The sequence below is a fragment of the Hyla sarda genome, chromosome 5 (genome assembly GCF_029499605.1).
Source record: "Hyla sarda isolate aHylSar1 chromosome 5, aHylSar1.hap1, whole genome shotgun sequence".
Taxonomy (NCBI): Eukaryota; Metazoa; Chordata; class Amphibia; order Anura; family Hylidae; genus Hyla; species Hyla sarda.
Window position 1 is genome coordinate 208,801,726 of NC_079193.1, and position 60,948 is coordinate 208,862,673.

Here is a 60,948-nt window from a genome sequence, read left to right on the forward strand (position 1 = left end):
CCTTACAGAAAGTTTCAAGTCTGCTCCGGGTCTGACCTGGAGTACAAAACTCCCGTACGTGAGCAAATTTGAAAAGTCGCAAAAAAGTCTCACAAAAGTCTAAGCTGCGACTTGTATGTATACTGTATGTAGAACGTAAGCAGAGCTATAGAAAAAAATGCCTTCAGAACTTGAAATCTCAGCTTGCTCAAAGCTAGAGGAGATTCAGTACGGGCACATGGGTTTGCTAAATGAATGTAGGGGCGTCTACATCTACCTAACACTCCCCCCAAGTCTTTAAAGAAGAGACCAAAAAGGAATGGAAATGATATAGTGGCACTGTAAGAAGAACAGAGTAGGGAGAAGGGAAGAGGAAAAACAGGCCAATAAGAGAAACAAGAGTCTGCTTGATGTGTACGGTGGGAAGGCATATTCCAACCAGGGGGACCAGATTTGAGTAAATGTATCTAGTGTCAGAATAGACAATAATATTTAATAGATGATACAACAGGAAGATTTGAGTTTTGACCTTGGAGACATTGTCACCTGTCCTTTCATAATCATCATCATCATTATTTAATTAAACCCCTATGTGTCCCTACTAATATTGGAAAAGTTAACAATGGTGTTTTGGAAATCTTACTGTTCTCAATCTTGCTCCCGATGCCAGGATCATAGTGGACTACCGTTTGTAGTCCTTACAGAAATAGGGGACATGTCCATTTCTGTGCCAGCACTATGCTTGCTGGACTTCCTGTGCCCACACTTCCCATGCAGCATAACAGTACTCCTCCCATCCCTGTGAGTAGCATTCCTGTAATAAACTGACTGCTACACTAGTGACCTGTAATTCTCCTTTCTTCTCTTCTTGCCAACATCCAACAGTCATCGCCATCATCACTGTGTTGATACCAGATATAAGGGGGATTTCTTACTGTATCTTACAGTGACACAATATAATGTATATAAGACCACAGCATATTTTTTATCCGAGTACCTCTTGGCAGTCCATTTTCAAAAATTGTAATTCTTGATATTAGCGACATGTTTGTGATGAATATAGTTTCTGTTATTTCAAACATATAGGATTTACTCTATATCCTTCTCCTGTGACCCCTGCTCCTCTCCCTATCCCCCCAGGTTCCCTGAGTTACAGGAGATGTCTTCCCTAAGTGAAGTTATTAATTTTTCCTTTTCTTCATTATTCGGCCTAGATTGCCATGAAGACATTTCAGTTAGACTCCTTTCTCCAGCAGCACCTCAGTGAAAAAAAAACATGTGTATGGCCCCAAAGAGTTATAATGGCCACTTTGTGTCCCCATATAGTAGTTAGGCCCCTTCTGTGCCCCCAAACAATTGTATGGTGGGAAGGGGTTAAGATCAGGCAGCATGGGCCACTGTCACTTTAGCAGTGACCAGTGGCTGCATTTGCCATTACTGATATTTTTTTCCTGCACACCCAGAAGTGCCAAATACCCCTGAGGGTAAGCATACCCCAGATTGGGAACCATTGATTTAGGCATGGTGCCACATCTGTCAAGCCTCTGACTTTATTATGGGGGGAAATGACAGCCAGGAGCTTTCAGAACTAACATGGCTGCCACATAAGTACTCATTTTACATCCTGCCATAGGTGTAATAGGAGATGCTGAAAGTGCAATGTACTATGCAGTAAAATTGCAGTGTATGATAAGGTTATAGACAAAGGGTTAAAAACATTTTTATTAAGGATGTAATAAAAACACTCCTATTATAAAATGTCAAATCATCACCTGATGTAACATTATTTATCCTACAGAGTAAACACTAAAAATGAGAAAAAAAATATGTAGTACTAGAATTGTCAGGCTTTGGTCACCTTTCATAAAAAATATATGGAAGAAAAAGTCCTGCTGCTAACACATAAAGAGGTTTCTGCTTTTAACTGCATTTACGAAATCCCTTTGGGCCCATAAGAGACCTCACATTGCTTTGTGTAAATTGATGTTATCTAGGTTAAAGGGAGAGCCTAAATTTCCCTGATATTCACCATTACAACCTGGCAAGCCTCTATCGCCACTGTATAGATGAAAGGTACTAGTCAATACTTTAACTGGTCCCTGGGATTGGCTATGGTGGCTCCTTGGTCTTTGGCTGCTTTACTACATAGCAAATATTCAGCCTTCCTGCCCCAAGTGAAGGGCAGTCTCCTTTTAAAGGACACTGCCGCTGAATGGAAGGAATAGATTTACCATTCCTGGTTAGTAAGCACTTACCTTTATGGTCGCACTCGAGTTCCCGAAGGGGAGAGGTAGCAAGTTTTGAGAGGGAACAGCTTTTCCACTCAACCCAACCACGCTTCCAGACCTTCTCAGAAGTGAGGGACACTTATGTCCTAGGAAAGGAACAGTTTCTACAATACCAGCAGCTTATGGCTTTCCTCCGACCTCATTTGTCTGATCTCTTTTGAGAGAGCAAACTGACTTAATTTGACTTGATGATAACGTTTGATTCTTCATATCACTCGTTGTCATTTCTACATTCCCATCTTACCAGGAGAGGCAGCGAAGGGGTGGCTAGTTTTTTGTTCCAATATTGGGATGGGAAGTTGGGGAGGGAGTCCCTCACTCTGCCAGTCTTAGAGGGCTGGGTGAAAATCTGTAAAGCTATCATCTGTGAGATGTGAAGGGAAACTCAGTATAAGATAATGCACCATGTGTCCATGGCTTCGTGCTAGCAAAGACGCCTGACCTCCCTGACTGCATTGAACACTGTCTGAACTGTGGGGAGCGAGCCACCGATTTGCTTTATGGTCTTGTTAACTGTGGACATTCACACTGGACTGATTTGGTTGCCCTTCTGGGAAGCAAACTTGGGGTAAGGCTGCCAGTTGACCCATTTCTCATAGTTCTACATGTGGCTCCGGATATACTGGAAGTCACCTTACTGATGCACTATTTTATTCTGGTAGCTAAGAGATGCCTGCTCACACACTGACTATCTTCTGATATGACTACTGTGGGGAACGAGATATAGCAGAGGACAAAATATCTCTTTATAGATCAGATTGAATATGGTAGGACCAGGGAAAAATCTGCCAAGGCTTTCGTTAGAAAATTGAAGGCTTTTATTGTTTCCTTTTTGTCTGACTCTGAGATAACCCGGGTAGTTGCTTCCATTATAGACACTTCATGGTTCCTGTTGAGGCTGATTGGGCAGATTGGAAGTGGGTTGGTTGGACAGAATGGGGGGGTAACTTTCTGTAGAGAAGGTGGGGGTGTCCTGGCCTTTATCTGGGGTGGCAACTTTATTGATTTGAGACTAATTGGGAGGGGGTGTGGAGGCCCTGTTCCTTTCTTTCTTCTTTTTTTTTTGGGTGGTGGGGTGGGAGGGATGTTAGGAGTTATTATATTTTGTATTACACTGGATTACGTATTGCACTTTTGCTGTATGTTATCAGTGCTATTCACCATTATTAATGGTATTTTGGTAGTGATTGATGGTCGCTACTTGCTTTGTATGCACATGTTACCATTCATTTTCCTTATATCGGCAATGCCCAGCTCTTGTTGTGTAAATCCCATCTACCTCAAAATGGTACCAATAAAAAATTAAGTTCACTATGCACCAAACAGGCCTTCATATAGCACTATAGGTGGAAAAGCAAAAATGCTATAGGGGTCAGAATATGGCGATGAAGAGCTACTGAAAAAAAAAAAGAAGTATTAAAACATAACAATCTAAATCATTTTTACCACACACAGGGAAATGAAAGCCCCACAAATTAGCAAAATTTCTTTTTTTTTTTTTTTTTTTTTTCAATTTTAGCCCACAAATATTTTTTTGAGAGAGCTTTGCCAGATGATGTGTTATAAATAAGGTTGCCATTAAAAAGTACAACTTGTTTTGCAAAAAATAAATACATGAATAAAAAAACTGATACAGGTGTGTCGATGGAAAATCAAAAAGATTACTAATCTTAAAAGGTAAAGAGGAAAAAACAAGTAAAAAAAAAAGCAAAAATCACTGCTGTGGGAAGGGGTTAAAGGGGCTCCAGAAAGTTAAACAGATTTGTAAAATTACTTCAATTAAACAATCTTAATCCTTCCAATAATTATCAGCTGCTGAAGTTGAGTTATTATTTTCTGTCTGGCAACAGTGCTCTCTGCTGACATCTCTGCTTGTCTCGGGAACTCCACAGAGTAGAAGAGGTTTGCTATGGGGATTTACTTCTACTCTGGACAGTTCCCGAGACAGGTGTCATCAGAGAGCACTTAGACAGAAAAGAACAACTCAACTTCAGTAGCTCATAAGTACTGAAAGGATTAATGTTTTTTAACCCCTTAAGGACTCGGGTTTTTCCGTTTTTGCATTTTCATTTTTTCTTCATCACCTTCTAAAAATCATAACGCTTTAAAATTTGCACATAAAATTCCATATGATGGCTTATTTTTTGCGCCACCAATTCTACTTTGCAGTGATATTAGTCATTTTACCAAAAAATCCACGGCGAAATGGGAAAAAAAAGTTCATTGTGCAACAAAATAGAAGAACAAATGTCATTTTGTAAATTTTGTGGGCCTCTGTTTCGACGCATTGCCTTTTTCGGTAAAAATGACACCTTATCTTTATTCTGTAGGTCCATATGGTTAAAATGATACCCTACTTATATAGGTTTGATATTGTCGTACTTCTGAAAAAATCATAACTACATGCAGGAAAATTTATACGTTTAAAATTGTCATCTTCTGACCTTTATAACTTTTTTATTTTTCCGCGTACGGGCCGGTATGAGGACTCATTTTTTGCGCCGTGTTCTGATGTCTTTATCAATACAATTTTTGCATTGATCGGACTTATTGATCACTTTTTATTCATTTTTTATGATATTTAAAGTGACCAAAAATACGCTGTTTTGGACTTTGGAATTTTTTTGCGCGTATGCCATTGACCGTGCGGTTTAATTAACAATATATTTTTATAGTTCGGACATTTACGCGATACCTTATATGTTTATTTTTATTTACACTGTTTTTTTTATGGGAAAAGGGGGGTGATTCAAACTTTTATTAGGGAAGGGGTTAAATGACTTTTATTAACTTTTTTTTTTTCACTTTTTTTTTTGCAGTGTTGTAGCCCCCATAGGGGGCTATAACACTGCACACACTGATCTTTTACCCTGATCCATGCAAAGCCATAGATTTGCATGGATCAGTGTAATAGGGGGTTGATTGCTCAAGCCTGTAGCTCAGTCTTGGAGCAATCAAACGCCGATCGGACGCGATAGAGCAAGGTAAGGGGGCCTCCGCTCGCGTGCTAGCTGATCGGGACATCACGATTTTATCATGATAGTCCCGATCAGCCCGACTGAGCTGCCGGGAAGCTTTTACTTTCATTTTTGATGCAGCGATCAACTTTGATCGCCGCATCTGAAGGGTTAATAGTGCGCGCCACAACGATCGGTGTCACGCGCTATAAGCCCAGGGTCCCGGCTATGAATAGCAGCAGAGACCGACCCGGTGTGATGCGGGGTCACTGTGTGACCCCGTTTTAAACACCGGGACCGGGCGCAGGGTGTACAGGTACACCCTGCGTCCTTAAGAGGTTAATAGAAGTAATTTCCAAATCTGTTTAACTTTCTGGAGCCAAGTGAAAGTTTTTTCCTCGATAACCCCTATAAATGATACTATGCAATACAGACAAACCTCTAAAAAGTTTGAAACCACTAGTATTATACTGTATTTGTATCTTTTTGAGTAGAACCAGAAATGGAGGACCCAGTGGTTAGAACCCAACAAACTGAAAATGAATTACCTATCCAGTGGATAACAAATCTTGTCTGCTGATTAAAAAAGATGCAATGAAGTTAGCAGGTCACATGATGGAAGAATCAGATCTCTCCCACAGCAGACACCTTTTCCGGGTCTTAAGAGAAGCTCCCAGTACTCAAATACACCAAGGACTTAAAGTAAGGCAAAACTGTGTAACAACCAAACAGTCACAAGAAAAAAAAAGAAAAAAAAAAACATATAAAAGCATGTGTCAATGCAAGCAGGTAATAAATGACAAAATCCTAGGAGCTTTCCATGCCCCATACTGAAGATAGGAATATTTAACCTCTTCCTGACATGATATTCATGTACATGATATGTTAGCCAAAGAAGTACTGTATAGAGCACCATCCAGTTACACTCAGTGCCAGATGTTCTGTAGGTTATACCTGCCATCTAGCAGGTGTGGCATCTAGGGAGTTATTTGTCAGGTGCCCTTCCTGTTCCAGTGCTGGTCAGCACCCCATGATGCTAATCGGTTGTTATCACAGATATGGACCTTGTGAAGGTCTCCATGGCTGCTATGTCAGATCTGCAAGTATAGCCTGCCGCTTTTTAAAGCCTACAAAACAAATTTACATACACTTATTAACAATGAAATATTACAATATTAGTTGTTGAAATCAAATGTACCTTTATGTGTGAATATAATGATGATATATGTAAGTAATTACAATATTAAAGCAAAAGGATATGTTTATTGGCCCATCTCTAGCCTAGATACAAGATGAGATAATGCAAGGCATGGAGGCATACAGGTTCCATATGGTATTTAGCCTAAGCTGGTGTCCAGGCAGGCCAAGAAAATGTTATATGTTAATGTTAATATATTATATATATATATATATATATATATATATATATATGCTCATGTTGCACTTTTGTTGAAGTATGCAGATTGAGTTAGGGCAGGGGTCCTCAAACTTTTTAAAGGGGGGGCAAGTTCACGGTCCCTCAGACCGTTGGAGGGCCGGACTATAGATTAAAAAAATAAATAAATATGAACAAATTCCTATGCACACTTATATATCTTATTAGTGGACTACCCCTTTAAGTACGCAGCATAGCTCCCCCCACATTAGGTTGGCAGTATAGATCCTCCCACATTAGGTTGTAGTTCCCCCACATTAGGGTTGGCAGCATAGTTCCCCCACATTAGGGTTGACAGCATAGTTCCCCCACATCAGGGTTGGCAGTATAGTTCCCCTACATTAGGTGCAGTACAGTTCCCCCACATTAGGCGCAGTACAGTTCCCCCACATTAGGTGCAGTATAGTTCTCCACATTAGGTGCAGTACAGTTCCCCCCACATTAGGTGCAGTACAGTTCCCCCCACATTAGGTGCAGTACAGTTCCCCCCACATTAGGTGCAGTACAGTTCCCCCACATTAGGTGCAGTACAGTTCCCCCCACATTAGATGCAGTATAGTTCCCCCACAATAGGTGCAGTATAGTTCCCCCACATTAGGTGCAGTATAGTTCCCCCACATTAGGTGCATTATAGTTCCCCCACATTAGGTGCAGTATAGTTCCCCCACATTAGGTGCAGTATAGTTCCCCCACATTAGGTGCATTATAGTTCCCCCACATTAGGTGCAGTATGGTTCCCCCACATTAGGTGCAATATAGCTCCCCACATTAGGTGTAGTATTGCTCCCCACATTAGGTGAGTAAAGTTCCCCCACATTAGGTGCAGTATAGATCCCCACATTAGGTGCAGTATAGCTCCCCACATTAAGTGCAGTATAGTTCCCCCACAATAGGTGCAGTATAGTTCCCCCACTTTAGGTGCAGTATACTTCCCCCACATTAGGTGCAGTATAGCTCCCCACATTAGGTGCATCATAGCTCCCCACATTAGGTACAGTATAGCAGTATAGTATGTTCCCCCACAGACATACAGCCTCCAGCCATACACCGTATGGCTGGAGGCTGTATGCCTGTGTACTGCCCCACTTCAGTGCTCCGACCACTACTCCTCCGGTCCGGCCATAGCAGTAAGTCCCGGGCCAGGAGGAGCGGTGGTCTGAGCACCGAAGCTGACGTGCCGCTGGTAACACTTACCAAGCTGTCCAGCGCCCATCCTGCTCGCTGCTCCGCACTCCATTGCTATAGGCGCACGCACGGGATGTGACGTCCCTGCATGTGCTACTTCCCGGCGGCCCCTGCTTTTTTAAAGTAAATGCGGGGCCGCCGAGAGCGCATTCCTGTGTCCCGAATACATTTTTCGGGACACAGGGATGTTCCTAGGCAGCGACGTACCAGATAAATGTCCTCGGCGGGCCGTAGTTTGAGGACCCCTGAGTTAGGGTGATCCAGTTTGATTATCACGTTTGTTAGGCTAAGTTTCTCCTTGTGTTTTTTGTTTTTTTTGAGAAAAGCGCCAAGAAAACCGCCAATTCTGCCGCATGGCGTTTTTTCGGCCAAAAAAATGCTGCGGCAAGATGTTAGCTGTAAATAAATGAGAAATCGCTAAATTCTTATTCCACTTGGTGTTTTTCACTTTGGCGATTTTTTTTTTTCCTTTTGCCATTTTTTCACTCTTTTTTTGGCGGTTTTTTAGCTCCTTGGCGGTTTTCCAAAAATGCAGCAGGTTGAGCCACTGGCAATTTTTTTGTCAAAATCATGGCGTTTTTCTCCCATTGAAGTCTATGGGGGTGAAAAGACGGCAAGAAAAATTATATGTGGGTTTTAACTTTGGCATTTTTTCAGGTGGTTTTTATTCTTTTTTGGACTTTAGTGATCCAAAAAAGTGATGAAACGCACTGTTTCATGATGGGAGTAGTAGTACCTGTACTAATTGACAGATTGCCCTTTGCGATCCTCCTGTATAATGTATAGATGCGGCCAGCTGCTCTTCTATGGTCCCCTGCACTGCCGTATACATACACCTATTCATACTTCCCGTAGAGAGCTGTGATTGACCAGATGTTCCAGCCAATCACAGCTCTCTGTGGGAAATATGAATAGGTGTATATATACATCAGTGCAGGGGGCCATAGAAGAGCGGCCCGCCGCATCTATACATTATACAGGTGGATCACAGCAGGTGTGAGGAGTGACATCAACTGTGATCTTTCCTTAACTGCAGGTACTACTGCTCCCAACATGGAGCACACTCTGCTCCATACTGGGAGCTGTAGTACCTGAATTAATAGATAGATCGCAACAGGTGTCAGAAATTACACTCGCTGCGATCTGTCTAGTAAAGCAGGTACTACAGCTCCTGGCATGGAGCAGAGTGTGCTCCATGTTGGGAGTAGTAGTACTTGCAGGTAAGAACAGATCACAGCGGGTATCACTACTGACACCCGCTGCGATCGTCCTGTCTATTGCAGAGATGGAGCGGCTTTCTCCTGCGCTTGCATATCTGCACTATACCCCGGACAGCCACTCACTCATTCATATTTCCCTCTGAGAGCTGTGATTGGCTGCAACCATCTGGCCAATCCCCACTCTGGGTGGAAAATATGAAGAGTGATGTTCTATTTCCATCACTGGCCGGAGTATAGTGCAGAGATGTGAACGCTGTATAGAGCCGCCCCACATCTCTGCTATATTATGGATGATCGCATCGGGTGTCACGACTGACACCCAGGGCGATATGTCTATTAGTACAGGCACTACTACTCCCATTATGGAACAGTCTGTTCCATGCTGGGAGTAGTAGTACTACCTAAAAAATGTAAAAATATAGAGAAAAAAAGTGAAACGCACACACTTTATTTAAAAATTTATTAAAATTTTGTTGTAAAATATATAAATTTCGTTATATAAATTTTTTTGCATCACTACTGCATCCTTTTTTTTTTTTTTTTTGGTACCCAACAAATTTTGGGTACCAAAAAATAAACTGCCAAGGTGAACAAATGAAAAAACACCAGAAAAAAACGCCAGACGCAGGAAATTACACTGCCGTTTTTCCAGGCGTTTTTTCTTGCGTTTTTTTTCAAACCAAAAAACGCAGGACTAAAAAATAAGTAGAAACTTAGCCTTAAATAGACCAGATATGCTTGGTTTGTGTGTATTTTACTCCAGTATTTTAATGTATATGTTTATATGCTCCAATAAAGTTGATGTCATTTGGTTATAAACGCCTGACCAGGCATGATTTTGTAGGTGGGTGTGTTCAGTTGTCATTGAGCCATAGTATAACATTTATTTGGCCTGTTGTAGGTCTATATCGAATTCTAAGGGTAACAGTGAAGTAATACTTGATTTAGTATACATTATTCATACAATAGATGACACCACAAAATTTGTGTGGCTTAAAGTACAGTGATCTCCATGGATACATCGAAGGTTGAGAAACACATAGAGATGCAGCATCTAGTGGGTCCCCACATGCTTTAACAAGTATCCCCAGAGGCTTAGAAAGAATAACCTGAAATTATCACCCTGTTAATAACTAAATAGAACACAATGCCAGCATTCCACAGGATAAACCAATTTGAAACATGTATACATTTGAATTATATTGGCAAAATATCTGTTTTCCTTTGGTCTGAATAACCTGCAGTGCTGTACTCTGCTATGGTACAACAGCATACATGCCTGACCACATTTCCATTAAAACAGTAATGAATATTGAGTATTAGTGAATGGGCCCCCAGAGATCAGAAATGCATGACCTATCCCGTGGATGGGCAATAAGTGTAATACACTGGAAAACTTTTCCAAATGTGAACAGAATTTTCCTGATAACAACAGAGCAGGACTACAGGGCAGCTATACTAAATTGTAATAGAAGCAATAAGCTGACGTGCAAACCATTGACCTACTGAACAGCAATCTTAGCTCTCAGCAATGTTAAGAAGCCCCATAGAGAATAAATGTAATGCACATGTGCTGTGTACATTATGAAACATTTCAATTCTGTTGACCTGATCAGGTAGATCACTTAGGACTTCCTAATTCCTACACTGCCAGTGATCTGCCTACATCTGTTCATAGATATATGTGTTATTATTTTTTTTTTAAATAGTTTTTTTAAGGTATTAAACAATATCCCCACTTTAGATGGACAAATCTTTTTGCCACTAAATGGAATGGTCCAAACAAAAATGCTTGGATTTCAAAGAATCCTAACATTTTGTTGGCAACAGGAAACTAAAAAAAAAAAAAGGATCACATGAGTTTGGGTGCTGGCCTGGTGAGCTTTCCCATAATGTTTTTGATAATTCACTATTAAAAGGAATCTGTGATCAGTGTCCTCTACTCTAACCTGTTGGTACAGACGTGGAGTGTGGGTGACACTCATGAAAACAATACTTACCTATCCGTGGTCCCGTTCACCCGTTATTGTCCTCGGTTGGACAGCAGGCTTGGTGTACGCTGACATCACCACTGTAGCTTCTTCAAGCCTGCTTGCAGTTCTGTTGAGTGAAAAAGCTGCAGCGGTAATGTCAGCGTGCTAAAGAAGCTCCGTCCATGCACTGAGTCTGCGGCCTGAACAAGGAGGATATCAGATAACCTGCACACATCTTGAAATATACACCCTCAAAGCTATTCAAGAATTACATACATGAAGCAAGGTGGACTTTGGATAGCATTGGCAAGCATAGAGCACATTTATTACTGAGAGGGCTATCAGAGATACTTAAAATAGTTAATACATAACAAACAGGATCAGACAGACAGTAAATATATACAATGGACTTCTCTCTAAATTCCCTGAATCTAAAGTTCATTAACCTTAAAGGGGTAGTCCGCTCCTAGACATCTTATTCCCTATCCAAAGGATAGGGAAGGTGCCGCCGCTGGGGACCCCGCGATCTCAGCTGTGGCACCCCAGATATCCGGTGCACAGCTTCGCTCCGTGCCGAATGACTGGCGATGCGAGGCGGAGGCTCGTGGCGTCGCAGACATGCCCCCTCAATGCTAGTCTATGGGAGCGGGCATGATAGGGGATAAGATGTCTAGGGGAGGAGTACCCCTTTAAATCCTACACTTAAGACAAAAATACACTTTAGATCAAAGACACGTGCACATTCCCACACTTGGTATCTTTGTTTGCTTTTTAAAGTATTCCCACTTTACTACGGTATGTGCTACAAGTGACAGTGCGGTCTACATATACTGCATAATGTTACCAAAAAATATGTGGCTATCTGAGAACCACTAGCATTATGCTAGTGGGATATACTGCATAATGACATGCTCCTCACTATTTTGTATGTGCTGTTTTGTCCATGTACGACATAGTCTCATTGTAAAGAATTCTTTCATAGTCTTTTTCAAAATAAGTAAATATTTTGTAAACAGCCTTTTGCAACAAAACCACTAAACCTCAAGTTGTGAAACTCCTGTTACATTACAGATACATACCAACTGTCAGTGAGATTTTTTTTTTATAACCTCAAGTTATACTCTATTGCCACTGCAACACATACCTAGTAGCAGTTGCATATTAATGGTAGTATCACATGTGCCGTATTTTACTGCATATTTGCTGCTGCATATTTTCCTACCCATTTAAGTCAATGGATAGCAAAATCGACTGCGTATTTTGCTACTCATTAATTCAATGGGTTGGAAAATATGAAGCAGCAAATACGCAGCAAAATACAGCACTTGTGACCCTACCCTAAGAAAACAGAGACCCATAGCATAACTCTTAAAAGGCTACACATCCCTCAGATCTACTATAAATGTATTCTATCATAACAAATGAACCGGGAGTAGAAAAGAGCTCAATAGTAATTTAACCCCTAATGCGGGCATACATATACTCCGTCAGTATACCTACAGGCAAAACTGTTAAGTACACTGCTCAAAAAAATAAAGGGAACACTAAGATAACACATCCTAGATCCGAATGAATGAACTAATCGTATGGAATACTTTCGTCTTTGCATAGTTGTATGTGCTGACAACAAAATCACACAAAAATTATCAATGGAAATCAAATTTATTAACCAATGGAGGTCTGGATATGGAGTCACACTCAAAATGAAAGTGGAAAACCACACTACAGGCTGATCCAACTTTAATGTAATGTCCTTAAAACAAGTCAAAATGAGGCTCAGTAGTGTGTGTGGCCTCCACGTGTCCGTATGACCTCCCTACAACGCCTGGGCATGCTACTCATGAAGTGGTCTCCTGAGGGATGTCCTCCCAGACCTGGACTAAAGCATCTGCCTACTCCTGGACAGTCTGTGGTGCAACATGGCATTGGTGGATGAAGCAGGATATGATGTCCCGGATGTGCTCAATCGGATTCAGGTCTGGAGAATGGGTGGGCCAGTCAATAGCATCAATGCCTTCCTCTTGCAGGAACTGCTGGCACACTCCAGCCACATGAGGTCTAGCATTGTCTTGCATTAGGAAGAACACAGGGCCAACCGCACCAGCATATGGTCTCACAAGGGGTCTGAGGATCTCATCTTGGCACCTAATGGCAGTCAAGCTACCTCTGGCAAGCACATGGAGGGCTGTGCGGCCCCCCAAAGAAATGCCACCACACACCATTACTGACCCACCGCCAAACCAGTCATGCTGGAGGATGTTGCAGGCAGCAGAATGTTCTCCCCGGCGTCTCCAGACTCTGACATGCCTGTCACATGTGCTCAGTGTGAACCTGTTTTCTTCTGTGAAGAGCACAGGGCACCAGTGGCAAATTTGCCAATCTTGGTGTTCTCTGACAAATGCCAAATGTCCTGCACGGTGTTGGGCTGTAGGCACAACCCCCACCTGTGGATGTCGGGCCCTCATACCATCCTCATGGAGTCTGTTTCTGACCGTTTGAGTGGACACATGCACATTTTGCAGGGCTCTGGCAGTGCTCCTCCTTGCACAAAGCCGGAGGTAGTGGTCCTGCTGCTGGGTTGTTGCCCTCCTACGGCCTTCTCCATGCCTCCTGATGTACTGGCCTGTCTCCGGGTAGCGCCTCCATGTTCTGGACACAATGCTGACAGACACAGCAAACCTTCTTGCCACAGCTCGCATTGATGTGCTCTCCTGGAGGAGCTGCACTACCAGAGCCACTTGTGTGAAGACTCGTCTCATGCTACCACTAGAATGAAAGCACCGCTGGATTATGTTGTGAACATGAACCATTTTAGTCTGAAATTTTATGGTGTATTTTTTTATGTTTGTCAGACCACTGATGCAATCTGTAACCTGTTTTAAGGGATCTGCAATAAACTTCAACAACTTTATAAAGTTCCAGACCATCCTTCTGTTTAGCTTACTGTTCTTCTATGTCAGACGATTCAATTAAGTTAAATCAGAACAATAAGGCCCATCAAGTTTAGTGTGGATTAAAGGGCTACTCCACTGGAAAACATTTTTTATTTTACACAACTGGTGCCAGAAAGTTAAACAGATTTGTAAATTACTTCTATGAAAAACTCTTAATCCGTCCCGTACTTATCAATTGTTGTATGGTCCACAGGAAGTTCTTTTGTATTTGAATTTCCTTTCTGTCTGACTACAGTGCTCTCTGCTGACACCTCTGTCCATGTCAGGAACTGTCCAGAGCAGGATAGGTTTTCTATGGGCATTTGCTCCTACTCTGGACAGTTCCTAAAATGGACACAGGTGTCAGCTGAGAGCACTGTGCTCAGACAGAAAGGAAATTCAAAAAGAAAATAACTTCCTCTGTATCATACAGCAGCTAATAAGTACGAGAAGGATTAAGATCTTTTAATAGAAGTAATTTACAAATCTGTGTAACTTTCTGGCACCATTTGATAAAAAAAAAAAAATAATGTTTTCCAGTGGAGTCTCTATGCAGACTGAATATACTCTGGATTTTGTTTTAGTTTGTGTATAATAAAAGGTATACCTCAAGGCAGAACCAAGACAATGGCCCTCATTTACTAAAGTTCAACCGGTTCTTTTTCTCGGTTATTGCGCCTAAATTTTAGTCACAACGTCTGTGCAACTATTTATGCAACCAAATTTTAGTCGCACAACCGACACTTTAGAAAACACTCAGTGTTTTTTTTCACTCTGAAATGGGCGTGCTTTCTGCAAAAATGGGCGTTTTACCGACAAAAACCCAAAAATACTCGGCGTACTTCCAAAATCACTCGAAAAAAGTGTGAGTTTGCCTCAAACAATAACCGACAGCCATGAGGCCGAGTGAAATTCCAAAAAGGGACTGTTTGCCATTGTGTTTTTTGTGAAAGTAACTTGTTTTATAACCTGAAAACATTCAGTACACTTTTATGAATAAAATATTGAATGCTTTTGTGATAGTTAATGTTTACATTTTTTTAACACATTTACAATATTAGGTTTAAATCAATTTAACACGCAAGCTGATAAACAAGGATAATTGTTGTAATGTTTGAAAAATTATAACACATGAATACTTTTTATTAATGGAAACATTTTTAAACAAACAAGTCTAAACCATTTTGACTCACACAACTAATTTCTTTAGCTCGGAGTTTGTGCGACACAATTGACTATTGCGACAAAAAAACGTGTGACAGAAAAAAAACGAAATGTGCAACAGAATAGTAAATAATGAAATCACTCCAGAATAAACACTCCACTCTTAGTAAATCAGGGCCAATGTATTTTGGTGCTCTAGACAGATAAGAAAAATTGCACCCCTCCCCCTTCCTGTGCAATTTGCCTTATTCCTTTCACTTTCTTCTGGTAAAAATAGCCCTTAATCTTGATTGCCCCATGAGCGAGGAGTTCAGGCAAAATCCAGAGCTGAGCAGATGAAATGGATGCCTTAGCTACTGTACCATACAGTGTGAGCTACGTCTCTATCCAATGGTCTTTGCAGAAGACCAATGCTGGACACTTTATGTTTTTTTATGAAATGTCTGAACTTTCTTGCTTATACCAGCTTTGATTGCATGGAAGGAGCCAGAGTGGATTGAAGATCCTGACTGGTTCCTGTCATTGAACTGCAAGTCCCAGCAAGAAAGCGCTTTTTCGCAGGTGATTGCATGGCAGGAGCTTGGTTGGCTTGAAGCTCCTTATTGACCTCTGACATAGAACTCCAAGACCCAGAACGACTACAAAAAGCACAATGGAAAAAACAAAGACCAGAAAAGACTTTGCAGAACTGTTTTATGGTTTTATTACTAACAACATTCTGAGTGGTAGCTCTACTAGATAAATATTAGCCTGCAGTGTTAATCCATTAGTAATAGGGTCAGCTCTTTGCTTTCTACAAAGATTTGTGCCCCCCATACAGTAATAAATACTGTTTCCCATACAGCTGTAGTCATCTTTTATACCCCTAAATAGTAGGTAGGTGTACCCCCATATAGTGAATTGTAGGTAGGACGGCCGTTAGATCCTTCCAATTCATCAGGAAGACAAACCCTCCTCTAAAATATGTATATAGTTTGATGATAAGACTCTCCATTTAATAGGTAGTAAGGTAGACCCCTCATAAAGTATGTAGGTAGGTAAGACTCCCATTAAATTAAAACCCCTGTTAAGCAGATAGGTAGGTCCCAACTATCATAATGTCCCCCTTGCAGGAAAAATAATGATACTCACCTTTCCCCATCCCCATGGTAAGGAGCTGATTTCTCTTCCTGTGGTCTCATACAGGTTGCACAATGTAGTAACATCATGTGTGTCAACTGCGCTGGGATGCAGTGCATACTAAAACAGAGATGTCAGAAGAACATTATTAACATTATTTTTACATGAACGGTCTTTCTCTCTTCAACCCAGATTCTCAGATGTTTTAACAACAGTAACTATTTTCAGAAGACTGTTGGCTGCCTCTTATATTCTTCTTTTATGATTCACGTACATTGGCACATTCATTTCCCATGTGTCAGAATGTAACAGTACGTGTTGAGGCAGAGATGCAAGTAATCAGGAAACATTTGTTGCTTTATTTGATGAAGAAAGAATTTCTTTATATCTGGGTGTAACAGCAAAGAAGAACAGTCTTCATTGAAGAATCTGCATTCTTACATTCAGGTACTGTACTAATGAATAACACTGTGAACAATGATTAATATCCACTTTGTAGGTAAATGTATTTGTTTACTTTGTGTTGTTATTCAGTATTACACTGTAAGAACTTACTATGTGTAGCATTGTTGTTTTTTTTTCAAATATTTGCTTATGGTGAATATACCATTAAAAATACTTACCGTAACATTTTTTTTTCTTTCAGGTCTGCTAAGAAAAAAAAATGGAGGCCTTAGTTACATCATATAATACATTTGCTGTGAGCATGTACAAAAAATTACTTGAAAATACAGACAAAAACATATTTTTTTCTCCCATGAGCATTGCCTCTGCTCTAACTATGCTTTTTCCTGGTACCAATGGTAATACTGAATTCCAAATGGCAGATGTGAGTATTTCTTACTACTTTTGCACGGTAAATGATAATATTGTAATCATAAAAAAGTAATATAATAAATAAGTAATTATGGTTTTGAATTGAATACATTCATAATAGATAACCTGCAATAAAAATTAGGTAACTGAGCAACCATATTGATTTAACATATTGCTTGTATTTATCTCTCAAAAATGGGTCTCCCACCCACTTTCTTGTTATTCAAGAGAGAGAGAAATGTGTAAGAGATATAATATTACAGCTGGGCAGAAGCAAATCTGAGGAAACAAAAAGTAGTAATGAAGCAGTAGTAGTGAGAACTGAAAAGAACACAAGAATCTGTCTATCCTGATCCTCGAAGAGAGTTTCCTGCCAACTGCCCAGACTATCACCGGATAAGTGCTGCAGGCTCTTCAAACATTTGTCTTGCAAATCAGAATTCTCAAATCCCCCTTAGTTTTTATGAATATCAGCTTCATGTTGCACTAGAGCAAACACTTGAATTTAAATTTGGCTATAAAAGTTAGTTCTCTCCATCCCCCTTTTTTTTTTTTTTTTCTTCGTTTTAAAAAAAACAACAAAATACTGTAAAAGCATACCAGTCATTTGCAACAACTTTTTATAGAATGTAGATAACAATATTATATGTATATTTGTGTGTATATATATATATATATATATATATATATATATATATATATATATATATATATTGGTTACATTTTTGGTAATTTATTGGGTGAAAAAACTTCTCTCCCTGCAGTTATTGCCTGTGTGTCTCTGTGCAGAGATGAAATACAGGAAGTAGGATGAACATGCAGGGTTAGTGCACTGAGGACAAGCAGGGCTCTGTACACTGAGGACAAGCAGGGATCTGTGCACTGAGGGTCTGTGACATGCCCCCGGCTCACACAGCAGGATGATTGACAAACTGGAAACATGCACAGAGCCCTGTTTATCCAGCCCACACTTCTTGTATTTTGTCTCTGCACAGAGACATACAGACAATAGCTGCAGGAACAAGACAGCATTTTTCCACCCAAAATTTTAAAAAAATGTTTATCCAATGTATATAACAAACATACATATAATGTTATTGTCTACATTTTATAGTATTTTGATAAAAAAAAAAAAACAAATAGAAAAAAAACTTTTATAGCCAATTTTAAATGTAATAGTTTGTTCTAATTTAACATGATGCTAATCTTCATAAAAACTAAAGAGGGGGGGATTTGAGAACTCTGATTTGCAAGGGCTATGTACATGCATCTATGTTGTCCATCATCCTGCTGTTTGAGCCAGGGGCGTCTCACTGTGCCTCAGTGCACAGAGCTACACTTGTCCTCAATACACAGAGCCCTGCTTGTCCTCAGTGCACAGAGCCCTGCTTGTCCTCAGTATACAGAGGCCTGCTTGTCCTCGGTGTACAGAGCCCTGCTTGTCCTCAGTGCACTGAGCCCTGCTTGTCCTCAGTGTACACAGCCCTGCTTGTCCTCAGTGTACAGATCCCTGCTTGTCATCAGTGTACAGAGCCCTGCTTGTCTTCAGTGCGCAGAGCCCTGCTTGTCCTCAGTGTGCAGACCCCTGCTTGTCCTTAGTGTACAGAGCCCTGCTTGTCCTTAGTGCACAGAGCCCTGCTTGTCTTCAGTGCTCAGAGCCCTTCTTGTCCTCAGGGTACAGATCCCTGCTTGTCCTCAGGATACAGATCCCTTCTCGTCCTCAGGGTACAGATCCCTGCTTGTCCTCAGTGTACACAGCCCTGCTTGTCCTCAGTGTACAGATCCCTGCTTGTCATCAGTGTACAGAGCCCTGCTTGTCTTCAGTGCGCAGAGCCCTGCTTGTCCTCAGTGTGCAGACCCCTGCTTGTCCTTAGTGTACAGAGCCCTGCTTGTCCTTAGTGCACAGAGCCCTGCTTGTCTTCAGTGCACAGAGCCCTTCTTGTCCTCAGGGTACAGATCCCTGCTTGTCCTCAGGATACAGATCCCTTCTTGTCCTCAGGGTACAGATCCCTGCTTGTCCTCAGGGTACAGATCCCTGCTTATCCTTAGTGCATAGAGCCCTGCTTGTCTTCAGTGCACAGAGCCCTGCTTGTCCTCAGTGTGCAGAGCCCTGCTTGTCCTCAGTGTACAGAGCCCTGCTTGTCCTTAGTGCATAGAGCCCTGCTTGTCTTCAGTGCACAGAGCCCTGCTTGTCTTCAGTGCACAGAGCCCTTCTTGTCCTCAGGGTACAGATCCCTGCTTGTAATCAGGGTACAGATCCCTGCTTGTCATCAGTGTACAGAGCCCTGCTTGTGCTCAGTGTACAGAGCCCTGCTTGTCCTCAGTGTACAGAGCCCTGCTTGTCCTTAGTGCATAGAGCCCTGCTTGTCCTCAGTGCATAGAGCCCTGCTTGTCCTCAGTGCATAGAGCCCTGCTTGTCCTCAGTGCATAGAGCCCTGCTTGTCCCACCCACACTTCCCATATATTATCTGCACACAAGCAATAGCTGCAGGGACTAAATAGCATTTTTTACCCCCAAATATACATATAAAAGTCAAAGTTCAAATATTTTGTGCTACTGCATTTTGTACAAAGCTTGTCATTACTCCCACAGAGCCCTTCTTGTCCTCAGGGTACAGATCCCTGCTTGTCCTCAGGGTACAGATCTTTGCTTGTCATCAGTGTACACAGCCCTGCTTGTCCTCAGTGCACAGATCCCTGCTTGTCCTCAGTGCACAGAGCCTTGCTTGTCCTCAGTGCACAGAGCCCTGCTTGTCCTCAGTGTACAGATCCCTGCTTGTCCTCAGTGTACAGAACCCTGCTTGTCCTTAGTGCATAGAGCCCTGCTTGTCTTCAGTGCACAGAGCCCTGCTTGTCTTCAGTGCACAGAGCCCTTCTTGTCCTCAGGGTACAGATCCCTGCTTGTCCTCAGGGTACAGATCCCTGCTTGTCATCAGTGTACAGAGCCCTGCTTATCCTTAGTGCATAGAGCCCTGCTTGTCTTCAGTGCACAGAGCCCTGCTTGTCCTCAGTGTACAGAGCCCTGCTTGTCCTTAGTGCATAGAGCCCTGCTTGTCTTCAGTGCACAGAGCCCTGCTTGTCTTCAGTGCACAGAGCCCTTCTTGTCCTCAGGGTACAGATCCCTGCTTGTCCTCAGGGTACAGATCCCTGCTTATCATCAGTGTACAGAGCCCTGCTTGTCCTCAGTGTACAGAGCCCTGCTTGTCCTCAGTGTACAGAGCCCTGCTTGTCCTTAGTGCATAGAGCCCTGCTTGTCCTTATTGCATAGAGCCCTGCTTGTCCTCAGTGCATAGAGCCCTGCTTGTCCCACCCACACTTTCCATATATTATCTGCACACAAGCAATAGCTGCAGGGACTAAATAGCATTTTTTACCCCCAAATATACATATAAAAGTCAAAGTTCAAATATTTTGTGCTACTGCATTTTGTACAAAGCTTGTCATTACTCCCACAGAGCCCTTCTTGTCCTCAGGGTACAGATCCCTGCTTGTCCTCAGGGTACAGATCCCTGCTTGTCATCAGTGTACACAGCCCTGCTTGTCCTCTCTGCACAGAGCCCTGCTTGTCCTCAGTGCACAGATCCCTGCTTGTCCTCAGTGCACAGATCCCTGCTTGTCCTCAGTGCACAGAGCCTTGCTTGTCCTCAGTGCACAGAGCCCTGCTTGTCCTCAAAAGTCAAAGTTCAAATATTTTGTGCTACTGCATTTTGTACAAAGCTTGTCATTACTCCCATCAGTCCTTTCCCCTGTTGGGGCTCACAATTACAATTTTAAACAAACCTAACAGTATGTTTTGGGGTGTGGAAGGAAACCAAAGTACCTGGAGGAAACCCATGCAAACATGGGGAGAAGAGATGGTTGAGGCAATAGAAAAATGTAGCCATATTTGTGCATAGCTCTGAGCCGTTTTTATATTAAATAGCGATTTCTGCTTAATATGGGTTATTAAAGGGGTACTCTGGTAGAAAACAAATGTTTTCAAATCAACTGGCACAAGTTAAACAGATTTGTAAATTACTATTCAAAAATCATTAGCCTTCTAGTACTTATCAGCTGCTGTGTACTACAGAGAAATTTGTTAAGTTCTTTCCAGTATGACCACAGTTCTCTCTGCTGACACCTCTGTCCGTATCAGGAACTTTTCAAATAAAGAGCAAATCCCCATAGTAGAGCACTCCATACTGTAAAACAGCAAGATGATGGGAATTGCATAGTATGGTTTAAGCTTACCGCAATATGTTGTGCAGACCATACACAACAATGGTAAGAGTGATAGGAATGTGATATGGTTCTTCTGTAGCCCTCCTGCCCAGATAGAATGGATAAATGGTGCACAAACTTTAAAGGGGTATTCCATGCCAAAACTTTTTTTTATATATCAACTGGCTCTGGAAAGTTAAACAGATTTGTAAATTACTTCTATTAAAAAAATCTTAATTCTTCCAATAGTTATTAGCTTCTGAAGTTGAGTTGTTGTTTTCTGTCTAACTGCTCTCTGATGACTCACGTCCTGGGAGCTGTGCAGTCCCTATGGGGATATTCTCCCATCATGCACAGCTCCCGGGACGTGACATCATCATTGAGCAGTTAGACAGAAAACTTCAGAAGCTAATAACTATTGGAAGGATTAAGATTATTTTAACAGAAGTAATTTACAAATTTGTTTCACTTTCCGGAGCCAGTTGATATATATAAAAAAAGGTTTTGCCTGGAATACCCCTTTAAGGAAGAGAACGTAGGGTTTCCAGGTGCTGAACAGACCAACATAGGAGTAAGTAACAAAAGGAGTTTAATAGACCATCATGCAATGGGTTTCACAGCACAAACACTGCTTCATCAGGCATCATGAAGAAGCCTGATAAAGTAGTGTTTGTGCTTTGAAATGCGTTGCATGATAGTCTATTAAACTACTTTTGTTACCTACTCCTGTGTTTGTCTGTTTAGTGCCTGGAAACCCGGAGTTCTCTTATTTGAAGTTCCTGACAGCAGAAATCACTGTGGTCAGACTGGAAAGAACTACACAACTTTCTCTGTAGTATTCAGCAGCGGATAAGTACTGGAAGGCTAAATATTTTTAAATAGATAATAAGAAATAAGATAATAAACAATAAGAAATACATACTAAAAATTGTATATGAATATTGTATTTAAGACTGCAGTAGAAATTTAAAAAAGAGGATTTTTTTTGGTGGTAAAAATTGATGCAACCATATCATTATACTAATAATGGTGCAGTGTCCATGTGAAATTGCTGTGTTGCTATTTAGTTTATCTGCAACATCCTTCATTTCTCTCAAGGTATCAGAAAGGTAGATTTGTTATCCTAAAATGTTAACGGGGCAGATTCCTAAAAGGGACAATTACCTATCAAGAGGGACATTATTACAATAAAGGGTACTTTTACACTTACAATAAACTTACATTATTACAATAAAGGGTACACTGAATAGGTGTTGAATAGGTGAAGATTATGTTAGAAAAGTTAATTGACAGATTCTGCAGATATAAGTTGTAGATGGGAGAAGTTATGTCAGTCTTGACCAGATGCAGAAGTAAAGGAAAGAAAACTTTTACAATCAAAGAAGACACCCTCTGTAAGCCACTGTATGTAATCATTTATACAATCTGCAGAGTCTGTGTATCAAACACTATATGGTAATTGTATGGGAGTAATATTGGTCTGTGGATGGGGTCTTTGCTCACTAACAGTAAAGAGATAATATTCAGGCACCTGTTATGAAGCTATGTGGTCATGATGTGGTATTATCTGTCCCTTGTAAATTTCTATTCTTGGTAATGATTAGTATTATTGGTAATGACATTGATATCCTGTCTTTGTTTAGTAACAGTTTGGTGTTATTATCAGTCACTGTGTGACAATCATGGTATGGTGGGAATATGCATACCTTGTATACTCTGGTATTATTGGTAATGTTAGTCTTAGTGTACCCGATTTGGTCAGTAACAATATGATGGAAAAACGTATGGTGATAACATTGGTCCTTTGTGTACTGGTATTATTTAGTATTTAGAGGTATACTGTAGTATCTCACTTAGAAAATGTTGTATGTTTGTGTGCGTTTGTTTTCGAGATTAAAGGGATATGCCAGGATTTTTTTTTTTATTTGACTATGCTACATGAGCTGTAAAGTTAGTGTAGTTCATAATATAGTGTCTGTACCTGTGTGTGACAGTCGTCTTGCAATTCTTATGTGATTTTCACCCAAATATATATTTTTAACAGCATACAAAATGACTGTTGTCCCAGATTTTTCCCAGGTTGCAATGCAACCAAGATCTGACATCACTAGTCAGCTGATGACAGGGAGCCTGTCTGCTTCAATGGGTGGAGTGATCGCTTGGTGTGAGATAAATCAATCTGCAACTAATGCAACAGCTGTAGGCATCCTGAGTGAAAACCACAGGTCTTTTGAATGGATGCAGCTCATTCATGTTTCAATGGGTGGGGTGGCTGATGTGCGGGAGGGAGGAAAATAGAATTATGGGATTTGTAGGCAAAGAAGGAAACTCAAACAGGAAATACCAGTTCACAAAAAGCTAGCCACAGTGTTATGGTAACCTCACAACATAGCCATTTAGCCATTTGCATTCTCTGCCCAGGACACCAAAATACCTTATTTCGGGCCTGAGAAAACATGGTCTATGAAATGTTATGATTCTGCATGATCATAAAGTAAAATACTTGTACTGTAAATACTCATTATGCAATTTTCCACTTTTATTTATCTGCTAATGTATTAGGTTTTAAACTTTCGAAAACCACCTGGAAAACAAGGCTGCCATTCAGAAGTAAGTCTATACTGTATGAAAAGTGTGCATATCGAGCGTCATGTCAACCTAATATCATTTTTCTAATTATTTAGAAAACATTACACAAAATGGAAATTATCCTCATCAATTGTTATTAAAGGTATAACTGTTGTGAAAGTCCTAGCATGCCTTAGCAGTGGTCCCTACCACTGGCTCAGTAGCCACATGTGACTCCAGGTCACATACTGTATGACTTATCATAGGAGTTTTGGGTTATGACTATAGGCACTGGCAATTTACATTAACAGACATATCTTATCCATGGAGCATTGCTAAGTAGGATGGCATAATATTAACTTCAAATGTTAATCAGTAAATGTTTGCAAGTTTATCGTTTTTTGTTTCTCTTCATTTAATATATGTTCCCTACATTTTTAAGTTTAACCCCTTAAGGACTCAGCCCATTTGGACATTAAGGACTCTATTTTTACATTTTAGTTTTTTCCTCGTAGTCTTCTAAAAATCATAACTCTTTTATATTTTCATCCACAGACTAGTATGAGGGCTTGTTTTTGTGCAACCAGTTGTCCTTTGTAATGCCATCACTCATTTTACCATAAAATGTATGGCACAGCCAAAAAAAATACTATTTGTGTGGGGAAATTGATAAGAAAACCGCAATTTTGCAAATGTTGGAAGGTTTTGTTTTCATGCTGTACACTTAACGGTAAAATGGACATGTTTCCTTTATTCTGTGGGTCAATACGATTAAAATGATACCCATAATTACATACTTTTCTATTATTGTTGCGCTTACAAAAATCGCAAACTTTTTAACCAAATTAGTGCGTTTAAAATCCCTCTATTTTGCTGACCTATAAATTTGTAATTTTTCTGTATAAGTAGCAGCATGAGGGCTAATTTTTTTGCAATTTTTTAATACCACATTTGCATATATAAAACTTTGAATACATTTTTTATAATATTTTTTTTGAATAAAATGTTATAAAAAAGCAACAATTTTGGACTTTTTTTTCTTTACGTTCACGCCGTTCACCGTACGGGATAATTAACATTATATTTTAATAGTTTGGATATTTAAGCTCGATCTCAGACCAGAGCAGATGATGCCGGGAGATAAACAAAGGCAGGTGAGGGGACCTCCGTCCGCCATTACAGATGATCGGATCGTCACAACAGCGCTGTGGACAATCCGATCATGCATTTTTCTGATCCCACTCCCGCAGATGCCGAGATCTGTATTGATCACCGTATCTGAGGGGTTAATGGCGGGTCCCTGGCTGCTATCACCGGCTGGTCCCTGGATGCTCACAGTCATGTACAGGACGTAAATGTACGTCCTGGTGCATTAAGTACCACCGCACCAGGACATACATTTACATCCTGCATCATTAAGGGGTTAAAGGGGTATTCAGGTGGAAAACAATTGCTTTCATATCAACTGGCTCCAGAAAGTTAAACAGATTTGTAAATTACTTCTATAAAAAAATTTTTTATCCTACTAGTACTTAGCAGATGCTGATGTTGAGTTGTTCTTTTCTGTCTGACAACAGTGCTCTCTGCTGACACCTCTGTCTGTCTCAGGAACTGTCCAGAGCATCCACAAATCCCCATAGCAAACTACTCCTGCTCTGGACAGTTTTTGAGACAGAGAGAGGTGTCAGGATAAAGCACTGTTGTCAGACGGAAAAGAACAACTCAACTTCAGCAGCTGATAAGTATTGGTAGGATTAAGATTTGTTAATAGAAGTAATTTACAAATCTGTTTCATTTTTTTGGAGCCAGTTGATATGAAGAAAAAGTGAATCTCAATTATCACTCAAGTGATTGTGAGTTACAAGGTACAATAGTTTGAGGACTAAGGCCTAAAGAAGTGGTTCCCAACCTTTTTTGCCAATCAGATCGCTTCTTTCATTTTATAAAAGGCCTCTGAAAAACGAAGGAGTAATCTGATTGGTTTCTATGGGCAACTGGTGAACTTTTTCACTACAGAGGTTTTGATAAATCTCCCCCTTAAAAGTGTTCCTCAAACAGTTTTCTGCTAGAGCCATACAAAAAATATTACTGAGAGTATTTTTTTATGTCCTCTTGACAACATTTTTGTTAAAATTAAATCCACATATACAAAGGCCCAGATTTACTACTGCAAAAGTGCCAAAAAATCCTGTCTTATATGACTTTTGACAAATTATTTTAGACATTTTTTTTTTACTTTTCTGTGGGCTTCAGATATCTTTGCATGTGCCTGATAAATTGTTTGAAAATTTAGGAACATTTAAATTTAAAGGAAATCTGTCACCAGTGTCACTTGCACTAACCTGTCAGCACCGACAGATTGCAGGGGACACTGTTGACAACAGTACTCACCTTGTCCCAGTCTATGTCAGGGATCTCCGGTAATCTTCTCCGTTAAGCTTCAGGGCCGGGCCCGGCTTGAGGCTGAAAACAGCAGCGGTGCCTTCACTAAGCTACACCTGTGCCCCAAGCTGGGCCGGAGCTGAAGCTTACTGGAGAAGATTACCGGAGATCCCCTGCACGGAACGGGACAAGGTAAGTACCGTTGTCATCAGTGTCACCTGCAATCTGTCGGTACTGACAAATTAGTGCAGGCAACACTGGTGACAGATTTCCTTTAAAGACTGTTTGTATGGTCTAAATATTTATTACAGTAGAATTTCCCTATAGCGGACACTCACAGGGAATAAAAAAGATTCTGCCATTGAGAGATGTCCCCTATTGGGGAAAAAAGGCTCAAATCTTGTACTCACTCCAGAGTGTAATTACTTATTAAACACAATAGAAACCAATATTACAGTAGAATCTCCCATTGCTGTTTAATCACCTCTTATCACCCCCTGTACCATTTCATTCCCCCTTTATAGCCTGTGCCACCTTATTCCCCCTGTGTCTTGTGCCAAATTATACCCCCTTACTCCCTGTGACATATCATTTCCCCTTGATCCCCCTGTGCCATTACATTCCCCCTTTATTACCCTCTGTGTTAATTCATCACCCCCTCTTTATGAAGTGGCACAGGGGGGAAAGAAATGCCACAGAGGGTGGTAAAGAGGGGATAATAAAGTGGGAATGAAATAGAGTGGAACCGAGATGAAATTATGTGGCACAGAGGGTAATAAAGGGGGGGTTATTTGGCACAGGGGAAACAAAGTGGCACGGGGGGGATCAGGGAAGGAGGGGGGTGAATGATGTGGCCAGCAGATGTACTGAAGCAGGAGACCACTATTTAAACAGTGGTGTTCTGCTTCTGTGCTGGGGATTCTGCAGGGGGGTGCAATGGGGGCCTGGGGAGCATGGCCTCCTTACTGGGGTATTGGCTGTGTCCCCTGACGCCAGCCCTGTGTACAAGGTAGGGTCGGTACATAAGCCTGGTTGTCCCCTATTGGGAGTGTTTTGTCCCCTAACGGGAGTGTTTTATTCCCTTTCGGGTGGGTCCTCATCCACTATTGGGAGTGTCCCCTATTCGGAGGTTGCAAATATGGGACTCTGCCAGGGAATTAACAAACTGTCTGCTGTTGGGAGGTGTCCCCTATTGGGAGGTGTCCGCTAAGGGAGATTTTACTGTAGTATAGTATTATGTGCAATTATGTATCCTATACATTTTTTTATTTATTTAAATGTAAAAATTTATAATTTCTACAAAATGTTTCAGACTTCTGATGCTATTCAAATACAAAATGTCCCTGAAGTTTTTGAGGACTTTTCTTCATGTATCAACCAGAGCTCCAAATGTTATACTTTGAAAATGGCTAACAGGCTATTTAGTGAAAAGAGCTTCCAAATCCTTGAGGTAGGTTTCCTCATATGTAATGCATACCACATATACAAAAAAGTGTATTTATTGTGGAATAAGTTGGGCAGGGGCTTAATTATTATTACTAACTGCTATCCATGCATTGAGTATTCTATCCCGTTGCATTACCTATAAACCTCCTAAATAATGAAAAGGAAAAAAAATCTACTGGAAAACTACATTTTCAGAGTACCTCTCATGATTTTGTGAAATTGTATACTTCTCCCTGCCCCCATCATGATAAACCACCCCCTGCCTTTATTTTTATTATTTGTTTGTTTTCTACCTTGATATTGCTCTGTATATTCTGCTCAGTCTTAGTCAGATTCACAGACTGGGAAGGGGGCGTTACCCAGCAGGTTGTGACATCTTCTGAAGCCATACAGGGGAGAACTTCCTCTCTCACTCTGCTACACACAGCCCAGAGCAGGTCAGTGTGTGAGGTGAGCTCTGATTGGATAAGGCTGCACACACACCCTCAGCATTTCCTACTTTTGGACTTCTGCCAGGCTAGCAGGAGTCCAAAGTCTGTGCAAAAGATGGGGGAAAATGTGCTCTGGACATGTAGGGAGACACCTAGTGGCAGCTTTCTTAAACACAAATAAAACAGAAAACTAAATTTTTTTGGGAACAAAGTACATTAGAAAGATTTTTTTATTTACCCTAAGGGGTGCAATAGCAAACATTAGTTTTAATAAGAGTGCCCATTTAAGACAGGAAAGAGAGGATGGGGATGACACTCCAGTTTCCCTGCTTCAGGGTGTGATTAAAGGGGTGCTCCGGTGGAAAACTTTTTTTTTATTATTTATTTTTTTATCAACTGGTGCCAGAAAGTTAAACAGATGTGTAAATTACTTATATTAAAAAATCTTAATCCTTCCAGTACTTATTAGCTGCTGAATACTACAGAGGAAATATTTTTCTTTTTGGAACACAGAGCTCTCTGCTGACATCACGAGCATAGTGCTCTCTGCTGACATCTCTGTCTATTTTAAGAACTGTCCAGAGTAGGAAAAAATCCCCATAGCAAACATATGCTGCTCTGGACAGTTCCTAAAATGGACAGAGATGTCAGCAGAGAGCACTGTGCTCGTGATGTCAGCAGAGAGCTTTGTGTTCCAAAAAGAAAATAATTTCCTCTGTAGTATTCAATAGCTAATAAGTACTGGAAGGATTAAGATTTTTTTTATAGAAGTAATTTACAAATCTGTTTAACTTTCTGGCACCAGTTGAAAAAAAAGTTTTCCACAAGAGTACCCCTTTAAAGCGTTACTGTCATTAGTAATAAAATTTTAATAAAATACTCAAGTCAGTGTCGTAATGTGCCCTAAGACCTGTATGCATAATTATATGCATGTTTTTATATTTAAAATATCTTTTGATCTATGTATTACTATGCTCCCTCCTAAAGGCTGGGGGCATTTTTTGGGACCATGACAAACTTGCTCCTTTCCTCCCCCCTCCCTTGCCATAACGGCTGCAAACACATTTTTACATTTGCAAAGCTTTGTGCAGCCATGTAAACATATTGTGCAAATACACAAGAAATAAGTTCATAAAATAACCAAAAATAATTAATTTAGCATATTAATATTAATTTAACGCCTTGTTTTTATGGTCAGTGTGCATGGAAATGCTTATTTTCTGAAAAGATTGCAAGCTGTCTGTATCTCCCAGGTGTTCATCTCTCACTGAAGAAAGCTTGATTATACACTGCTCTGACACCCCTCACTCCCCCCTTCTCTCAGAAAAATGGTCCAAAATACCAAGTTGCTAGGACCAAATAGCCTTGGTTATCAGAGTTTGTTTGCAAAAAGAAACAGAGACCCCTAGTGGACGATATTTAAACCATTTTTTCTTTACATCTTTAGCAATCAAATGTTTTCATGAAGTATATTAGGAAAATGTTGTTTCTAAAGTCAGTAATGCTTTAAAAGGACTCCAACATCTCCAGCTAAGGAGATTATCTTTTTCTTTTTATAATGATAGGTACAAGTATATAGGACTAAAACTTTTTAATGGATTTAGCCTTTATACTGTAGGTGTACACTGTAGATATCTAAGTATATTTGAGACTTTCACACTAATGTTATTGATGGCTTCCTTTACTGTGTAATAGTGGTGCCATCTAGCTATAATACAGCCCCTGATCAAGTAAACAGGAGCCGAGCTGCAGTAACCAGGCCCAACCAACTCCTTTTAACCCCATTCACTGTACAGTGTAGGTGCTCAACAGTTGATAGGTGGGGATGTCAGCTGCGAGCACCTTGACAATCATTGATTTTATATAAATTCAAGACGCTTCGTATTATGCTTCAACTTTTACTTTTAACTCAGCAGCAAAAGAATGTATATTAATACATAAAAGAAAAAACTTTAAACGTAAGCATGGCGTAATCAAACATGCTGGTATAGGTGACATCCAATCAGAGTCCAGTATAACATATATAGGTGACAGTTGGTCTAATATCATCCTCTTCTTTTGCTGCTCAGCAGTGCTATAGATCAGTATTTTTCTTCTCCACATATTTATATAAATATAATTTTGTCTTATTATATTGATTTATCTTATTGATATAATATATTTGTTTAATACTTAATCTGTATATCCTTTATTCATTATATATTGTACCATATGTCAGTATCGTTTTTTCCTGATTGTATTTCTTGGTATTTTATATAAATTGCCTTTTTCTGTGCTACTGCGTTTTTTCTCATTCCAATTCCCAGTTTTTTCCCTTCTTATCTCCCCCCCCCCCTTCTTATCATTCTGTTATCATTGTTTCATATATATTGTGTATATTGCCTCAGTTTTTTCATATAAATATCTTAGTTTTTTCGTATTGCTTCCTGATTCCTTACCTTTTCCTATTCCTCCGGTCCTCTCCGCCGTCTCGTCTGCACACAGGGGACCGCGACCATCTTCTATCCCCGCCGTCTTCTTTTTCTTTCCTGCTGCGTCACGGCCGCCTTCCTCTTTCCTTCTCCGAGTTCACGCGCGCTGATCTCGTGAGACTTCGCAGCAGTGTGGTAATCACCTGCTGTGGGCGGGAACCCTTCACTCGTCAGAGCGGCAGTGAAGGAAAAAGTTGTTATCCCCGTTGCCAGGCACTGTAAACAGAGTTTCCATATTTGGGCTTTCCTAAATTTGTTTCAATTCCTGTCCTAGACTACCACCCGGTGGTCTGTTAGTGATATTACACCCTTTTTGTTAAATTCCCAAAAATTTTCACCTCACAAATTGTCTCTCATTGACTCTGTGGTACTTTTTGAGTGTACTTTACTGAGTCTGATATTTATTTAATATCTACTGACAGGGTTCATTATTGTTAATAAAAAACAATTACTATGGCTGATGAAAATAAGCCAGCACAATCTACTGATGGTGCAAATAGAGAGCTAATTAAATCCATTGTGGATGATTCCATTTCACGCACAGTTAATTCTGCGATACAATCTGCTGTATCCGCTTTGCAGGATAGCATGAACAAATCCATTTCCATGGCTCTGGCTCACCCTAGTCCTTCACATGATACTATTAGACCTTATACTCCCTCGGATTATTACTGGTCCCCAGAGGATTCAGTTTCTAAACTTGCCAAGGGATTTCAAATCCACAAAAAGGCCACTCATAAAAGACATCATTGCAATGACGGCTATATTCCCCTTAAGAGACCTGCTAAAGGGGTTTGCCAGGAACCTTCTAGTGATACCAGCGTACCCTAGGTCAACATGATTGTGTTAATTTAGAACACGCCAGACCCTCTGCCCAGGAGTAGGATGATACTAACAGGGTTCATATACCGCCAAGCGGTCTAAACCTAATTCGTTTATCGAAATTGATTCAAATGATTCTGACGATTCAGATGAATATGTAGATGTCTTTCCAAACTCTGATTACTATTTTTCTGGTGAAAGTGGCGAAGTTGCTACCCCTTAGGAGGAAGTGATTTTGGCTGATGCTGATCAGTCTTATTTCGACCCTTCCCTCATACGCCACCCAAGGTCTGGAGAATGGCTTCCGACACCTTTGGTGGCAAAAATCATATCCTCTATGGCTTTTAAAAGTCTTGATAAGGTCACCCGTAATAAGCTCAGGGCAGAATGCCCTAGACCGCTACTACCACATAATACATCTGTTACACCAGAATTGGACCCTGTCCTCAATAAGTTCATTAAAAAGGGAGGAAAGAATCCTAAAAAAGGAATGGACAGGAGCTTTCGCTCCTGTAAAGAAAAACTTATGGATTTCATGGGCCCGCTTACAAAAATTGTAGACATTGCTGAGGAATCCAGAGCCTCACACAAACTTATGGACACTGAAGTGGTCTTGGGATGGGCACAACGTGCCGTATGTTTTTTCGGAAATGCTAATGCAGCACTTTCCACTGAACGGAAATGTTCTATTTTGATAAGGATTGATCCTCAACTGACCAATTTGGCATCAAATGAACCCCCACGCCCCACGGAGGGAATACTCTTTGGGGAAGAATTTATACAAGAGATGAGCAAATATGTGGGCCTGTTTTCTACCATAAATAAAGCCCAGACCAATATCAAAAAAGTTTTCTCCCAACAAATTTTTGGACGGGCCGGGAAAGGAAGGGGCCGCTTCCCCGGCCGTCCCATGCCTTCAAGAAGAGGCTCCTACCAATCAACTCCATCCTTTCCTGCTGCACCTACCAACCCCTCTCCATTCTTCCCGTATCAAAGAACAAGACCCTGGCATGCCCGAGGACAAAGAGGGATTCCACGTGCCAGACCCTATTCAGGTAAGTCTACCCATTTTTTCCAAATAGGTCCCATTGGGTGGAAGACTCTGTGGTGGAAAGGGTGGACAAATTACTAGGGGGGGCTGGGGATGACCCAACTGTCGTGGTCCATGTGGGAACCAACGACAGAATACAGGGTAGGTGGAGGTCCTTGAAGAATAATTACAAGGAACTAGGTGCCAAGCTGAAGGGAAGGACCTCTAAGGTTGTGTTCTCTGGAATACTTCCTGTGCCATGCGCATCACAGGAAAGACAGCGGGAGCTTAGGGATTTAAATGCATGGCTTAAGTCGTGGTGTAAGGGTTTGGGTTTTTAGAGCACTGGGCTGACTGTTCATTGGGGTACAAACTCTATTCTACGGATAATTTGCACCTGAATGGAAGGGGGTCCGCTGTGCTGGGGGAGAGAATCCTGGAAGGGGTGGCAGAGTATTTAAACTAGGTGAGTGGGGGGAGGATAATAAAGCAAAGAAAGCAGACAGTGGATAGGTTAGAGAGGGGTCAGGACATAATGGTGGGTGGAGAGGAGTCCTGTGGGGGGAGGTTAAGAGCAGTGGATAAGGAGATCCATGGGTTACAAACCAGCCGTAAAAATAAATGTAGCCCGAAAAATTGTAATCCCAATAATTCAAAAAATTCCATTAGCCCCAATAACTCAATAACTACAATAAGCCCCATTAACTCAAAAAATACCATTAGCCCCAATAACTTAAATAACGTTAGACCCAATAAAGCAAAAATTCCCATTCGCCCCAATAACTTAAATAATAACGTTAGACCCAGTAACTCAAAAAATCCCATTAGCCCCAATAACTTAAATAGTACAATTAGCCCTTATAACTCAAATAATAACATTAACCCCAATAACTCAGAAAATCCCATTAGTGAGACTATATGTGTAAAACTTAATGGAAATGTAAAGTGTATGTTCACAAATGCCAGAAGCCTAGCAAATAAAATGGGGGAGCTTGAGGCCTTGATACTGGAGGAACATATTGATATAGTTGGGGTCACTGAGACATGGCTGGACTCCTCGGACTCCTCGCATGACTGATAGAATGAACAGAAAAGGTGGTGAAGTCTGTCTGTATGTAAGAAGTGGTATGAAAGTCAGTGTGAACGATGCCATAGTGTGTGATGATTCTGAGGATGTGGAATCACTGTGGGTAGAATTACAAAAGGAGGGAAATACTGAAAAAATAGTATTTGGTGTAATCTACAGACCCCCTAATATCACTGAAGAGATAGAAGGTCGGCTGCATAAACAAATAGAGAGGGCTGCCCGGGCAGGTACAGTGGTAATAATGGGAGATTTTAACTATCCAGATATAGATTGGGGTCGGGGGCTGGCTAAAACTACAAAGGGGAGAAAATTCCTAAATTTATTGCAGGATAATTTTATGGGCCAGTTTGTGGAGGACCCAACAAGAAGGGATGCCTTGTTGGATCTGATCAATTCCAACAACACAGAACTGGTTGGTAATGTAACTGTGCGGGAAAACCTTGGTAATAGCGACCACAATATAGTTACTTTTGACTTAAAATGTAGAAAACAAAGACAGACGGGGAAGGCAAAAACATATAACTTTAAAAAGGCAAACTTCCCTGGGCTGAGAGCTGCACTACAGGACATAGACTGGGGGGAGGTTTTGTCAAATACTGATACAGAAGGTAAATGGGAAATTTTTAAATCAACTCTAAATAACTATACAGCTAAATATATACCAAAGGGGAACAAATATAAACGATTAAAACTAAATCCTACATGGCTGACAAATGATGCTAAAAGAGCAAGAAACAACAAAAAAATAGCCTTCAAAAAATACAAATCTGATGGGTCAGCTATAACATTTAAACAGTACAAGGAGCTTAATAAAATCAGTAAAAATGTAATAAAAACAGCAAAAATTCTAAATGAGAGACAGGTGGCCAAAGAAAGCAAAACTAATCCTAAATATTTTTTTAGATATATAAATACAAAAAAAAAACAAGGACAGAGCATGTAGGACCCCTTAATAATGATAATGGGGAGGTTGTCATGGGCGATCAAGAGAAGGCGGAGCTACTGAATGGGTTCTTTAGTTCTGTATATACTATGGAAGAAGGAGGAGCTGACATTGGCCAGGTCAGTGCTGGTAACACATCATGTAATGTACTGAACTGGCTTACTGTAGAGATGGTACAAGGTAAGTTAAGTAAAGTAAATGTAAGCAAATCTCCAGGACCGGATGGACTACACCCAAGAGTTCTTAGAGAGGTAAGTTCAGTAATATCTGTACTCTTGTTAATGATATTTAGAGATTCTCTGGTGTCTGGTATTGTGCCAAGGGAATGGCGCAAGGTGAATTTGGTACCAATCTTCAAGAAGGGCTCTAGGTCTTCGCCAGGCAATTATAGAACGGTAAGTTTAACGTGCATTGTGAGTAAATTGTTTGAAGGACTTATAAGGGATTACATACAGGAATACATAGGGGATAATAGTATTATAAGTGATAACCAGCATGGGTTTACTAAGGATAGAAGTTGTCAAACCAATCTAATTTGCTTTTATGAAGATGTCAGTAGAAGCCTTGACAGAGGAATGGCTGTGGATATAGTGTTTCTGGATTTTGCCAAAGCATTTGATACTGTCCCTCATAGTCGTCTGACAGGTAAGTTAAGGTCTTTGGGCTTGGAAACTTTAGTTTGTTACTGGATTGAACACTGGCTCATGGATCGTACCCAGAGAGTGGTGGTCAATAATTCGTCCTCTGATTTGTCCTCGGTTATTAGTGGTGTATCCCAAGGTTCTGTACTGGGCCTGCTGTTGTTTAATTTATTTATCAAATGATATAGAGGATGGTATTAACAGCTCTGTTTCTATCTCTGCAGATGACACCAAGCTTTGTAGCACAGTACAGTCTATAGAGGATGTGCATAAGTTACAAGATGACTTAGATAGACTAAGTGTCTGGGCTTCCACTTGGCAAATGAGTTTTAATGTGGGTAAATGTAAAGTTATGCATCTGGGTACAAATAACATGCATGCGTCGTATGTCTTAGGGGGGATTAAACTGGCAGAGTCACTGGTAGAGAAGGATCTTGGTGTACTTGTAGATCACAGACTTCAGAATAGCATGCAATGTCAGGCTGCTGCTTCCAAAGCCAGCAGGATATTGTCATGTATCAAAAGAGGTATGGACTCAAGGGACAGGGACATAATACTCCCCCTTTATAAAGCATTGGTACGACCTCACCTGGAATATGCTGTTCAGTTTTGGTCGCCTGTCCATAAAAGGGACACTGCGGAGCTGGAAAGGGTGCAGAGACGTGCGACTAAACTAATATGGGGCATGGAACATTTTAGCTACGAGGAACGATTAAAGGAGTTACAATTGTTTAGTCTTGAGAAGAAACGTTTAAGGGGGCATATGATAAACGTATATAAGTATATAAATGGCCCATACAAAAAATATGGAGAAAAACTGTTCCAGGTTAAACCCCACAAAGGACGAGGGGGCACTCCCTCTGTTTGGAGAAGAAAAGGTTTAGTCTAAAGGGGCGACACGCCTTCTTTACCATAATAACTGTGAATTTATGGAACAGTCTACCTCAGGAACTGGTCACAGCAGGAACAATTAATAGCTTTGAAACAGGGTTAGATACATTCCTGGAACAAAATAACATTAATGCTTATGCAGAATTATAAAACTACATCCCTTCCCCTTATCCCCTTACATCCTTCCCTTCAATTCCCTGGTTGAACTTGATAGACGTATGTCTTTTTTCAACCATACTAACTATGTAACTATGTATCAGGTTTTCAAATAGAATTTGTTTGCCAACCCATTCAACACACTCTCCCTCATCCTATTCAATTTTCCTCAAAAGATCAAACTCTGATCAATTCAGAGGTGGAAGAGCTCTTTGCAAAGAGTGCTATAATCCAGGTTCCACTACATTCCACAGGCTTTATCAGCAACCTTTTTCTGGTGAGCAAAAAAGACGGCGGTCACAGACCGGTCATCAATTTAAGACTATTCAACAATTATGTTGTGTACAGACACTTCTACTAAGGGATTTACACCTTACAAACGATTGGTTGATAAAAATAGATCTGAAGGATGCTTACCTAACTGTCTCAATTCATCCTTCTTCTCAACCTTTTCTCCAATTTCTGTGGAACAACAAAAAATGGCAATTCACTTGCCTCCCATTTGGCCTGTCATCGGCCCCTTGGTGTTTCACAAAACTACTAAAACCAATTGTAGCTCTACTCAGAAGTCGAGGGGTCCGTCTTATTATTTACCTAGACGATATTCTCCTTATGGCCCAGTCCGTATGCCTTCTTCTTACCCACAGAGATTGGACTTTATCTCTCCTGACAAATCTAGGCTTTCTCATCAACCACAAAAAAATCGATTCTTCATCCATCCATCCCAAGAGACCGAATTCTTGGGTTTCCTGATCAATACCAAATCAACGACTTTGAGTCTTCCTCCGCGGAGACTGAAAACCATCCGCAAGGAAATTCGTCAGGTCCTTCAGAAGGACATTATTTCCTTGAGAACCATAGCCCGAATTGTAGGCCTTCTATCAGCCTCCATTCAGGCCGTCTTTCCGGCTCCCCTCCATTATCGAGCCCTACAGCGTCTAAAAATTCGACATTTAAGAGAAGGTCTGGGATACTCAGACGAAGTTCATCTTTCCTCCGACGCCAAAGAAGAACTTCTTTGGTGGTTGTCCCACATCCAAATTTGGAACGGAAAAACAATCTTTAACCAAAATCCGGACATCATTATAGAATCGGATGCCAGCCTTTTGGGATGGGGAGCTCGTTGCGGCTCCCTCTCTACTGGAGGGAAATGGTCTCCTTTGGAATCCAAACTCCACATCAATTGTTTGGAGCTTTTGGCTGGATCGTTCGCACTAAAGAACTTTGCAAAGGATTCTTCACATTGCTGTGTTTTACTTCACATGGGCAACATCTCCGCTGTCCAATATATAAATCATATGGGTGGTACAACCTCAAAAGCCCTTGCAGACATTGCCAAAGATTTTTGGCATTTTTGTCTAGACAGACACATCACCTTAAAAGCTGAATACCTTCCGGGCATCTCCAACAAGATTGCAGACTGGAACTCCCGCTTCCTGTCGGACAATAGCGATTGGAAACTCCTTCCTTCAATTTTTCAACGCATCAACAATCTCTGGGGACCATTGGTGATAGACACGTTCGCTTTTTGTCTGAATTGCCAAATTCCACTGTTCTTCAGCTGGAGGCCAGATCCGAAGGCTCTAGGAGTAGATGCCTTCCTTCAATTCTGGCCACAAGACACGCTTTATGCTTTTCCTCCTTTCAACCTCATTCCATGGATTCTGTTGCAAACTTCGATTCGGAAATCAACCATGGTTCTCATCACTCCTTGGTGGCCAACTCAACCTTGGTTTCCTCAACTACTTCATCTCTTGATAGATTATCCACGAGTCATTCCATCTTCTCCGGATCTTCTACAGGATCCTCTTGGCAATTTTCATCCACTTATATTATCAGATCAACTAACTCTAATGGCTTGGCTAATATCGGGTCTTCCACATCGTCCACTTCACTTTCTCTCACAACTAGAGAACTCCTCTCAGACGCTTGGGCTCCGGGCACCAGATCTGCTTACAGATCAGCCTGGAAAATTTGGCTACATTGGTGCTCTCAATGGGATCTGGATCCCTTACATGCATCTATTCCAGACATTCTGAATTTTCTTTCGGACTCTTTTGATTCTGGCAAGGCTTATAGAATGATTAATTTATATCGTTCCGCTATTTCTGCCAATCATTCTCTTATTGATTCTGTCCCTGTAGGCAAACACCCTATTATATGTAAACTTTTAAAAGGTATACGCTTTCGTTGTCCTCCTTTACCTAAATATAACTCCACTTGGGATGTTAATATCCTCTTGAATTTGTTCCTTTCCTGGGAGGATAACAATTCCTTACCTCTTAAACTACTTTCTTTTAAACTTACAGTCCTTTTATGTTTAATTTCTGTCAAACGTGTTTCTGACGTTAGGGCCTTGGATATAAATCGCAGACAATATTCCCCTGAGGGAGTTGTCTTTACAATTTACCGTCGCACAAAAACCAATCTCCATTCAATTTTCTATCCATCTTTTCCACATCAACAAAAACTGTGTGTAGTTCGATGTCTCCGTTCTTATGAGGCTAGAACTGATCCTATTCGGTCCTCATCTTCTTCTCAATTATTGATATCTTTTTGCAAACCTCACAATCCTTTTTCTTCCTGTACTTTGGCCCGCTGGGTTAAATCTACTATGGAATTGGCTAGTATTGACATTTCTAAATTCACTGCTCATTCTACCAGAGCGGTTTCTACTAAATTATTCCAATCTGGCGCTTCCCTCGGACATTCTTAAAACGGCCAATTGGTCATCTGATTCAACTTTTAAAACTTTCTATTTTAAACCTGATTCACATGAATCAACAGTATTGTTATAATGCTTATTTATATGCTATTAATTGTTTATTTCAGCCTAGCTTTAAACTAGCATACTAGCGTCTTGGATTTATATAAAATTGGAGATTTTCCTATCCTTGGTGAAGGAAAATATAGATTTTATTGAAGACAAGACGCAAGTATTATCCCACCCTATGAACCCATCCCTTAGTTTTTATTCATTCTCTTTATTTTACAGCCAGCTAGACTACCAATTGGCATCATATTCATTTGGATATCTAAGTTCCTTCGTTCCGCTGATGACTTCCTGCTCAGCCCTGTTACCGCATTGATTTGATCTACTACTACTATGAACTGTTCCTGTTTCACTACAAAAGAAGAGGATGATATTAGACCAACTGTCACATATATATATTATACTGGACTCTGATTGGATGTCACCTATACCAGCATGTTTGATTACGCCATGCTTACGTTTTAAGTTTTTTCTTTTATGTATTAATACACATTCTTTTGCTGCTGAGTTAAAAGTAAAAGAAGCTGAAGCATAATACTCGCGTCTTGTTTTCAATAAAATCTATATTTTCCTTCACCAAGGATAGGAAAATCTCCAATTGATGGTCTATCCTCTGGAGAGACCATCAATAATATAAGCCATGAAAACCCCCTTAAAGGGGTTATCCAGGAATATAAAAACAGAGCTAATTTCTTTCAAAACAGCTCCATGTCTGTCCCCAGGCTGTGTGTGGTATTACAACTTAGCTCCATTCACCTCAATGGAACTGAGCTGCAGAACATCACTCAACCTGGAGACAGATGGGGAGCAGTTTTTGAAAGAAATTATATGTTCTTCTATTCCTGGATAACTCCTTTAAAGGGGTACTCCGCCCCAGACATCTTATCCCCTATCCAAAGGATCTCGGCACCCCAGACATCCGTTGCACTGAGCGAACTTTGCTCTGTGCCGTATGACTGGTGATGCGTATCGGTGGCTGGTCACGTCACAGTCATGCCCCGCTTGTGACATCACGGCTATGCCCCCTCAATGCAAGTCTATCACACCCCCTCCCATAGACTTACATTGAGGGGGTGTGGCCGTGATGTCATGAGCTGGGCGCGAGCCTATGGCGCTCCGACGCTGCACCCGACGCTCTAAACGAATGCAAGGTGCAGTAGGGAGATCACAGGGGTCCCGCCTTTGGATAGGGGATATTATGTCTAGGGGCAGAGTACCCCTTTAATAATCCAAGCTCTAATATACTATTATTACCTGAATGCAAACAAAGAGCTGACCGTCTATGTCTTGTGTGCTTTTAGAAAATATTCTAATGAATAATCTAAGAATATCTCTCTTGCTAGCAATATTGCCAACTAATTGAGAAATATTTCCAAGCTAAAATTCAACCTGTGGACTTCTTGCAAGATTCGGAAAAGAGCAGGCAGACCATTAATACCTGGGTAGAAAGACAAACAGATGGTGAGTATTATTTAGTTACATTCAGACATGCAGAATTTTTATCCCAACTTTGCAGCAAATTCACTAGAAAATGTACATGTTACATTCATTTTTTGCCACAAATGTATTTTCCATTGTGACAAAATACTGATGATGATGTGAGTTTAAACATTCACACCATGTCCTAAAGTATGCCCTTTTTCCACTCTTTGTAAATGGGATTTAAAAAAACTAAATCATTACCAGTGTATATATTATACTTTCCTAAAATACATTTTTTGAGACATATGAAAAAGGGAAAATAATACTCAGTATGATCTGTAATGATAAATCTATCATATCAGGTACCATTATAACCTTGGAAGAAGAAAGAATATATTTAGTCAGTGAAGTGCATGTTTGTAAATGTGCCTCCTATTCTAACATCTGATTTTTGGCCCCAGAGAAGAAAGGTCTGGTGTTTATACCCCCTTGCTTTCCATAACCCTTAATGGTCTAGTACAGTTTCCTACCAGTAGCAAATGCAAAAGGAGCAACCAACCGTAGCTGGACCCCTCTCTCCAAGAGCCCCGTGTTCTGTCTATATGGTAAGTATGCCCTTGTGGTTAGTTCAATATAAAAAAATACTTTAATGCTGCATCTTATTCCAGGTAAAATAAAAGACATCTTGGGACCAGACTCCATTGACTCACTAACAAAGCTAGTTTTGGTAAATGCAATTTACTTTAAAGGAAACTGGGCAAATAAATTTCCAGAAGAAAACACAGAACAAAAACCTTTTAAAATGAGCAAGGTAAGAATATATTCTATAATTACATCTTCAAACAGTTGCCCTATCTAAAGCAGCTGCAAATTGTGGCTATGCCACTAAAGAATGACTGGTTATTACAAAACATGTGGATAGGGGATAAGTGCAATCTCTAGTATGGGGCCCGTATCTCCCCACTGAGTGCTCCAGCCCCCGCTTTCCAAGATATACTAGTGTCAGAAGTGATGGCCCACTCAGCCAGTGAGGCAGGACACTGCTGCTGCTGATGATTTGCTGAGCAGGCCAATACTGCCAAGACTAGTATGTCTCGGAAGGTGGTGGTCTGAGCGCTCAGCAGGGGAGACGGGAGCGGTTTTAGAGATCCTATCCTGTGGATAGGGAATACATTAGTAACTGGATAACCCCTTTTAAAGGGGTTGCTTAGCATTACAAAACTGATGACCTATCCGAATCAGACACCCCAACTCTATCAGCTGTTTAAAGGGTGTTCATGTAAATGAGACAATGTTAAAGGGGTAATCCATGAAAAAACTTTTTTTTATATATCAACTGGCTCCAGAAAGTTAAACAGATTTGTAAATTGCTTCTATAAAAAAATCTTAATCCTTTCAGTACTTATGAGCTTCTGAAGTTAAGGTTGTTCTTTTCTGTCTAAGTGCTCTCTGTTGACACATGTCTCGGGAACCGCCCAGTTTAGAAGCAAATCCCCATAGCAAACCTCTTCTAAACTGGGCGGTTCCCGAGACACGTGTCATCAGAGACAGAAAAGAACAACCTTTACTTCAGAAGCTCATAAGTACTGAAAGGATTAAGATTTTTTTAAATAGAAGTAATTTACAAATCTGTTTAACTTTCTGGAGCCAGTTGATATATATAAAAAAAAAGTTTTTTCCTGGATAACCCCTTTAACAATCAGATTTCAAGGATGTGTTTAGGTCCTTACGTTTGAGGAGATACTACACATTTGTATGTTTTTTATTTAGAAAAGTTTTATTATAATATTTTCCTGTGCACTTTTTTGCACATGTTTTTTTTTTTTTTTTTTATGTCTGGAGGACATTACAATGCAATCTGCTTATTAAAACAGTATTGCCTCTGTCACACCACTTACATCCCACAATGACTATTGTTTACGGAATCTAAGGGTTAAACTGCTGGAATTGGACTCACATTCATACCCAGCAGTTAAAGTATGGTCCCATTTATAGCAATTATATTTATTATGGGCTCCTGCTGCTTAATCATGAATGCACAGGTACAGTGACTTTACTCTCTGTACAGTGTTGCTAAAGGAACAGTGATCAGTTCACTAGTGGCTCACCAGGGATAGTGGGACATCATAGGAACAGTATCACAATGCACAACTAGGTTCTAGGAGATTTACTCAGCTACAGGGAGAAAGACAATCCTTTAATATTTTTTAGAATCATTTCTGAAATATTAAATGTTAAATAACAAAATGTGTCTTTTTTTTTTTGTACAGACAAAAAGTAAACCAGTACCAATGATGTTCCAGAGGAATAAGTTCAACATGTCTTACATTGAAGATCTTGAAGCTAAGGTGTTGGAACTCCCTTATCTTAATAATGAATTAAGCATGATCATATTACTTCCAGATGAGATTAAGGACAACTCTACTGGACTAGAACAGGTGAGACCCTGAAAACTTAATGCATATGGGTATGTTCACATGGGGGATGTACACTGTGCAGTTTTCTCTGTAAAAATTGACCTGCAGTTTGTAAAGAGGGTTGGTGGACCACTATACAGTGGTCCCTCAACATACAATGGTAATCCGTTCCAAACGGACCATCGTTTGTTGAAACCATTGCATGTTGCGGGATCCGTGCAATTTAAAGTATAGGACAGTGGTCTACAACCTGCGGACCTCCAGATGTTGCAAAACAACAACACCCAGCATGCCCGGACAGCCAGCGGCTGTCAGGGCATGCTGGGAGTTGTAGTTTTGAAACATTTGGAAGTCCGCAGGTTGAAGACCACTGTTAGAGAAAGTTGTACTCACCTGTCCCCGCCGCTCCAGACCGTCACCGCTCGTCACCGCTGCCCTGGATGTCGCCGTCCATCACTGTCGCCGTGTCCCCGGGGTGTCCCCGACGCTCCGGCAAGGCCTCTGCTTCCCCGGCATCCTCGCTCTCCGTCGCCACCATCACATTGCTACGCACGCCGCTCCTATTGGATGACGGGACGGCGTACGCAGCAACGTGATGACGTCGATGGAGAGCGCAGACGATGCAGGGGATCCTGAAGAGGACACACCGGAGCCCCGAGGACAGGTAAGTGATCGTCAGCAGACCATACGGGGCACCGTAAACGGATATTCGGTGGCAGCGGAAGCAGTCAGCGCTGCCGGATAGCCGTTTATGCGATGGCCCCGACATACAAAAGCATCGTATGTTGATGCTGCCTTCAACATGTTGAAATTATCGTATCTCGGGGCCATCGTAGGTCGAGGGGTCACTGTACTTTAGCTTATGAGACAGTTTTATTTATGGGGCACATAGTTTTTATTGGTACTATGGGGTACATAGGGAGTAAGGATTAACTTTTATTAAATTTTTTTGAGCAATAATGAACAAAAACACAAGAGCTTTGTAGCTGTACTAGTGCTGTACTAGTATAGAGTGATACAAGAACTACCCGCTCCACACACCATACTATTAAAGAGCATTATAATATACAAATGTACTAATATAATGTTATTAGCCATAGTGCAGTGCTCTTCCCATCAGCTGAGCTTTCTGGCTTGTAGCTGTGACATCCAATCACATTCTCTGAAAGCAAAGCTCCTGTCCCTGCTCCCCCCTCCTCTCCTGTCTGCTGAGGAACAGACTATTGATGTGAGGGGGGGGGGGGGGGGGTTCTCATATCACTGTGCTTGTAGGTAGCTCAGATCAGCAGGGCACTTGTTTGCAAGATCATGCTACAAAAGCTGGAACCACAAGTGGATTTTACCTGCTTGCACAACTGCTGAATCTCATAACTATTACACTGATATACTTTAAGAGACTGTTGGCACTCAGACAAACAATACATAAGGTATTTGTGAGGAGCAAAAATTTCTGTCATTCAGTGATATAAGGTAGTGGCCATTTAAAGGGGTATTCTGGCCTTAGACATCTTATCCCCTATCCAAAGTCATGCCCCCTCCCATAGACATAAATAGAGGGGGCGTGGCATGACATCTCTCTCTCGGCAGCAGCGCCCGGTACAGAATGCTGGGAGCTGCATGGAGATAGTGGGGGGTCCTGGCGGAAGGACCCCCACAATCAGACATCTTATCCCCTATCAATTGGATAGGGATAAGATGTCTAAGGCCAGAATACCCCTTAAATAGGTTTATGTCATTCATAGTACATTCTGCAAAAAATAAACCTCCATATTAAAGGGGTTTTACAGCGAAAAGTAACTTATCCTCTATTCACAGGATAGTGGATAAGTGTCAGATTCCAGGGGGGGGGGGGAGCAGGATTTGAAGTTGCAGATTTTAAAGCTGTGTTTAGTCAATTAATTCACATTGAAATCTGAAGCTTAAAATCCTGCGCATCAAATATGCACAGGAGACTGTACGTGTGAATAACTCTCTCTTTATTTTTGTAACAGGTTTACTATGCAACAGAGCACAATGCTCATCAAATTTGTGCAGGATACTGTACGTGTGAATACACCCAGAGGGTAGGATCACATGGAACGCATCTGCAGCGTATTTCATGCTGCCGATGAGTTAATGGCAGTCACAAGAGCAAGCTCCCTGCTGCGGCTGGGTAGCTCTGTGTGTCTGCTTGTAGCAGTGGATTCACCACTGCACATCTGCTACAAAAAGGCACTGCATCTACATTGGGAAGTCCCCCGCTATGAGCGGCCACAAAAAGGGAGCTCGCTCCTGTTACTACTGTCACCACATCCGTAGCGTGAAAAATGTTGTGTATGAGCTCAGTCTGACCCTACCCTAAAGGTGTATTTGCACATACAGTATACTGCGCATATCTGATGCTGCAAATTTTAAGTTTTGTTCTTTTGTTTTTTAAACAATGTTTTATTTGGTTTTTCATTATTTATATAACAAAACATGAACTGGGCATTCCCGACATAGGTACAGGAAGAGGAATATGTACAATCATAGAAAAATATCTTATAAACAGCGTACACAGTAATTATCCAGTGCTAATTTAGCCAAACAAATACATAGAACTAAACCACTGCACCCCATAAAGGCAAACAAAGAATTCTAGAAGCGGTGTGACTTTTCACAGTGCACAAGACCATTCAGCAAATCAGTAACCCCCACAATTCGGGCAGTGTTCAATGCAATCCGGTTGCTCTGGTGTCTTTGGTAAAATGAAGCCGTAGTCGGCGTGGAACATTAACTCAAACTGAGTCTCCCTCCATGTCTCACAAATAACAGCTTTACAGATTTTTGCTCATCCCTTGAGCATTGGTAAAGTTAGGGACTCCTTCCCCAATTTCCCCTCTCAATAGCAGAATAACGAGGTGGCCACCTCCCCACTCCCCTTCCTAGTGAGATGACGGTATAGAAAAGCGTGGGTATAGCATGTGAGTAGACTTGAACAGATTTGAAGTTGTGTTTAGTTATTTAGTTTGCACTGAAATCTGCAGCATCAAATCTGCAGCATCAAATATGTGCAGGATACTGTACATGTGAAAACACCCTAAAGGCATTGATCCTTCTACCTTATGATATAAATCAATTGAAGAAGAAGGGCAGCACTCCGATTATTAAACGGAATTCTCCCATGAAATCAATGTAAAATTTCAACTCCATGGAGGTCTTTTCAAGTTGCATTTTTAAATCTGTTGTATTTTAGCGGCTTGTCATTTGTTTGCCCTCCTGTCTCTTAAGGCAAGGGCTTCAATAATGGTTTGCAACAGTTACTTTTACTTCCTTTACTTCAATATGTTTGCCCCTGCAGCTGTTTGGCTCTGTACAGGTAATACAGGCCAAAAGGTAAATACAAGACCCCAACTTCTTTGTTTGTGTGTATGTAACTTTTTAAATGCAATGTGACACCATTCTTGAAAAAGAAGCCAAGTCAGTGTCTAGTGCCACCCAATGTTTCATTACTTTGTTGTATTTCAGTCATCACTGCTATAACATGTAGAGAACTACGATATATATTTTATTGTGGCTAAACACTGCCACGGGATGATGTGGCCCCATACTGTCCTCCTGCGCTGTCAGGCAGAGTCCCTGCATGTCCCCAGGGCTCCCCTGCAGCATACCCCCATTATGTATATAGGTTTGCCTCATTTAATGTACTGTTGCTTTAATAATTGCATTCATGATTGTTACCCAGAGGGCTCCAGTGACCAGGTGATCCCCAAGTGACCTATGGGCTCCTTGCACAGCCCCCCTATATAACCAGGGGAAGGGCTGCAATCTCTCTCTACTGCTGTATGCTGAGGTCCAGTGCAGTCGTCTCAGTGTCTGTGTCCAAAGCATTGGAGGCCTCAAGCCTAAAGTCCTGCAGCCACAAGATGATCATCAGTAAGTCAAGTCATCTTATTGTCAGTCATCATCTCTATCAAGTGAAGTCCATCTGTAGTCACCATGGCCTGCACTAAAGTCAGTCCTTAGGGACTTATTAGGGTTATAGGTTGAACTTGATGGACTCTGGTCTTTTTTCAACCTTATGAACTATGTTACTGCAAGTCCCAGCAAGCCTGCGAGGTCCCCCTATGTCACTGGTCACCTCCATGGGATATTTGGCTGTACTGCAAAGACTATATCACCTGTCTTGCCTCAGTAAAGCTACCGTTATCCTTAATCTGGCATTGGTGTATTCATTGCCCCCTGCCTAACCCAGGATCATCAGTATTACCTTCAGGTGGTTAAGACTAAACCTCGCCCTGGCGTCACGACAAGAAGGGGTTAATACCATCTGCCCCTTGGGCCATAACATCTGCCCAGCATCTACCCTGCGTTGCACCCCGACTCCACAACTTTTTGGCGTCACAAACAGGATACGGGTGTGCGCCATTTGCCACAAGCCACAAGTCCTCCCCCTTAATCTGAACTGTGTCTGAAACTGTCTGTAAAAGTCGCATGCCGATGCGATAGAAATTGCGCCAGAAAAAGTGAACAGGACTGTTGTCATTGCAAAGCATTTATTAGCGGTGCCTGTAAAATAGAGGGGGAGGTGAAGGAAAGACTGTGGAGTGTCACTGTGCAGTGTGAGAAATCAGTACCTGAAAGAGTTAATCTGGTCAGGTTTTTCTTGCGCGCAAGTGGTCGCAGCTCTGCCCCGTCAGTCCCCAGCGGTGACGCCTCTTCAGTGTTGCGAGGAGGAACTATGGATCCGCCCTGTGTTGCACAGGGGAAGACTTTCCCGACTGGACCAAAACAGAAAGTCCCCTGGGTGCAGCCATATTGGAGGTTCCTGCGGCTGCTTCCGGCTCTGCAGTCTATAGTCAAGCGCCCGCTGCAGTGCAGACTCTGCATAGACAGACGATCTCCCGCAGCAAGTCTTCGGTACCGGTGGTGAGTCACATTAACCCCCTAGTGCCCAGTAACTTTATTGGGTACTTGCCACATAGTGGGGGAGCGCCACTCAGAGGGTTCCAATCAGTCAAGATTAAGTCACTGCAGCATATCACCAAGCATCTTAAAGCGACAGCGCACTCAAATTATCTTAAAGGGCCGGCTTAAACAATTCTTCTTAAAGTGATAGCGCACTCTAAAAAAGTCTACAGGATGTCGGCACCCAGCTCTCCAGATCAACCTGGCGACAGTGCCCTCTCATCTCCAGCAACTGGATCATCTGTTGTCCCAGCAGCCAGAATGCCACCAGTCCTGCCACATCAACAACTTGGGTGTTTCAGCGTCAGCACCGGTATTCACGGGGAACCCTGTCCTCCCTACCTATAATGGAGACCCCTTCACCCTGAGGGATTTCAAGGAGAGGAACGAGAGTTTTTTTGTCTTTTATTCTCTCCCTCCTAATCAACAGGTGCAATTGCTCACAGGACAACTACAGGGACCAGCACTGGAGGAAGTCCGCACCTGGCCTGCCTCTGAGAAGGTGACTGTAGAGCAGATCTTTGAAGGACTCTACCAGGTATTTGAGTCACATTCGCCATCAGAGGCACGTCTCCGGTTGTATGAGAGGCAACAAAATCCAGGTGAGACTTTAAGAGCTTATGCCGTAGCCCTACAGAATGCCCTAGAGACTGTTCAAAAACTAGATGGCATAACTCCCGAGCAGGGCAACAAGGTATTGATGGATAGATTTATCAATGGGGCTCATAATAAATAGGACAAAGCCAAAACCTCAGTCTGTCCTTCGCCGTTTTGAAGAGACTGGGTATTGAAGTCATAGAGTCCGGGACTGAGTCAGAGGAAGTTTGCACACCTGTCCCAGAGCCACTAGGTGAGGTAGCTAGGCCCACCATCACCGGCCCCCACCCCAGTGCCACCTACCTTGCCGGTTACTACAGCCTCAGAATTACAGAGTGTTAAGCAGAACATTGAACAACTGACTAAGGTGGTGAAGGAGCTTGCCATCCGGGCCGTTCGACCTGACCGTGAACCGCCCATACCTAGGAAACCTGCTCCTGCTCCCCGCAATTTTAACCTCCGCAATCCTCCACCTAATAGGCCCTCTGGGACTTAAAGACCCTTTTGTACCTATTGCAATAAACCGGGACATTGGAAAATGCAGTGTTGGGATTTAAACAGGTTTTCCCTGAGGTCGCGGAGCGGCCCTCAGGAAAACAGTCATCGGGTCCAAACCCCGAACCACCTAAGTCAGGACTCTCACTTTATGTTGCCTCCTGCCCCTATGTAAAGATTATTGTAGAAGGTGTACAGTTGGAGGTGCTGATAGATACAGGGTCACAAGTGTCTACTATACCTAAAAATGTTTTCTATACACACTGGAATGACAGTTTATTGTGTGAACCCGATGATGGTGATTTTAGAGTAGTGGCAGGTAACGGGAAACCAATACCCAGACATGGATATTGGGAGCCAACCATTCAGTTGGGGAAGCATGTACTTAGAGGGCAGGGAGTGATTGTAACTAATGTGTCTGATAAATGGTCTGCTGAGTTTATACTGGGGATGAATATCATGAAAAACTGTTTCTCTGAAATTGTAGATTCCTTGCATGCCTCTCTCCCATACATTCCTCCGTCAGGCCGGCAGGCTGCACAGCACCGTTTGAAAGTTCTACAGGCGGAGCAGAAGTTTGCCAACCAACAAGGTGAAATCTGCAGAGTACGAGTCCAAGCTATCAGGTCGGTGACCCAACAACCCAACACAGAGACCATCATCTGGTGCTGTGCACGTCCTGGAGTAAGGAACAAGGACTATCAAGCCCTGCTGGAGCTTATGCAGCTGGAAGGCTGGAAGATCATCCCCTTGTACAAGCTGCGAGAAAGACTTGTCCTGGTTACCAATGGGAAAGGCTCTTCCGGTTAGTCAATCTGTCTGATGCTGCTACTGTGTTACCTAAGTACACCCCAGTTGCCCAGCTGTATCTTCTAGAGTCAAGGGACATCCTAACAGAATGCAAGGCCGACAGCGTGCGGCCTAAGTAGCTGAAGGATCCAGTTCCAGTACTTCTGAGCCCTGTTGGGCGCAACGCCAAGTAGGAGACGAGACTACCCCAAGGGATCAAGTCAAGGGAGTTGCCAACATTGCTAGAAGGTACCATGAGGCTTTCAGTAAACACCCCAAGGACTTTGGGCGCACGTCTATGATCCAGCACAGAACTCTCATCGGTGACAGCTCATCTGTTAAAGAAAGACACCGTCTGGTCGCGCCAGGCATGTATCAGACTGTCAAGAAGATGCTGTCTGACATGAAAGATGCGGATGTCATTCAAGAGAGTCGGAGTCCCTGGGCGGTGCCCCTCGTGTTGGCCAAGAAGAAAGATGGAACTATTCGCTTTTGTGTCGACTACAGGAAGTTGAACAATGTCACCCACAAAGATGCTTATCCTCTACCCAGAATTGAAGAGTCACTTACAGACCTCGGGTTGTCTGGTTACTTCTCCACTCTGGACTTAACCAGAGGATAGTGTCAAGTGCCTATGGCCGTGGAGGACCGAGAGAAGACTGCCTTTGTGACACCCATGGGACTGTTTGAAAACTCAAACAGAGTGTGCCGTTTGGGCTATGTAATGCCCCTGCTACATTCCAGCATCTGATGGAGCGGTACTTGGGCCATCTGAATTTTCAAAGTGTCCTGTTGTACCTGGACGATGTAATTGTGTATTCCAAGTCCTACCAGGAGCACCTCAGTCATCTATTAGACAGTCCTGATCAAGCATGGGCTGAAGATCCAACCGTCAAAGTGTCATCTGCTTATACCTCAGGTACACTACCTAGGTCATGTTGTCAGCACTGAGGGAGCTCAGCCTAATCCTGAAAAGGAAGAGATTGTCAAGAATTGGCCTACCCCACGCATGGTGAAAGATGTCAGGAGCTTCCTGCGATTTGCCGGCTACTACTGCCGCTTCATTCCCCATTTTGCTCAGATTGCAGAACCCCTCGCAGCTCTTCACAGGGGCTGAAGAGCAAAAGACAGTGTTCCAAGCTCTTAAAAACCTGTTGACAGAACCACCCATTCTGGCATATCCAGATTACAGTCAGCCGTTCCAGTTGTATACTGATGCCAGCTTTGAAGGTCTGGGAGCTGTTCTGTCCCAAGTCCAAGAAGGGCAAGAGAGAGTGATAGCCTATGCCAGTTGTAACCTGCGAGGAGCAGGGAAGAATGATGCAAACTACAGCTCCTTCAAGCTGGAACTCCTCGCCCTTGTATGGGCCGTCACTGAAAAGTTTAAGGACTGTTTGGCTGCCACGCCATTCACTGTCTACATGGATAATAACCCATTGGCCCATCTGAATACTGTCAAACTGGGTGCCAGCGAGCAGCGTTGGGCCTCCAGATTGGCCAACTAAAACTTCACCATCAAGTATAGAAGCGGAAAATCAAATGTCAATGATGATGTACTGTCCCGGATGACCCCGGTGAAGAACCACCTGTTTAAAATGAATGGGAAGACGTGGAAATGCCCCCATTTTACCAGAAATTCTTGAGTCAGAACCACCCTGGAAAACGGTGAACACAGGTCCGAGAAGGTCCAAGAAGACCTATATACCTGGAAGACTCTACAAGATAAAAGTCGAGTCATGGGGGATCTGTTGGACTATCTTCTGATGAAAAAGGTACCAACCCGTCTACGCGGGGCCCAGTGTGACTACGAGTTGAAGCGTCTGTGGCGACAGAGGGAGCGACTGTTCATGCACAAATTCTTTGGATCCGATCTCTGATGATCGACTTCATTAGATTCTGGTTCCCCGAAGAGACGTGGCGATGGTCCTCAACGCATACCATGATCAGTCGGGACACTTTGGAATCCACAAGACCGAGGCTACTGTCAGATGAAGGTTCTACTGGATTGGGATGTGGAGCGACATCAAGAAATGGTGCAGTGAGTGTGTAGTCTGCAACGTCATCAAGAACGTGCGCAAAGACACAAGAGCACCCCTCCATTCCATCCAGAGTGAAAGGCCTAACCAGTTGGTTGCACTAGATCATGTCAAGTTGTCTCCTACCCAGTCCAGGTCCGCATATGCTCTCACCATGGTGGATCACTTCTCTAAGTGGGTTGTCGTAGTGCCTTTCAAAGAACTTAAAGCCAACACAGCGGCTCAGATGTTCCTATCCAATTGGGTGCAAACCCTTGGTTGCCCGGAGTCTGTCCTAACAGACCCAGGAACAGCCTTCGAGGCCTAACTCTTCCAGGAGCTGTGTCAGTTCCACGCCTGTAAGAAGCTCTGGACTACTGCTTACCACCCTCAAGGAAACAGGCTCTGCGAGCAGCATCTGTGTCAAAACACGAAGAGTGTTGCCCGAGTTGGTGAAAATTTATAACAATATGGTCCATCGTTCCACAGGACCAACTACCCGATGTTGGGGTGGCATGGACAGCTGCCGAAGGACCGAAGTTTTGGATTTCAAGCTTCCTTCAATAACTCTCCGCAAGCTTCCATGGAGTGGGTCTCTGACCATCAAAGAAGAATCCAGGAAGCAAAAGAGATTGTCAATAAACCCCTTCAGTTAGGCTACAAGGTCTGGCTGCAGAAATTTCCTAGGTCCCACAAGCTTGATTCCATCTGGGAAATGGAGCCATACACAATAATGGCCATACCCTACCCAGACTATGATGTGTACGAGATCCAGAAAACTGGTTATGAGCCGCAAGTCGTCCAATGTAACCGGATAAAGTTAGGTCTCAAGGAAGACCTGCCTGAACCTCCTGTACCTCCTTCACCAGCTGTCAGACCTGCGAGAGAGTACATGCCAGGAGACGGGATCCACCCATCCATGGATGTCCCCATGTTCTCTCCAAGCCAACCTGCAGTCTTCTGTGAGGTGCCATCCCAGGGGCCTGTGCAACCAACACTAGTTGCCTCACCAGCTCCAGTTCTGTCACCATTGGCATCAGTCTACACCCCGGTTTCCAGGTCTCCAGTGTCTCTGCCAGCCAGCCCGAGTCCTGATAGTCCAGAACTGTTAAGTGTCAAGTAACCTTTAGTATAACACATAGAGTCACTGAGTACATATATATATTCATGTACACATATCCATCATTTAACTAGGACTGTAGCATCAACCATAAAACAGTCCACACTAATGTCTCTATAAATTGTCATATGGCTAATGTATTTTTTCTTGTGTCCTCGTGCACAGGATACTTTCCTGGGCAGAAGGTATGCCTGTAACCTGCTATGCACGTATCAAACAGTCAAAGGTAACAAATGTCTAGTCTAAATTATATATCTAGTGTTCTGGGGAGAAGTGTGTTATGCCAAGGGACCCCAGTAGCCAAGGCATTGGGTAAAAAGCCTCCGGCAGCCCAATCCATCTTATATTGTGTCAACAGTTGCATAAAGTGTGTTATAGTCAAGTCCAATGTTATCGAGTCATGTCTCTAAAATAGTTATAAAAGTTTATAAGTCTTCAGAGCGTGTATGGACATTATACAAGAACTCTTTATTTTCATTGGTCATACTAAGATTCAGCCTGGAAATGAATGTTAATTGCAATGCTCCAGGATTGCATGCAGCCCCTGTGGCCATTTCGCGCCTCCACCCTACCAGACTGGGTGTCGAGGGCGACTGTATTCAAGTGGGGGAGTTTGTGATGTCCTAGTACAGGATGATGTAGCCCCGTACTGTCCTCCTGCCCTGTCAGGCAGAGTCCCTGCATGTCCCCAGGGCTCCCCTGCAGCATGCCAACATTATGTATATAGGTTTAATGTACTGTTGTTTTAATGTTTGTACCACATGATTGTTACCAAGAGGGCACCAGTGACCAGTGGGCTCCTTGCACAGCCCCCCTATATAACCAGGGGAGGGGTTGCAATCTGTCTTCTGCTGAGGTCCAGTGCAGTCATCTCAGTGTCTGTGTCCAGAGCATTGGAGGCCTCAAGCCTAAAGTCCTGCAGCCACAAGTCGGTCATCAGTAAGTCAAGTCATCTTATTTTCAGTCACCATCTCTATCAAGTCAAATCCATCTGTAGTCACTGTGGCCTGCACTAAAGTCAGTCTAACTACTGCCAGTCCCAGCAAGCCTGCGAGGTCCCCCTGTGTCACTGGTCACCTCCCTGGGATATTTGGCTGTACTGCAAAAACTATATAACCTGTCTTGTCCTTAATCTGACGTTGGTGTCTTCATTGCCCCTGCCTAACCCAGGATCAGCGGTATTACCTTTGAGTGGTTAAGGCTAAACCACGCCCTGCCGACATGGCAAGAAGGGGTTAATACCATCTGCCCCTTGGGCCATAACATCTGCCCTGCATCTACCCTGCATTACACCCAGACTCCACACTGGTCACTGTTAAAATGACAACTTCAAACAAAAAAAAAATGCAGCTACAAATAACATTTGATATAAAGTGAGAGTTAGAAATATAAAAGTCAAAATAAAACACCTAGAACATATTTCCTGTAATGCAATACTGTACTGACTGATTAACCTAACTTTTTATATGTCTGCGTAATGAGTCAAAAGTTATTTTAAATTACAGTAACGCTGTGTGTCCAGTGTTGAAGAAACATGTGTATAGTGCTGGGAATGTGGTGAAACAAAACAAAAAAAAAAGGATAAACTAACCTAACACCCCCCCCCCGACCTCCCGCTGGTCCAGCTGCAGCTCCCATCCATCTACTTTCAATCCCCTGCTGCTCGTCTCTTCTGTCTGCTTTCAAGAGAAGAGCTTGGTGCAGGAACTGCTCAGCCTAGAAGCAGACAAATGGGAGCTGCAGAGGGACCAGGGGTGGGTAAGTACAGTTTTTTTGTTGTTGTTTGTTTCACGACAGCCCCAGCAATATATACGTTTGACTCACTTTACAATACCCTTTTAAGCCAAAGGCAAATGTGAATAATAAAATAAAATGGGAAAAATAAAGAAAGGACTTACACTTCTTCTTCCCGCTGGATTCACTTCTAGCTTTGGCTCTATAGCCTGCATTAAAAACTACAGTAGCTTTTAAAACAAGATGAATAAATAAATTATAAATGCTGTGTGTGAAACCCTCTTAAGAAATGCAACTAGTAGTTTTATTAAGGCATCAGTCTGATTTATGCTAACATTGCTCTATGTAACCAAAATGGCATTAGGTCGACATGGCCTAATAAGACACATGGACTTGCATTGTCCCAATGTAAAAATTTGCTGTTGCTCACAGTGAAAAGAACCCTACTTCAGGTTTTTCCGAATGTAGTTGTCATAAACTGTTTGGAAAACTGTACAGGAAATAATTTTCCCCAACATTCTATACTCTTTGGAAGTGTACTATCTATTAATAAAATTCTGTAAGCTTCAGTCATAACTTATTGCTAAGATGTACATGTTTTTGTTTTTAAGAAATCTGTATTTACTAATGTTTGTTTTATAAAATGTAGCTAGAAAAGATGTTGAGCTATGAGAAGCTAAAAGGCTGGACCAACGCTGACATGATGGACAAAACTGAAGTGGAGATTGATTTTCCGCGCATTATTCTTGAGGAAAACTATGACCTGAAATCGTACCTCACCGAGATGGGACTAGGAGACCTATTCAATGCAGAAAAAGCTGATCTCACAGGGATCTCAAAAAAAGGCAACCTGTATGTGTCAGAGATATTTCACAAAGCATTTGTGGAAATTAATGAAGCAGGAACAGAGGCCGCTGCAGCTACTGCTGGCATTGTGACAGCCAGAATGCGCCCTATTGCGGATAAATTTTGTGCAAACCATCCTTTTCTGTTCTTCATAAAACATAACCTGACAAATGCCATACTTTTTCTTGGAAAATTTTCCTCCCCTTAAAATATTGCATAATGCTCATGAAAGTAGAATATGTAGCTTGTAAATTTGATAAAGCAATATTATTCTGCCATCAGTATACTACAATTCATTATAAGGATTTGCATATCAGTATCTAACTACTTTACTAGTTTACATGCATTGCAATTTTGTTTACTACAGTACATGCTTTCTATACATAATTAATTTACAGTATGTAACATCTGTTGCTTGTGTCATTGTTTAAAAAGATTGTATAACCAATGAATAGGATTGGACCACAAACAGGAGTTGTCACCTTTACACAATGTATGATCACTAGAGGTCCAACTGCACAAACTTCAATCGATCACAAGAATGAGATTCTCAAGTCCCATATTTGAATAGAGTTGCGGTCACAGGTAAGCACTATTGCTCCATTTAATGTCTATGGGAATGACTATCGTAATTTTATCCCATAAACTGTTACTGTAGCAGTAATGTGCATGCATGACTGCTGCTCCATTCAATCCAGATACTAGGGACCCCTATTACTGTAATTAGTGGGGATCCCAGTAGTTGGACTCCAAGTCATCATACATTTATCACCTGAAAAAATTAATATTAGGCGTAGTCCAACATATATATATTTTTAAAGGGAACCTGTGACCATAAAAATGCTATGTAATCTATCAGCTTTATGTTATAGAGCAGGAGAAGCTGAGTATGCTGATTATATCCATATATATTTGCGGTAAAAGATTCTGTACCCTATCACTGTCCACTGAACTCCTATAAATAGAAAGAACAGGGGTTTCAATAAACAATTTACTGAATAAGTCTTGCATTGGCTACTGTTACTTAGGAGACCGAAAGGAGGCTCTATCTTCTATCACATAGATATGTGTAGTTTGGAGCAGTTGGCAACAGCCATTCTGTTCAGGTATTTACAGGCCAAATTAAAGGGGTTCTCCCTTGTTTATACTGTTTTTTGTTATTATGTTTGTGTGTTATGTGTGTATAAGTATGTGTTTTTTTATGTGTGTTGTGATTATGTATATATGTATTTTCTTACCTTTTGTGAAGATCCGGAAGCTGGTCCCTTTTTCTTCCAGTGGCATGCTGTGTACCTCGGCGTCCGCCATGTTGTTTTCGATACGTGGGATGTTGGGGGGGGGGGGGGTGTTCTTGCTTCTGTCCTTCCTATCTTCAGACGTCCGAGGCAAATCTTTTCTTCCTGTTTCTTCCGTGGCTCAGAGACGAATCTGCGGCCTCTTCCGGCTCATGCGCAGGTAGTTTTTTTTTTTTTTTCTAATTGGCAAACTGTCTGCGCTTGTGCGAAGCTACGCTATTAGCGTAGACCTAACGTTCGCTACGCTGTTAGCGTAGCACTTGCGTACTCGCGCATCCGCAGACAGTTTGTCAATTAGACATAAAAAAACTTTTTGGTAAAAAAAAAAAACTACCTGCGCATGCGCCGGAAGAGGCCGCAGATTCGTGGCTGTGCCACGGAAGAAACAGGAAGAAAAGATTCGCCTCAGACGACAGAAGCAAAAACACACACCCCGACATCCCACGTACCGAAAACAACATGGCGGAGGCCGAGGTACAAAGCAAGCCACTGGAAGAAAAAGGGACCAGCTTCCGGATCTTCACAAAAGGTAAGAAAATACATATATACATAATCACAACACACATATAAAAAACACATACTTATACACACACATAACACACAAACATAATAACAAAAAACAGTATAAACAAGGGAGAACCCCTTTAACAATGAAAAAAGTTTAGAAAAAAATTCTACTTTGCTCACTTTTCATCTAACTTTACAGGTACACTTTAAAAAGCAATGTTCTTGTCTGTAATCATGATTAGAATTGCTCTCTTTACAAAAACTCCAGTGGTTTGACACATTTTTGTAAACATTTTATATCTTTTCATGTGACAGCATGACACAAAAGTGAGTACATCTATACAGTTGGTAGAGGTAAGGGTGCATTCACATCACAATTTTACCATCCTACTTTTTCTCACAATTTTTTACCTTCAAATCGTACAAATCTGCATGCAAAATCCTATCCATTGACTTCCATTTCATAATAATATCCAACACATGCATCAGTTTTGACCAGCATCCGAATTTGCACGATTTTAGATCGGGATAAAATTGTGGTTGACCACGATTTTTCACCCAGATTCAAAATCGGCTCGAAATTGTGTCCATTTTTTTAAATCATTATGGCCTATGCAAATCGTATTGAATCGTGTGACGGTGCGACTTTATCATACATATTATTTTCCAAACATGATCAGATTTTTGGTGAAAAATCGGATGAAATTTTCAGCTGTAAGATTTTTTGATACAATTTTTAAATACAATTGTATATGATTTCAGGTAATCCGATTTTGTCTCATTTTACTGTCTGTTAATCGGATGGTAAAATCGTGATATGAACCAGGCCTAAGCATCACTACTTACCTCCTTACACTCCGACCCACAGAGTGGTTCTGCCACAGGGTATAAAAAATTGTGTTTTGTCACCGGTGGAAAAACGTAAAAAAAAAATTTAAAAAAACACGCAAAAAACGCAGGAACAAGCAGTTGTAGTTTTTGTGGAATTTTTCTGGTCAAAGTCCAAAGGCCAAAAAAATGGAAGAATAAAAAAAAGTGGAACCCTAGCCTTAAACAATATATTTTTCTGAAGACACTTCCTATGTGTTTTATTATTACAATAAATAACATTTTCAGGATTTTTTACAAACCTTACTGCTGGCAATACACCTGTAGTACTCTGTCTGGTGTTTACATCCATTGCAAACACACCTGCATAGGAAATTCCTATAAAATTACATATTTGCCTGTTTAAAACCTTAAGCACAGGAAAACTGGTGGAATATCACAAGTATGTGTCTAAAACTATAACCAAAAACTTGAAAGTATACTTTGTTAACGCTCAAAGACAACCAAATTATTACTTTTTTTTTTAATAGGCTTTTTCTATACCTTAGGCAAGCACACATTCTTATTGTATTGTTTTCTTATTAAAAACATTGCGGTCTTTAATATACTGTTCCTTATTGAATAATAAAAATAAATTACAACAGTGCCTGCCTTCTGTGTTCTGGGTTAGTTTTCAACTGGTTTATATTCTGCAATGCAACATAGTTTAATAGTGAATCTATAGGTAAAAGAATACTACTGGCTAAACTAAAAATACACAGGATATAGACACTAGGGCTTACTATTGCAAACCTGACATGTTTTGTTGGGTTGTGCGCCAGATACTGTCGCATCGCGCCAGAAATTCTATCTGTGCCAGATTTTGCGCCAGAATTGAAAAAACTCCGAATAACTCTCCATTTTGCTAAGAAAACCTGAAAAGGGGGCGTGGTCTCCAAAAAGGGGCGTGTTCCCAACATTTTCACAAAAAAAACAACATATTTACTAAGGTTTCCACATAAAATGTGGTGGATTTGAGCTCAGAAAAACCCTACAGATCAGAGCATGTGTAAAAAAAGCAAAATGTAGGGAAAAGTGGAAAATGTAGGGAAACCTGTAGTTAATACCGTGAAAAATAAATTGTAGGGATTTAAAACCCACAAAGAAACCTACACTCCACTCTTAGTAAATAAGGGCCTAGTTCTGCAGTTAGGAGGGAGCAAATTGTGGCCTACCAAAAGTGCCCATACACCTTATTATAAAGTTAACCAAAACCGCAGTGGCTGGTAGGTTCACCAACTTTGGACTCTCCACTAACAGATGTTGTTGGGGAAAGAAGGATCGGACATGATAAATTTCAGCTCTGACCCTTTTGCGCTTGAAGCAATAAACTGGCACCAGACCTGTCTGGGCTGCAGATTACCCCTATCTATACACAACACATGAATGTTCATGTGTGCCAAGCATTAATGTGTATGGGGACGCTTGGAGACCAACCCTACAAATATACTTGACGAGAGTTCGCTGTATTGATTCAATACTAAGGATCACTGGCATCTAAAGTGTCCATTAACCCCTTAAGGACTCAGCGTTTTTCCGTTTTTGCATTTTCATTTTTTCCTCATCACCTTCTAAAAATCATAACGCTTTAAATTTTGCACCTAAAAATCCATATGATGGCTTATTGTTTGCGCCACCAATTCTACTTTGCAGTGACATTAGTAATTTTACCAAAAAATCCACGGCGAAACGGAAAAAAAAATCATTGTGCGACAAAATTCAAGAAAAAATTTCATTTTGTAACTTTTGGAGACTTCCGTTTCTACACAGTGCATTTTTCGGTAAAAATAACACCTTATCTTAATTCTGTAGGTCCATATGGTTAAAGGGGTTATCCAGGAAAAAACTTTTTTTTATATATATCAACTGGCTCCAGAGAGTTAAACAGATTTGTAAATTACTTCTATTAAAAAATCTTAATCCTTTCTGTACTTATGAGCTGCTGAAGTTAAGGTAGTTCTTTTCTGTCTAAGTGCTCTCTGATGACACCTGTCTCGGGAACCTCCCAGTTTAGAAGAGGTTTTCTATGGGAATTTGCTTCTAAACTGGGCGTTTCTCGAGACTCGTGTCATCAGAGATTACTTAGACAGAAAAGAACAAACTTAACTTCAGAAGCTCATAAGTACTGAAAGGAATAATATTTTTAAATAGAAGTAATTTACAAATCCGTTGAACTTTCTGGAGCCTGTTGATATATATAAAAAAGTTTTTTCCTGGAATACCCCTTTAAAACGATTCCCTATTTATATAGGATGGATATTGTCGTACTTCGGAAAAAAATCATAACTACATGTAGGAAAATTTACATGTTAAAAATTCTCATCTTCTATAACTATTTATTGTCATCCTATAACTTTTTTATTTTTCCGCGTACGGGCCATATGAGGACTCATTTTTTGCGCCGTGTTCTCAAGTTTTTATCGGTAAAATTTTTGTATTGATCAGACTTTTTGATCGCTTTTTATAAATTTTTTCATGATATAAAAAGTGACCAAAAATACACTATTTTGGACTTTGGAATTTTTTGGTACGCACGCCATTGACCGTGCAATTTAATTAACGATATATTTTTATAGTTCGGACATTTTGGCATGCGGCGATACCACATATGTTTATTTTTACACAGTTTTTTTTTATTGGAAAAGGGGGGTGATTCAAACTTTTAATAGGGAAGGGGTTAAATGACCTTTGTTAACTTTTTTTTCCACTTTTTTTTTTGCAGTGTTATAGCTCCCATAGTGACCTATAGCACTGCACACACTGGTCTCCTATGCTGATCCCTGCAAAGCCATAGCTTTGCAGGGATCAGTCAGATAGGGGCTCGATTGCTCAAGCCTGTAGCTCAGGCTTGGAGCAATCAATCCCCGATCGGACGCCGCGTAGAGAGGTAAGGAGACCTCCGCGATGTCCCGATCAGCCCGACTGAGCTGCCGGGAAAAGTTTACTTTTGTTTTCAACTTGTCAACTTTGATCGCCGCGTCTGAAGGGTTAACAGCACGTGGCAAAAC

At 41.5% G+C, this 60,948-nt stretch overlaps 1 protein-coding gene across 1 annotated transcript; it reads left to right on the forward strand.

The window, feature by feature from the left end:
- Nucleotides 1–16,430: 16,430 nt before the first annotated feature.
- LOC130273742 (serpin B6-like) lies at nucleotides 16,431–56,473 on the forward strand. Its single transcript, XM_056521016.1, has 8 exons — nucleotides 16,431–16,700; nucleotides 16,900–17,082; nucleotides 23,832–23,879; nucleotides 27,532–27,669; nucleotides 40,254–40,371; nucleotides 41,001–41,143; nucleotides 42,603–42,770; nucleotides 55,075–56,473. The coding sequence occupies exons 2-8, from the start codon at nucleotides 16,918–16,920 to the stop codon at nucleotides 55,477–55,479; spliced, it is 1,185 nt and encodes a 394-aa protein (XP_056376991.1). The 5' UTR covers nucleotides 16,431–16,700; nucleotides 16,900–16,917; the 3' UTR covers nucleotides 55,480–56,473.
- The last annotated feature ends 4,475 nt before the right edge of the window (nucleotides 56,474–60,948 follow it).

Coding starts and splice junctions, on each gene's coding strand:
- LOC130273742 (XM_056521016.1), top strand. CDS start 16,918: ATGGAGGCCTTAGTTACATCATATAATACATTTGCTGTGAGCATGTAC. Junction 17,083..23,831: donor CTGAATTCCAAATGGCAGAT/GTGAGTATTTCT, acceptor CTAATGTATTAG/GTTTTAAACTTTCGAAAACC. Junction 42,771..55,074: donor ACTCTACTGGACTAGAACAG/GTGAGACCCTGA, acceptor TATAAAATGTAG/CTAGAAAAGATGTTGAGCTA.